Source organism: Salvia miltiorrhiza, chromosome 1, assembly GCF_028751815.1.
Source record: "Salvia miltiorrhiza cultivar Shanhuang (shh) chromosome 1, IMPLAD_Smil_shh, whole genome shotgun sequence".
NCBI classification, from domain to species: domain Eukaryota; kingdom Viridiplantae; phylum Streptophyta; class Magnoliopsida; order Lamiales; family Lamiaceae; genus Salvia; species Salvia miltiorrhiza.
This window is the reverse complement of record NC_080387.1, coordinates 8,024,919-8,097,007: the sequence shown is the minus strand read 5'-3', so window position 1 is coordinate 8,097,007 and position 72,089 is coordinate 8,024,919. Positions and strand designations below refer to the sequence as shown.

The window sequence follows — 72,089 nt, the reverse complement described above, 5'->3', positions numbered from 1 at the left end:
ATTATAAAATTTTCGCTCATTCTAGGATTCGAACCCTAGTAAAAAAAAATTCGTCCTCAAGGTAAATATCAGCAATAAGATACATAAAATCAACACTCACAAATCAATCTAAGATCTCACCACATATAGGGGATCTCATTGGAACGCTCTCATATATATATATATATATATATATATATATATATATATATATATATATATATGTGTGTGTGTGTGTGTGTGTGTATGTGTGTGTGTATGTATGAGTGTGTATGTATGTGTGTGCGTATGTGTGTTGGGAAATAAGAAGAAATATCCCACCCTTAGTTTTGATGATCTCAAAACCCTTAGATTTTAATTTTACTAGACTAGAATTCTTTTTGAACTCGACTAGTGGAGTTCATTTCTCTAGTATAGACCGAAGAGCCAAAAACTGAAGACTGAAGAATTGAAGAACTGAAGACCGAAGCACTGAAATCTTGAAGACTGAAGAATGAAGGACTGAAGCTACTTTGTACACCATACTGAAGACTGAAGACTGAAGTCGACCTGAATTAAATGTTGAACTTAATGAAGAATCTGCACTGAAGTATAAGTGTTAAGGAAACACTTAAGTACACCTGATCAGTCAAAGCATTCAATGCAACTGAAGTAATGCTGCGAATGGAAACCTCAGACTGATAGTGCAGACACGGACTGAAACCGGAGTAATGTATAACACACCCAGTGTTAACGAAGGACAAATTGAATACTTCCAGTACACGCCACATTTAATGCTAAGGACAATGAATTTAATGCAAGGATATGGTGAATCGTCGTTCACCCTGCAGAGTTTCCTTTACCATGTTACTTTATCTTTTCACACCATCTCCTCTTTCAGCGTAAAGGAGATAAGAGGACGAAGACCTGAGCCATATTTGAAATGACAAGTCAAACGGCAGATAGTGTTGAAGGACCATCTCCAACGTATTTATTCCTCCTCATCAGCTTATAAATAGAGCTCAAGGATCAACCTTCGACCTCACCGATTCAAGAACATGCACTGAAGCTCTGCCAAATTCAAGACTCAGCTTATAGTTAGCCAAAATACTTGAATCAAATAAGAGAATCCCCATGTTACAAATATCAGTCTATCTGATATACATACATTCTCTTAGAACCTCTAGGCACATATTCTTCATCTTTAGCCTAGATATCGATTACTTGAGAGCTTATTCTCAGTAATCTCAATTGGAGATTTGAACTCTTTTCTACAAGAGTGAGATAAGCGTTTGAGATAGAGAGAGTTCGAGACGGTTGTCTGAACTCAGAGATTCTTAGCCTCCGCAAGCTAGACGAGTGTTGTCTTAGCAACTACGAGTTAAGAAGGAGAAAGTCCAACTCAGTGTGTTGGCTCTAAAATGAGTGTTTCAGATTTAAGGTTTGCTGTGCACCTGCAAGCACAAGCCCAGTAATTTGTCAGTGTGATCGATTGACCGTAGACGTAGGAACTTGTTTTTCGAACTATGTAAAATTCTTTGTGTTGTTATTGCTTTCAGTATTTTTCTTTATCTATTTGTGCACAATTTCATAACAATACTGAAACTGATAAAGTGAAAAGAGAAACCTTAAGACTGACAAAGTGATTCACTAAAAAGGCTATTTCTTGAAAATCATTTCCGCTCCAAGTGTTATCAGTCTAACTGACAAATCTTCGGATAGTCAGTAAGATTTCTAACACTTCTCTGATTCTCAATTGAAAAGACTGAAACCCTAAGTGAACTATCAGTTTGTCGACGTGTTCTTCGTAATGAAGGTAAAATACTGAAACACTATTAGTATCAGTCTACGCCCTCACTTTTAACTGACCTTGTTTTACACTGATCATTGTAGTCTACACACTCCAGTATCAGTTCTGATACTAACTTCAGTTTTGAAAAAGAAGTTTTAAAAATAGCCTATTGGTGTATTCTCCCCCCCATACACCAGTTCAGTGACCCTCCAGGATCCAACAATATGTATGTGTGTATATAATTAAAAGACATAGATTAAGAATTTAGAAAAAGAAAAAGAAAAATAACGAATAAGTAATAAAAACACATTATTAATGTTTACATTGAAAATTAAATAGGTCTTTAATGTTCATAATTGAGGCAAATAATTTCTTAACATTCATAACAGCTAACAGAGAGACTTATTTATCCTAATTTGTGAATGTTAAGGATTTATTTATTATAATTTATAAATAGTAGGGACCTAATAGCATAAAACATAACGTTAAAAATTAGGGGTGGGAAAATAGGGGTCGGGTATCGGGTATACTCGAACCCGAAAAGGTATAGGGTACCCGATACTCGAAAAATTTAGGGTATCGGGTCGGTATCAGGTATTAGGGTATACAGAAAATCAGGTATCGGGTATACCCGAAATACCCGAATTTTTAATTAAAGGGTATATTTTAAATTTTTTAATTAAATTTAACTAAATTTTTTTTTGAAATTAAGTTTCAATTCAAGTTCAACCCTACTCATTCCCTTCGTGAGTCATTTCCCGCCCGCTATCCTACTCCCTGTTCCAGAATCCCTCCCGCCCGCCCAACGACCCAGCGGTGCCCCTCGCCCGTCCGCCGTCGCCATTTCCGCGACCCTCGTCAGTTGCCCCCAGACCCCATCGCGAGTTCGCGACCTTCGCCCAGTCGCCCCAAGTCAGAGAGCTTTTTTTCGTCCTCCCGTCGTTCCGCCGCATCTTAGCTTGTTGCCCCGCAGCAGCTGCGCCTCCTCCGAGCTCCGACGACATGTATGCTTTTTTTTTAACATCGATTCAATCAGTTCAAATAGATATGCTTTCTTTTAATCTTGGTTTGAGAATTGAGCAAAAAAAAATGAAATTTTATATAGATTTCCTATGGGCTATTCAATGTGGATTCAATTTCCTCCACCCATGCTTCCCTTTTTTCTATGTATAATGTATGTCACTATGTGTTTGTTCAAATAGAACAGTAACATGAGACTACCCATAGTCGTGACACTCATTCAACCCAACCTTATTCAACTTTTTAATAAAATATTCATTTCTCTCTCATCCACCTACACAACCCGCAACCTAATTGATGCAGCCCAAGGTTCGTCATTGAAGAAGCAGTAGTTGAAGAAGAAGTCATTTGAAGATGGTGGAGTTGGCGTGTTGATTTTTGTTTCATTTGCATTTGGGCCGAAGTTGGAAGACCTTGTTTATTTTATTTGCAGCCTTATTATTTTAGAGCCCAATAGTTTAGTTTTTTATGTTTTTCGAAATTAGGAATAATGGCCTTGTTTGGCTGTTTAGTAGTTTTTGAAATTAGGACTTTTTTGCTTGTTAGTCAAGTTGTTTCCTTATTATATTAGGTTTAGTCTTTGCCTATATATAGGTCTTCTCATGTTGGACGAAACGGAACCTATTATTTTATCAAAACTTTGAGTTTTATTCTCTCTTGAGAGCTTATCGAATTCTTCTTGAAATTCCAAGTCGAATTCATCTATCGGCGTAACGGCGAGTCAACCAACCCTCGTCGGGTGTCATTCATCGTCCCCGAGTTGCTGCGTCAATGTCACGTTGGGGTATAGGGATTCCATCGCCTATATCATTCCGTGGGTTAGATTCAGAGGTTTTAGGATCTTCCATTATCTATTGTTCGTTTCAAGTCTTCCGCTTGCGTGTTCGTTTGAACGGTCTAGCAAGGATTGTATCATTTGACACCAGAGTCGCATTTCGTATCCAGGTTTTATTTTTCTGTCTTCGTATCAAGGGTAGAAATTTTAGGGTTGCGTCTGTTCCGTGTCGTTTCTATTTTCGTGTTTTCTGTTTTTCATATTTCTGGGTTTTAGGATTAACAAATATTCTGCTATATCTCTGTTCGAATTCGTTTTAGGGCAGTCCATAGGGTTTCCGTGTTCTGTCATATATCATAATACTTATCTTACACGTACATACACATCCATACACATCTATACTTCATATTTTTCGTTTGGTTCTTGATATTTCCAGATTATACAGCCTGTGAGGGTTAGGAGAAAAAAAAGAGTAGAGAAATTTTTGAAAATCATCTTGTGCAATTTTTTGTTCCTTTGTTTCCTTGGGTCGTATAGAGTCTTTTGGGACATTTTCTGCGAATATTTTTTTCGAATTTTGATTAAATCTCGTAGCGTTTTCTGGGTTCCTTGAGTCATGTAGAGTCTGTTGGGGCAGTTTCTGCATACACTTTTTCTGTAACACTCCGTACTTTTCCTTATTAGTAATAGTGCCAAGACACTATTGAGAGTACTGAGATATTGAGATGTTAGATTTTTTATTATTTTAGATGAGACAGAGTTTCTTTATAGATAGAGATATGAGTTATTAGAACCAATGACGGAGTTAGAAAGTGAATAGCTTTGAGAAGACGAGTTGAGTTAGAGATGCTGATAGAAATTGAGAAGAGATTATATTTTATTTCCGATACCGGATATAGAACTATCGGTGAGACTGACTGTCCTATTATGTTAATAGAAACAACGAGCTAGAATTGGAGTTGAGGAAAAGAGTGAGAACCCCTATAGAGAAGAGTCATTTTGAGAGATGATTCGTTTGTCTGTGAATGTCGTTTGTTTTTTACATGACATTATCTGAGACTATTTGTTTGATTGATTATGTGACTTTTTGTTACGTGCGCAGTTATGATTGAGTGACTATAATTTTTCTTGAAAATGATAGCACGTGAGTTTTATTTTGAGTTTTCAAAACAAACGAGATTTATTTTCATTGAGAAATCGAAAAGTGCCGATTTATAAAGAAATTTTCTAACAATATGTTTCAAATATTTTTATTATTTATTATTTATTTTTCCAAGAGATGACGTAAAATTTATTGAGTGAGTGCACTAATGTTTAGTGCTATTATTTTTAATTATGGTCACATGTGTAATTATGCTATAGTATGTCTTTAATTAGTAGTAACATTTCATGATTTAAAGTTACTACACTATCACTCTCACATTAATATTTTATTTCCTTAAGACATGTGCTAATTGCCAAGTGGGCAAGTGGATTAGAGCGTAGAGATTTGGAGAGACAAAGCATTAATTGGAGATCAAAGTGTATCTTAGCAAATCAAAGAAAATCCTCTCACTTCTCCCTCACACCTCACTTTCGCCCCTCTCTCTCTCCCTCACCTTTCTCTTTCCTCCATTGATCACCATTGGAGAAACCTTCCAAGCTTTCCTAAAATCACATCTATGCAATAATCCTTCACTAAATCAAGCCCTAAACACTTTCTATACTTGATTCAAAGAGATTAGTAGAGTTTTGAGCTTGAAGTTTAGAGAGAAGAAATTCTACTTTTCTTAACAATTCTTGAGTAAGTGTTAAATATCTCTAGATCTAATCATATTTGAGTTAGATATGTGTGTATATGCATGATTGAAGCAAGAAAACACCCCCCACCCCTTTTGTGAGATTTTCGAAAATAGGGAGTTTTTCCCCTTCAAAAATCTTTCTTGCTCTTTCTTAAATTAGGATGAGAAATATGTTTAATGAGGTGTTTTGAGATGATTGATGTGTGTATTGCAAAGCTTGGTCTTGTGATGCAAATTTTTGCATAGTTTAATTTGACTAAAAATTGGGAGATCTTGAGTTTATGGTTTGAATAATAAATTGATGATGAGTATGAGCTTATGAGATTATTAACATGATAATTGATGGATTGGATTGATGATTGGAAGTGATGGATGGAATTTGGAATGAGTTAGTTTGATGAAAATTAGGTATATGTGTCTCTATGCTTTAAATGGTTAATTGATTATTTATGTATGTGATTAAGTGGCCTAAAATGATAGATCTAAGGTGAGATTAATGTTTCATTTGCATTTGTGAAGTTTCAAAAAGTCTAGTTTATCAAAAATCGGGACTTTTATGTCTTTTGTGCTTTGGTTTAAGAAAAATATTTTTGAGGCTGCTCTGGCCTCCGAGCTGACTGTTCTGCTCTGCTCTACTGAGCTATTCTGCTCTGCTCTGTCGAGCTATTCTGCTCTGCTCTGTCGAGCTATTCTGCTCTGCTCTGCTCTGCCGAGCTATTCTGATCTGCTCTGTCGAGTCATTTTGCTCTGCTCTGCCGAGCTATTGTTCTCTGCTCTGCCGAGCTATTCTACTCTGGCGTCCGAGCTGATTCTGCTCTGTCTGTTGAACTCACACTACTCTGGCTACCGAGTAATCTCTGCTCTAGCCACCGGGCTGAGTCTAACGAGTCAAATGTTTATGTATTGATGTTCTTGAGCATTATAAGAGTTTAATATGAGTTTTGAAGAGTTTTCATTAAAGAAGTATGGAGTTTGAGCATGTTTGCTTGTATGTGGAGTGTGGAGTCGTTTTGCAACTCTTTTGTACCTACTGTTTTATGAGGTTATTGTTACCCAAACATCATGAAAATTTTATGATAAGTATATATGAGAGTCTTGAGCGTACTGGTAAAATTTCAAGCCTTTTCGGCAACGTTTACTATTTTTTTTCAAAAATTGAATGTGAGATTGCTCAAAACTGCCGAATATGGTAGGCTGTAAGAGAACAGCCATATCTCTTAAACCACTTGGAGTTCTTCATCCTACTTTTTTTTTAAATGAAACTAGACTTGAAGAGATTTCCAATGATATCAGTTTCGACCCCAGTAGAGTTCTGGAATGAATCTGGTGAAGTCTTTAATTTGTGAAAATGCAGAATGATGTTTATTTGTGACATGTCTATGTGTGAACTTGTATGCTTATTGTGCTTATGCATGTCTATGTGCTTGATTGCTATTAGTCTAGTCCTTTTTGAATGTTAAGTCGAGAGTAGGATTTGTGATATAAGTATATACTTAGGAGATTAAGATGAGTGAAGTGTATATAGAAGATGAGTGACGGGATAACTTTGAGATAGGAGTGAAGTCTTTAGTAAGCGAGTTACTAACTGAGGGTTATTTTATCGCATGAACCTTCGATTCGGATGATGATATCTGAAGACAAGAGCAGAGGAAAGAAGTAAGTTGTCTCCATTCTATCAAGAGCTTAAGCTAAGTTTTCCAGGTGGGCATTATTTTGAGTATACGTATCGTACGAGCTTTCTAAACTGTTTTTATGATGATGCTATGAGTTTGATAAATGATTTGAGTTAAATGATGTTTTAAAACTGTTTGACTCGCCAAGTTTTACTGATAAGTTGTATGTTACCCTCTACTGTTGAGATGAGACGAATTCGGTCCTGCCACAAGCGGGATTTTGTGCACAGAGGTGACTGCGAGCCGTCTTCGGGTCGGCCGGTCACGGTACTTGAGAGGAAGGCCTACTTCTCAGTACCTTTAATGATGAGTTGTAGATGTGGTACATACTTGCTGAGTTTTTGACAGCTGTCGTTCTTGTCGTTTATTTATGATGTCATGATTCTTAACTGCTTACACAGGCTCTTTTACGCTAAATCCATGTGTGTTGCTGAGAAATGGGAAAGTTCAAATCTATAGCTCTAAGAGCAGCTTTTATTGTTTTTCGGCGTATGCCCGCTGAGTATTATGTACTCATGCCCTGCATGTATTTCTAAATGTGCAGGATAAGCAAGGAGCGAGAATGGTCTGGTGTTGGTGGGGGATTGTTTTGTTTGATGTATTTACTTTATCGCATTTCCTTTTTGCGATAAAGTCTTGATGTGGAGTTACTTTGTCTTTGAATCAAGCAATTTACTCTCGGTTATGTGTCTTCATACATATAATTGGTTCACCTTTGCTGCGATACTCTGAATAACATGTTTCCTTGTGAATATTTAGCTATACCCGCTTTGTATTTGTGACACCCAAATCCATTTTAAATTTAAATGAAAACGCACGCGGAAAAACTATGAATATAAATAGGTATTTAATGTGAAAATAAAGAAATAAATATCTTATTTTAAAATACTTTAATAAACATAACATCTTTAAGTATAGTTAAATTCAAAAGTTTTAATTCGCCATTCGACCTTCCACGCGCCTCCGGCCTTTAAAACCTGAAAATGTTAAATATGGGATGAGCATACAGGGTACACTCAGTGTGGGAAACATGCAATCATTGTCCACGTTAATAAAACTAGTGTGTAACCCGTCGAAATTCGACGGGAATCATTTGATGCTATAATTTATTGAAAGAAAAGCACAAAAATTATTAATACTATATTTATAAACTATAAAGATTTTTCACTAATTAATCATTCATTTTTTAAATTAATTGTATTTATATCAATTTAAAATAAAAGTTAGCAAATCTTATTGTAGCCAGCTAAAAAATAAAATAAATGTTCTATTATGTATTGTTCCACATTCATTTTTTGTTACATATATCGTGTTTATTTTTTTCTTTTTAATTTATGGGAGAAGTATGTCCCATAATATATTAGACACAAACATAGAGATCCAAGACATTATAAATTTAATAGTTAACGGTGGGGAAAGCGGCCGACGAAAAAAATCAATCTTAAAATCCTCAAATTACTCAACCACTCTCTTTGTACAAATCCAAGAAATACTTGCTATATACAATCAATAGTAAGCCATCGCAAAAGCATAGTACAAAGATAAATCATCTATAATACCTCGCCCCATTTATGGGCTTGAAGAAGAAGAAGCTTCTTGTCTTGTAAGTACCCAAGAAGCCTTTTAGCTTGAAAAGAAAAAAAAAATCAAAGTTAATAATTACATATTGCGAACTCCTTCCCTTTGTTGCTCTCATCCTCAATCGCCTTTACCAACGCCACGATCCCGCCTTCCTTAATGATCGCCTCTTGCCCTATCTCAATCGTTGCCAAGCTACTCAAAACAACCATCACCTTCTCCACCAACAAAGTCCACTGCTCAGCCACCAGCAGATATAGATAGCCAACAATGTCACATGAATATGTATTATCTTAGTATTCATTAGCACATATGTTTTCCACTTAAAATACAATAAATAAATAATGAAGAATAATACCTTGAAGAAGAGAAACATGAGCAGCAATGAAGTCGGCCGTAGAAACTAACTTGTGAGTGAGCTTAGGACAAATTTGTGAAGCATCCAAACGCACACTTATCTTACCCCAATTATCAGTGCCAGCACATATAGAGTAACATATTGTTGAATCACATAAGCTGATAAAGTTTCAATCATTAATCCTCTTTTGAATGTAAAAAAATTATCAAGATAAAAAAAAAAAAAAAAAGCTTCTCTTTTTCAAACCCATATTAACCAATCATAGCATAAAAGCTTCCGAAAGTACATAATTCAATAGTATAAGCATTGAAGTAATTGGAAACCCACATTAACCAATCAGAGCATGAAATCTTTAGAAAGTACATAATTCAACAGTATAAGCATTAAATAATTGGAACTGCTCAAAGATCTAGCTAAGTACCCTTTATAAAGTAAGGGCTTGAAAAATATAATGAAAAACTAAGAAGGTATTGAAATGAGGGAACATAATTAGATGTTAATGGAATCATGGTAATGATGGTCTGAATATATTTCCTTTGATTGGTATACCCATGGAATGAAGTATGGATTCAAATATGACCTCACATATCGTGTATAATATGTTATCTAGACATGCTTTAACAATTAGCACAAAAAGGACAACCATATAACCAAGATATCATACTCAGCTTGAGCATATTTCTCATTGAAGTGATTTATGAGAAATATACATATTTCTACTTATTTGATGACCATGATACACCTAGAATGATTCCATCCGCTCTCAACATTTCTAGCATAATGGACCGTGTGTTATTAGTCTTTGTAGAAGAAAACACCCCCCACTAACAACTTTTCAAAACACAAAGTTCCTCGACAGAGGACATGCTGAAATCATGGTGACATTCTCAGCATCTGAAAATGCAATCTGACTAACATGCTGATAAACAACACGGTGGATACCCTCATCGTGCATATAAACAATAAATGAATATCTCAATAATATTAGAAAAGAGACTGCAATAATCTTAATAATATCATAAATGGGGTTATAATCCTGACAGAGACTAAAATATTAAATCAGCAAGGACTATACTGATCCCACTGGATATGAGAATTGAACCCACAAAAACCAGACTAAAATTTGGATTTGTTTATCATCAACATATCATGCATCTTGAAACTGGTCATGACATGAGCTAATCATTAATTTTTTTTATGTACAAGATACCAAAGATAAATCAAACAATGTACAATCATAAAATATCTCCCACAATGCAGCTGAATACAAAACCATATATACACATATTCATTAAGTGGAATCAAGCATGAGAATAATATGCAGACCTGCCACACAGATTGATGAGACCTTGCATCTTCTCACCATCAATAGTCAGCACTCTATCTCGATACTAAGGAACAGAGGATCCAATCAATGCACGACAAAATGTTTTTGTAGTCTAATTGTTTACACGTCTCCCTCCCACTCTCTCAAAACAAATAAACCAGCATTGTTATATTCTATATTAGAATGTAAAACATGTAGAAATAAAGACTAAAGTCCGATTTTGAAATTATTACGTTTGAAGAAATAATCGCAATACTCAAAACGAACTTTCAAGAATAGGCCGCTTAAATAAAATACTACAAATTTTAAGAAATAATCACAGTACTTAAAACTAAATAAAATAACAAATTTGTCTTACTCGTCATAGACCTTCAAACTGCAAATAGAATTATTTACTTACCTTCAAACTGCAAATAGACCATTCTCACACATATATAATTATCAATTATTATCAAAAGATTATAACCCGACAACTAAAACAAAAATGAAAGAATATCAAATTCAAAAAATATATCTTGAAATCTTTTTCTGGGCAATTTTCGGGTGACATTGAAAGAAAGAGAATACCGAGTGGATGAAAAGGTGAACTAATGAATTTATAACTAAAAATCTAGGTTTTAAAATTTCCATTGTTAAACATTTACCTAAATGATTGTATATACTATAATCTTTCCAAAATTTGTTCTTTCTAAAGTAGAGCCACAATCATTCCATATTAACAATTGTACTTTCCTAATAGAATACTTACCATGGCAGAGGAGGTGGAAGCGGCGGTGATGGCGATTTCTACCAAGACGGCTGAGTAGCGGCCGACGAAGAGAAACAGACAGGGCGATTACAGCCTTCTTGTACGCGACGCTCATGGAGATATCTCACTCGTCGATATTCACACGAAGAACAGGCCATCGGCGACGGGGAGTGAATGGAATTGGGGACTAAATTGTGACTTGAGTAGTAGACCGCGGCGGTGGGAGAGGCAGATCGCAGCGGTGGGGAAATGGGGAAGGAGGGCCGGGTGGTCCGGCGAAGAAGATTGCGGTGGTGGGAGGGGCAGATCGGAGCGGTGGGGGAAGGGAGAGCCGGTGTGCACAAAAGACAGCAAAGGGGGAATTTCGTACGCGACGTGAGGGGCAGATCGCAGTGGTGGAGGGAAGAGGGAGGGAGAGCCGGGTGGTCCGGCGAAGCAGATCGCGGCGGTGGGAGGGGAGGGGCGCGGTGTGGCAGATTGCAGCGGCGGGGGAGGGGAGAACCGGATGTGAGAGATGGGAGAAAGGGAATTGGTTTTAGGTCGTGGGAAGTGGGGTAGAGAAATGTTAGATTTTGTGTTTTTTAAAATAAAATAAGTGATGTGGAATTATATTGTCACGTCAGCGATAGAGAATTGAGCTAGAAGCTCTAGAATTGCAGGGATTTTAAACCTTGAATTCTTAGACATGCCACGTAGGACCCCGGATTAAGGAGAGCGCAGGATTCCTTAATCGTATTATATATTGATGGAAACACATATGATCAAACATTCGTAACTGAAAGTCGCACTGTGGCATACCAAGGATCTTTACCATCCTGGACCAATTATGCTGGCCCATGGCGACTGTGATTGGAATCATAAATTTAACATGTATATCGCATGGTGGCATACCAAAGATCTTTACCATCCTGGACCAATTATGTTGGGCCTTAGCGATATTTAATGTAACTCACATATGGTAAACACGTAATATTAAAATGGACAATAATTAACCACAACATGCATTTAAATAAATCCCACACCTGTAACTTGAGCTTTGAAAATTAACTGCAAGAATTTAAAGTTCACGTCCTAGTCGTGCCGCACCTAGTCAGATAAATTCAAACAATAAACATAAGGGCCTAATTAAACTTTAGAAGATAATTTAGATTATAAGATTATATAAAAAAAATAATTGATATAATAGATTATAAAAGAGCTTTTCTTATAAAAAGATTTGGGCTCAATACTAGATTAAAACGTGAGGTCTAATCTACTAATTAAAAAGAGCCCAACCATTTAATAAAATTATGCCTCAATTTAAAGCCCATAAAAACCACCCAACTCAAGCCCAAACCCAAGCCCATTCTAACTCATCATATATGAGGCCCATGCCACATCTCCACCCTAATTTAAATCACACACACAACTCCACACTTCACAATAGGGCTGGTAAACCGATGCCGATTTTTCGGTTATAACCGTAACCGAACCGAAAAAATCGGTTATCGGTTAACCGAAAACCGGTTTTTCCCAGTTCGGTTCGGTTATCGGTTAGCACTCTCACAGTAAACCGGTTAATCGGTTTAACCGGTCGGTTACCGGTTAAACCGATTAATCGGTTTTTTAAATTAATTAATTTAACATTAGTCATTTTCATTTAGGGTTCCACTTCCATAATTCCATTCCAGTCGCTGCTCCATTCGGTCATTCCTTTCAGCCGCCTCCAGACTTCCATCTCTCCCATCCCCGCCTCCCACCGGCACCGGCGCCGGCGCCGCTGCCTCTCCCACCGGCGCCTCCCTCCCTTTCTCCAGACCGGCAGTCCCAGCAGGCAGCAGCAGCGGTACAGCTCGTCCGATCGTCCCAGCAGCAGCAGCGAGCACTCGTCCCTTGCACCGGCGCCGGTCGTCCCAGCAGCAGACACTTGCGAATCTCTCTCCACTTCTCTCTCAGCTGCCTGCGCTCAGTTTCAGTTCTGGCGTCTTGCCTCCAGATCAGTTCTGGCGTCTCGCCTCCGCCCCTCAGCTCTCACCCTCTCTCACACCAACAATGTTGAATAATGGCGATTCTCTATTTGGATTGATCCTGATATATTAATTATCTTCTCATAGCCTGCTCAACATCTCTATGAATCGTATGTTTGACTATGTTCTAACTTTTTATCTGCAAGTTATCTTTTATGGACTTTGTAATCTGTCTCAAGTATTTCGATTATTTCATTATCCAGAGTACACGGATGTTTATTTGAGGCTTGCTGCCATTGCAAAAGCTCGAAACAATGTTCAAGTCAGCCTTGAACTGGTTGTTATATTCTGGAAACCATTCTTTAGTATTCTTAAGTATGTGCTTGCATTATCTGCAATGTCTTTTTCCTTTATTAAATGAGGCTCTTTGTTCATAGATTGGTGGTGCGCTAAAGGTGGATGAGAAGTGCCCAGATGCTTTACTTATGCTTGGAGACTTGGAACTTAAGAATGATGACTGGGTCAAGGCAAAAGAAACATTCTCGACTGCGAAAGGACTCGACTGATGCAAAAGATTCTTATGCTGCACCTAATTTTCTCCTTCTTCTACCCTCGCTGTGAACAGCCACCGGCCCTTCTTCTCTCGGCGAACGGTGAGAATCGCCGGCGCCTTCTCCTATCCTCCCCATGGCCGTCGCCTTCTTCCCTCTTCTCTTTTTCCCCACCTGCCAACTCCCGCTCCCTTCCCCCAATTTCTTGGCAGATAACCCACAACAGCAGTCCATCAATTTATCCATGTAATTAACCGGTTAATTCGGTTAACCGATTAACCGGTCCGGTTAACCGGACCGGTTAATCGGTTAACCGAATCAAAAACCGGTTTGGTTTTCGGTTAGTATTTTTGATGTTAATCGGTTCCGGTTAACCGGTAAACCGGTTCGGTTAAAACCGAACCGACCGGTTTACCAGCCCTACTTCACAACCTCACGCATCCCTCATTTCCCCTTCTCTCTCTCTCCCTCGGTCTCCCCCTGCCGCCGCCACCGGACGACAGCCAGTCGCCGGAGGCCGGCGACTCTGGCCTCTTTTCTCTTCCCCCTTCTTCCTATCTCCCTCTCACCCCTCACTTCTCGCTCTCCTCCCTCATCTTTCTTCCTCCTCCCTTGCCACCCTTGCCACCGTCTTCGCCGCGCCAGCTGCGGCCGTTCCTTTCTCCGGCGGCGACCTTCGCCGCCTGCCAGCGTCACCACCCCGTCCATGCCTCCCACCTCTCATCTCCTTCTCGCCGACAACAGCCACGGCAATAGCAGCAGCTGATCAGCCCACCACCTCCCTTTCCAGATCCGGCGCCACCACTGCCCCTACCTCTCTCTCTCCGCCCTTGCCGCCCCTCGACAGACAGCAGCAGCCGGTCAGGCTGCCTCCCCCCTTTCACCTCTCCGGCAACAACAATCTTCACCAACAATTCTTCACTCCTTTCTTTTCTTTTCTTCTAATCCCTTACTATTATTCTTTTAATTCTTCCCTTTTCTTTTGTAAAAGCAGTGAATATGCATTCTAATAAATTTAATACTGTGTATGCATGTTTGAATTTTGAAAAAAATAAGAACTTTTGTGGGAGCTTGGTTTTGTGCAGAAATGAAAAACAGTAAATGAAATAACTTTGCAAAAGTTATTAAAATTACCAACTTGGATTCTGTAGTGAGAGATGGAAATGGATTATATGGTGTAAGAAAACAGATGAGGAAAAAGCGAATTGGGGATGATGAATTGGGGTTTAAATAGATTGAAATTCGTAGGGTGCAAGACTGAAATTGTGGTTAAGGGAGCTTTACTTTCTCCCCAAGAAATTCGAAATTGTGGCTGAGGAAGAAATCAAATTGTGGCTGAAGAGATAACACGTCTCAACATTATTTTTCTTTTAAATAAAGCTGTTAAAATTTCAAAACAGTAATGAGATATGGATCATGAATGCTCATAAGTTACTAAAAGGTGATGGGCTTGTATTGGGCTCTTTTAAACTCTAGCCCAATAAAAGCAAGTAAATTAATAGGAAAACATGCAGATATTTCACTCAGGCCCAATCTTTGAGCATATGAGTTTTTATTTTTAAAATTATAAATTGTAATTTAAATTTAACTAACTAGGGGCGCGACTATATATTGTAAGGTTTTTCATAACTTGAAAATCTAATATCTTTCAAATAAATATTGCAAAGGAAATAAACGGTTTTGGGCTGTGACAGTATTTGTCTTTGAGAATCTTGTTATTTTTGGAGTTATGATGATGATGATGATTGTACCTTGAGTTGATATTATGATGTTTTGCCTTAGCATATTTTCATGTGAGCTTCCGCTTGATGTTCGATCTATTCTTCTTGTCTTTACCCATTCTTTTATTTAGTCGTATCGATACTCGGTCTACGCTATCACTGGCGCTGGGACCGGGCTGCGACATTTTTCGACTTTTGTTTATGCCTCATAGTATTTTCCGGGTTCCTTGGGTAGTATAGATCGTGTTGAGATAGTTTTTGTGCGGCACGTTTTTGAGTTTTCAGTTTTTGTTTCTTCGTGTCTTTCGTCTTCGTTGGGTAGTATAGAGCCTTTAGTGTCAGTTTTGTTACAGTGGTGATCTTGTGGGATGTTACATTTGGTGGTTCGTTTGTTATTGTTGGTGTTGAGTTCAATTGGCAGTTTGAGAGAGTTCGTTTACTTGAGGGAGAAATTGAGTGGAAAAAGGCAAGAGTGGTGAGACTATTAGAGTGAAAAGAGCCATTGATTTGAGTGATACACGAGTGCTGAGTGAATCCATTATTGAGTGATATACACGAGTGCTTGTGAGGTGGTGAGGTCCTATTTTGTTTTTACTAACCTTTGTTTTTCTGTGTCAATATGGCAAAGACAGATTAACAGGTTTCAGGTACGGAGGATCATCCTGTTATTGATCCAAAGACGAAGTTCATAATGAAGGCACTTCGATCAGAATTGGGTAATATTTTGAGATCCGAGTTAGAAGGGGTGCATGAAAGGATCGAGCAGTCTCACTCCAAAGAGACCAGTTTCACTCGAGGATGAGGCCGAGGCGGCGGCGGACGAGGCCATAGTGGTGGAGGAGGTCGATTCCAATATCGTCAGTATGAGGAGCATGGAGATGATATAAATTTGGTGAGGAAGATGATTGGTAGAGAGATGGCGGTAGGACTTGGCAAGATAACAATCTGGGCAACATTAAGATGAACATTCTCTCTTTCCAAGAGAAAAATGATCTAGAATTGTATCTTGAATGGGAGAGAAAGGTGGAGCTTCTATTTGACTGCCACAACTATTCAGAGCTCAAGAAGGTGAAGCTGGCTGCAATAGAGTTCTCAAATTATGCACTTGTTTGGTGGGATCAGATGGTGACGAGTAGGAGAAGAAACGGTGAACCACCAATTCAGAATTGGCATGAGATGAAGACTGTGATGAGGAAGCGATTTGTGCCTAATCATTACTACCGAGAGCTTTTCAACAAGTTGCAGAATTTGAAGCAGGGCAGTAGGAACGTAGATGAGTACTACAAGGAGATGGAGGTTGCCATGATTCGAGCCAATGTTGTGGAGGAACGGAAGGCGACTATGGCGAGATTCCTAGCTGGTTTGCATTGGGATATTCGTGATAAGGTGAAGATGCAACACTATGTTGAGTTGGAGGATATGGTCCACATGGCCATCAAGATAGAGAATCAACTCAAGAGAAGGGGCAACAACAGCAGCAACCAGAGACAGAATCAGGGCAATTGGAGGCAATCCCAACCAATTTCTAGTGGTTCCTCGTCAAAAGGGAACTAATGGGAGAAGGAGACGCCGCTGAGAGATGAAAAGAAGCCGTTCTTTAGGTCCCGACCCGAGGGGTTTGAATTCAGCAAATTCGGCAGTTTCCGATGGTTGAAATCAAGATAAGAAGTGCTTCAAATGTCAAGGATTTGGGCATATTATGAGTGATTGTCCGAATATGAGACTTATGATCATGAGAGATGACGGCGAAGTTGTGACTGATGGTGAGGAGACCGATTCGGATATGCCAGTTTTGGAGAATGTCGACTATGAAGAGGAGATTGAGGAGATTTTTGCACCTGCTGGACAGCTGATGGTAGCTAGGAAAGCTTTGAGTGTTCAAACTCTATCCGATGAGAGCGACCAGCGGGAGAATCTCTTTCACACGAGATGTCTTATTCAAGACAAGGTGTGCAGCATGATTATTAATGAAGGGAGTTGCACGAATGTGGCTAGTAGAGCCATGGTTGAGAGATTGGAACTGACCGAGATGAAGCATCCCAAGCCGTACCGTTTGCAGTGGCTGAATGAGACCAGCGTCATCAAAGTTACGAGGCAAGTGAAGGTTCCTTTTAGCGTTAGAAAGTATGAGGATAAGGTGTTGTGTGATGTGATTCCCATGCAAGCGAACCATATCTTGTTGGGGTGACCGTGGTAGTTTGATCGACGCGTGACTTATGATGGCTTCACCAACAAATATTCCTTTGAATACAAGCAGAAGAAAGTGTCTCTTGTTCCTCTCACTCCTCAACAAGTATGAGGATCAAGTGCAGTTGCAAAATGCAGTGGAGAAGGTGAAGTCCAAGAAGGAACCCGTAGTTAGAAAGGAGAATGGATTGATGCATAAGTCTCTTCTTGCAAGGACTAGTGATTGGAAGTGGGCCATGAAGGAGGAAAGGCCTATCATTGAGTTGTTGGCCAAGGGGCACGTGAGAAAGAGTTTGAAGGTGTTTGGGAATGGTGGCATATGTGCAAGGACATGTTTCCTTTTGATGTAGGTGACGACTTGGATTTGAGGACAAATCCTCTTCAAGAGGAGGGGAATGATGCAGCCCAAGGTTCGTCATTGAAGAAACATGAGTTGAAGAAGAAGCCATTTGAAGATGGTGGAGTTGGCGCGTTGATTTTTGATTTATTTGCATTTGGGCCGAAGTTGGAAGACCTTGTTTATTTTATTTGCAGCCTTATTATTTTATAGCCCAATAGTTTAGTTTTTTATGTTTTTTGAAATTAGGAATAAAGGCCTTGTTTGGCTGTTTAGTATTTTTTTGAAATTAGGGCTTTTTTACTTGTTAGTGAAGTTGTTTCCTTATTAGATTAGGTTTAGTCTTTGCCTATATATAGGCCTTCTCATGTTGGACGAAATGAAACCTATTATTTTATCAAAAATGTGAGTTTTATTCTCTCTTGAGAGCTTATCGAATTCTTCTTGAAATTCCAAGTCGAATTCATCTATCGGTGTAACGGCGAGTCAACCAACCCTCGTCGGGTGTCATTCATCGTCCCCGAGTTGCTGCGTCAACGTCATGTTGGAGTATAAGGATTCCATCGCCTATATCATTCCGTGGGTTAGATTAAGAGGTTTTGGGATATTTTATTATCTATCGTTCGTTTCAAGTCTTCTGCTTGCGTGTTCGTTTGAACGGTCTGGCAAGGATCGTATCACTAATATAATTTTTACTCCTAATGGTGACACCAACCCAGCCTACATATTTTTTCTTTTCACTTTATTTTTAATTAACTCATATCAAAAATATAAATTAAATTAAACATTTATTTACTATATTTAAGAAAATAAAATAAATATTTATTTAATTTTAAAAAATTGAGAATTTGGTTGGGTTTCGAAATTTGGAAAAAAATAAGGAGTCGGATAAGATGTAAAATTTGCAGAATATTGAGGGTTAGGATAATCTTGGATATTTTGATGATTTTAAGTATTTGGATAAAAATAATTGGGATGATTTGGATCCATATGAAAATAAATTTGTGAAGAAAAAATTAATCGAAATCTTAAATTGGAAAGAAATAGAGAGATTTGGGTTGTGTGTCAAAATATAACAAAATTAGATTATTATTTATAAAGCTGAAAATAATAAAAATTTTAATATATTTTTTATAAAAAGAAATTATTAGTATTAAATTTCATTTATACAAAATCTAATACACTATTTAGAATTGGACACTTGGCAATTACAGAATAAAAATATGACTTAGTGGGTTGGTAGAGGTACCGTGTCACCTATTTTTGATGACTTTAGATTTAGTTTAATAAATATTCTCATTTTGTCATTTTTGGTGACCCTGCGTCGGGGTTACCGTTGTCGGCAGTCTGATGGAAGGAGTAGGACAACCCCCTGGTATTGGTTTGCATCTGTGAAATTTTGTACTGTTTAATGAAGCACAGTAGGACAGCCCCTTGGTATTGGTTTGCATCTGCGAAATTTTGTACTGTTTAATGAATTGCTTTATTTTGATGGAGTTATAATTCTTTTGGGATCACTAGTGGTGTCTATGACTGATTTCTAAAATGTTTGTCTAGAGTAGTCTATTAGATATTGATTCAACTGCAAATTCATGGCTTTGCTTTAAGGTTGGGAAATAATATGAGCTAATTGGTATTGCAAGTTTCAGTTTGAGCATTTAAATGATTAGATAGGAATCATATTTGAGGTTGTTGTTGACTTGTTGCATTGATGATTGATGTTTGGATTTTCACTTTATAAATTCAGTTTCTAAATTCAATTTGTTGTTTTGATGTGGTGGTCGACCAATATTCCACGCTATCCTGTACTTGTTGAGATGACTAGAGATATTTTAGTTGTCTCCATATCTAGTGTTGCTTCATAGTGTGCATTTAGTATGGGAGGACGTGTTCTATCACCGTATAGAAGCTCTTTGGCGGCGAAAATGGTTGAGGCCTTGATTTGTGCTGAGGATTGGTTAAGATGTATCGATTTTGATAAAAAAAAAAGATGAAGAAGGCGTTCCAGAAGAAGATCAACAGAAGGAGTTTGAAATGAGTTATTATATTTTATTCTAATTATTTGACATGTTATTACGTTACATTTTTTGAATTTTTTTTTTTTGGGTTAAGGTGCTCATAGGCCCCTCAAGTATAAGAGCATCCGCATTGGGGTTACATGATAGCCTACTTGATGAGGGGGGAGGGGGCACATGGTGTAAAGAGGCTGCATTGGTGTTACATGATAGCCTACATGATAGTTTTAGTTTTAATTTTTATGCTTTTCACTTAAATTTAATTGCTCAAATTTAAATAACACATTTTACTAATAATTAAAATTCCATTAAAATAAAAAACCTAAAAATTACATAAAAAAAATTAAAAACACAATTAAAATTACATAAATTAAAATCCTAGTCTAGATAAGTCCACGACGCTTGAGCATTTCTTGGACCATGTGCTCGTGGGCCATCCTTTGTGCATCGCTCATATGCGTCGTATCCAGACTGAGGAGTTGCATATCGAGCTCCCTCTCCTTGAGCTCGTCTTTTTGGCATACTTGGCGGTGATTTTTTTCAAGTTGTGGTCGGACCGCTCCAATGCCTCTTTGTACTCCGATGATTGCTCGAAGCTTGCCGCCTTCCCCTTCCCCTTCGCTTTCGCCACCCTCGCCGCCGCCTTCGCCGCGTTGTTCCCAATCGGCCGGGCAGACGAGATCTCCTCGCCCGACGCCGAGGTGGTGAAGGCGCCCTCCTCTGTAGTCTTTGTCCTCTTGGAGGAATGCACGTCTCCCTCGAGGTACATCGACTTGAACTTGTGATTGTGCCGGAGAATTTTCCACGCATTCCAGTAGTTGAAGGAGGTGTTAGTTGCGCTCCGACTTTTGAAGAGAATTTGGACCTTGTCCCGGAGCATATCGTCAGAATGGCCGGAAGGCCATTTGGTGCGCGTCTCCACCCAAATACTCCCCCAGAGCCGCACCTCTTGGGCCACTCGGGTCCAGTGCCCTTGAATCTGGCGGTGCTTGAGGTTGGTGCCGATGAGGGGATTGACACGAGCGACAATCCTCTTCCAGTAATCGTACCCCTTTTGATTTGTCCCACGGATGGCATCGTTTGTCTCCTCCATCCAAATTTGGACGATGATGTCCGTCTCCTCAAGGGTGTAGGTATGACGGACAGTCTTTCCTCCGTCATCCTCCGCCACCGGCGCCTGCCTGTCATGCCGAATCTTGTGGGCGACTTCTTTTCTCAGGCTGCCTTTCTTCGGTTTGGCGGCACTATGGGCTGCCGAAGGCATCTCCTCGCCGGATGGAGGAGCATCCCCCAAGTTACATCCCGACAAATCGGGATGATAGTCGTCGGATAGATCGGGGCACCAATTTAGGTCATAGTAATTTGGGTTGTGTGGATCCATGGAAGGTGTAGAGAGAGATGAAAGAAGAAGTGAGGAAGATGAAGAAGGTGAAGGAAGAAAGTGAGGAAGAAGAAGAAGAAAAAGAGAAGAAAAAGAAGAGAAAAAAAAATCGGTAAAAAAACACGAAAATCGAGGCAGTCAAATTTCGAATTTACTATTTTTTTTAAATGGCGCGTGTAAAACACGCGCCTAATATCAACGGTCGAAAGGGCTACACGATAGAACGTGTAGCCCTCGTGTAAGTGTGGGCTGCATCGGCTTACACGATAGCAGCCTTACACGAGTAGGCTGCTATCGTGTAACCGATGCAGATGCTCTAAGCCCCTATAACGTATTACTCCTCTTACTCAATGTGTGTGCAAATTAGCCCCTAAAGTTCAAAAAATAGTCTGACCAAACGCCGTCAATCAACTGTTAGTAATTTTTTAAAAAAATAATTGAATTGGGGCCCACCTGCAACTTCTCCTCATCCTTTGCACCCACTTCTCCCCAGCTCCAGCCGCTCCACCCTCTGCGGCCCCTCATGCGCTATCACATTCTCGATCTTCCATCACATGTAGTTCGCGTCGCCGAAGCTGCTGAGCGTCACCATTTTCACGAGGGGAATGCCGGTCCACATGGATAAGACTTCCTCTATCTCCGATGGCGTCAACATTTATTTGCCAAGGATATGCTGAGGAAGATGACTGCTAAGGAAGAAGAAGAAAAGAAGGAATATGCATAAAAAGTTGCAAGTGGGCCCTAGTTTTGAATTAAAATAAAAATAAAAATTTACTAATGTTGATTGACGGCGTTAAGTCAGAGGGGCTTAAGTGTGCGATTTTTTGAAGTTTGGGGGCTAATTTGCACACACAGTGAGTAAGAGGAGCAATACGCTATAGGGGTTCATACTTAAAGGGCCTATCTGCACCTTAACCCTTTTTTTTTTACCTCATTTTCAATTTCTTACAGTGCTCCATAGCTATACGCATGGTGATTCGAGGACGACACAGAGTCAGACGGATCAAAGTGGAACTCGTGCAACGGAGTAGCCATGGACATCATTTTATTAAACTTTGTGATTTATTTGAGTATTTGACATTTGTTTGTGTAACAACTTACTTGGTTATTTAAGATGTTTGTTCAATTTAAAATTTTAGACTTGCGAGTTGAGATTTGTGCTTGGTGATTTTTGATTTGATGTCATATATTACTTGTTAATACATGGAATTGAAAACGTACACAAGACAAGAGCTGAAAATAGGGGCTATATTTTCAATTTCTTTTAGAAAATCGGTTATTAGGGTACCTGAATACCCTATTAAGCTAAATCAGGTAATACCCGATTTACCCGAATTCACAGTTTGACTTTTGAAACTTGCCATTTTGACTGGGTAATTTAGGGTACTCTAATACGCGACTCGGGTACTCGTTTAAGAATCGGGTTCGGGATCCGTACAAGGTGTTTCGCCTTATTTGGGATCGAGTATCCAATTTTTTCGGATAGGGTACCCGATTTCCACCCGTAGCCCAACTCAATAATGTAATAAAAAATTTATTTGTTTTTTTGCTATAAACGTGAGGAGGTGTTTCCGCTTAAAACGTTTTGTCCTCCGGTTTCATTTCGCAGCGCTCCTTAACCGGTTCTGAACACAGAAACCCATTTAGATTCGAGATTCGAGCGACCATTCATAGCGGTGGCCGGACAATAGATTGAATTGCTCGGATTTTTCTTTCGCGGAAGTTTAATACACAAATCGCTTTAAATATTTTTTAAATCGTGGAGGGAGAGAGTGCAGACGATTGTGGTCTTTCGCATTCCTAATTCTCCACCCTAAATTTGTGCGAAATTCTTCAGCTAGGGGTTTGAGATTTCAGGTTTGTGTTGTGATTATTGTTCATTTCCCTTTTTCTTTTGCCTGCAATATCTATTTTGAATTGCGTGCGAGTTTGTTCTTCGAATTTGGTGTATATGTTCATTAGGATACAAGGACCGTGGTTATCGACTCATTTATAATGAAAATCTTGGCTCCCAGTATTGGGGATTGAGTTTGAAGGGTTCTGAACGAGTTGGTTTTTGTGATCTTTCCCCCCTTGAAGTAAGAGATGTTTATTAGGACTGTTATGCTTCTTTGCTGCTCAGGAAGTTAATTAGTTGTATCCATGAGAGTTGCTGTTTCTGTTAGTGAGTTGATTTTTGAAGGGTTAAGTATCAAATAAGCCCCTAGCATAGAGGCCCTTATCACGTTTAGATCCCCATAATCGAAGTTGGTCCAACTAAACCCCCGAAGTTCTTAATTTCGTGCAATTAGCCCCTCTGCCCTAATTGCCGTTTAACAACGTTAACTATTTAATTTTTTTTTTAGTTTCGCTAAGGTCGCCGGAAACAAAAAAACCTCTTTTGGTACTTTTGTCATACAGTTGATGGACGCTATTGTTGTGAAAATTTTAACACGCATGAGGTATTCCATTCCAACAACCACTACAACGATATCTCACATCACAAAATAGATGGCATCACTTGCAAGATTCAAACAAAAACGTTGTTCGTAAATCGAGTGTAAGCAAATGTATTGCAGTCAATATGAACACGAAAACCCAAAAAATCCTTGTAGTTTGTAGTTTATTTCTACCAATTAATTGAATGACGGCCCTACAATGTTGCCAGAAACTCGCCAGAATTCAAGGGGAAGGGCAAGCCGCCGGTGTCGCCGCCTACGCCAGGGAAGCCACCAGTAGCGCCACCGGGAATCGAAGGAAGGGGGCTTTTGAATCTACAAGATTTTGGTTGTTGAGGTGTGGTTGGATATGATGTTGGTGCAGTGAGATTTGGTTATCGATGTCGAAAACGACGACCAAGAAGAGCAGCTGTTCAAGGGGGAGCTCAGTGAGGTTGAGATCTGGCGCTTGTGTACTAATTCAGACCCCAATCGCCGCGAGGCTCCATGTGGATTACGAGCAATCGGAGCAGCAGTTCGATTACTCGACTTCCGTTAACGCGTCTAGCGATGTTCCGTCTTCGACGGTGTCGGCTTATCTCCAGAAGATGCAGAGGAGAAGCCTAATTCAGCCTTTTGGTTGCTTGATTGTTGTTGATGAAGAGAGCTTCAGCGTGTTGGCATACAGCGAGAACGCCTCGGAGATGCTGGATTTGGCTCCTCACACGGTTCCGAACATGGAGCAGCAAGAGGAGTTCAGTTCCGGCAAGTTTCCGGCGACCTTCGCGAAAAAAAAGAAAAAAAAATTGAAAACAAACGGCGTCAACTCACCGTTAGGGCAGATGGCCCGATTATTCAAAATTAAGGACTTCGGGGGTTTAGTTGGACCAACTTCGACTATGGGGATCTAAACATGATAAGGGCCTCCTAGGCTTATTTGATTCTGAACATTGACGCAACCATTCGGCATCATAGTTTTTTGACATAACTTGTTGTTGGATGGAATTGTGTCCCACTATGGTTGTGCCCGAAAATTGAGCAGTGCTTATTAAATGTCTTGCTTCAGTTTGCTGGATTAGTATTTAGTAAGGGCATATTTTAATTTGTATAATTTGTTGTACTGCAGAAATGCTTCAGCTGTTCCTGCGCGAGCCTGCCTGGGATGATGATGCTAGGAATGATGAATATATTAAGCAGAGAATATCTCTTCTTGATGAATTGGAACGATTAATCTGGTCGTTCATTTCATCAGGAAGCAGATCAGAAGCTCGGCTGTGGCTTTGTAACACAATATCAAGCATAAACTCCATTCGCCCCCGCTACCAACGGGACTTATTTCTGAGCCTATTGAGATCCAAGCCAATCAAGTGGCACTTAGCATCGCAACTTCTGCAATTGATCTTTGAGAAGCAACCACAAAAGATGGGGCCTATAATAGCAAGGAAGAGCTGCAAGCTGGAGAAATTTTTTAAAGGCAAGTGCTGATTTTTACTGGAAGTTTCTTGTGACATTGGAGTTGATATAAATTTCTAATAGAGCTTCCATAGATTATTTACTGAGCCCATCCTTAATCTAATATCAGCAGGTGCATTGAATCTCAGGAAGGCCAACTAGAATTTCAGTTGGCATGCATAGCATTATAGATATAGATCAATAAGTATTTTAGTTGTTGCTTCTTATCGTCCTTGAATTTTATGATTCATAAATAATTATAATTTATGTAGAACTGAGAATTGTTTTACTCACTGGTATTATACTCAGCTTTCCCATGTTGACTATCATAATCTTACTGACAACCAACACTAGTACAACTAGATTCTATTAAGGGTTCCTATTGTGGAAGCTTAAGGGAGTGTTTGGCTAAGCTTATTTTAAAGAGCTTATAAGATGTAATTAACAAGAGCTTATAAGTTGTCAAAGTGTTTGGATAATTGAGCTTTTAAGCTGTTTAAGAGCTTCTAAGCTCCTAAACAGCTGTTTTAAAGAGCTTATAAACTCAGCCAAACACCTTCTACATTGTTTGGATCACATTGACCAGCTTTGTGGTTGACTTCCCCATTGATTGTCTGAATTCAGACATTGTGTTGTATTTTTTCCCCCGAACTATAAAGAAACAATTCGATGTTTATCATCTCATCCATATCTGAGATGCCAACAATTAAAAAATTTCTACAATCTTCAATTTTCAGTCCTTCAGTGCAAATGTGCAGTATGTTTGCTTGAGTAGATCAAAACGGCATTTTGTCAGAATCCTTAGATATTCATAGCAATTGTACATGTCATGCCGTGTTGCATTGAAGTTAGATATTTTTGTCAATTAATTTATTTGCGCTAGTACTCCTATACAAATTTTCTAATGGCTGGCACTCTGTTAAGAATCTTAATCCATTTATGTCTCCAGGAAATCCTAGGCGTATCTTACAGTGGTTCTCTAATTTTGCTGGTACTGGTGGCACAGATCATGGAAAGGGTGCTAAAGCATTGTCCCAGTTTGCTTTTGTAAACCGAGATATTTGTTGGGAGGAGCTTGAGTGGAAAGGTAAACATGGGCAATCTCCTGCCATGGTTGCAACGAAGCCCCATTATTTCCTTGATTTAGATGTTCTGCAAACTGTTGATAATTTTCTTGAGTATGTACCTGAATTTTGGTCATCCCATGAGTTCTCCGAGTCGTTAAAGGATGGTAGTATTTTGCTGATTGATACGCAATATTTTGTTGACTTGTTTACTAACCTGATGTATGAGGAGGAAGTAGAAGAAGTATGGGAAGTTATTGATGAGTTCCTCATGGAGCAATCTTTCTCATTCTTATGCCATCACCTTCTGATTGTTCTCGAAGAGCAAGATTTGTGTCTTTTCCTAGATTTGCTACCGAAATATCTTAGACAAAAATCAGAAACACTTGGTCTTGGCAGTGCGTCTGAATGGTTTGAAGTGATACTTTCAAAATACAGTGCTTCTATTACCATAGATCAGCTACTTCTGCTGACTGCTGTGACTAGTCAAGGTCGCCATCTCCTGCGGCTTGTACAGGAAGAAGGTAGCGGGGAACAAAAACAAAAGATAAAGGATTTGGTTTCTCAACTTTGTGAACTGTCAAATCAGGCCAATGATTTGGCAACAATATTGAAAAAAGGCCTAAATAGCAAACAATTAGTAGTCATAAAAAGGTTGGGTGTGCAGTCCTGGGCGATATATTATAGGCTATCACAGGAATTTCACACTACTGAATCCTGGGAGTCTTTGTTTATCAGCAATGGAATAAAATTTCGCAAGTCTGACAAGTATGCTATGCTACATGATGATGAACTTTTGGAAGATAGTGGATCAGATTATGATAGAAGATCTTCAGTAAGCCTCAAGCGCAAGAAGCATAGAAAACACAAAAAGAAAAGACAGCTAAATTTCAATCCTACTGAAGATTATGAAGATGAGTTGGTTGGATATAATTTGTTGAGTAACAGGCTAGATGTGGAATCCAAGGTGGGTGATTGGTTGCTCTCAACTGATGGTTATTCTTCTATATGGAGCAGTGTAAGTCCAAAACCTCTCCTTCTGTTGTTGCTGCAATCCTCATCCAGTCTTCAAGTTGTTTAATTCTTCATCTATAATTTCTAGATGCTCAAGTACTGAGTAGTTGCCAAATTCTTTAGCATGGGGTTATTTGATGTGTATATAAAGATTTACACACTACTTTTATGAATTCATAGCATTTTGGAGGATGTGAGTGGGGAAAGCATGAAGTTTCTGAAACCATAAAATCACATCTGAGATGAGAATTCTGTTTTCTAATGACATCAGATCACTCTGTTTTAGAATGGTGAAATGTGTTAGCTAATAAATTTGGTCCCAGACTTTCTTCTACTCTTAGATTTCATGTTTAGTATGTGATTTTGTTCTTTTGCGCTTCATGTGTTATACACACAAAACATACGACTGTATCCTTAGAGAGAATGTTTGAATTCAAAATGATTTTCTATATTTCTCACAATCGTGCTGTTTTGTAGGTGGATCTGCCAGAACACCTTTCAAGGCATTGCTTTATTGTGTGGCTGAAGTGGATGTTCGCCAAGAGTGAGACAGTGCCTTAATTTTTGTCTCTAGGACTGTTCGCCAAATTTCTAATGGGACATGCCATTACATTTCCCTTGTTACAGCAGAGCTCTTAATTAAAAGTTTCAAGGTTTGTATGAAAACTCGATTCTTGATATTTAATACTCTTCCAGCATCTTTTTGGAAATTCTCGGAAAAGTTCATGAATTGCTAAAATGAAAGATTATTTTCTAGGGCCACCTATGGTTATAGCATTGAATTTGAACCACCGCAAGAAACAGGAAAACGGTTAAAATCTATTTGTCTGATCTGATGTATTGAAAGTCAAAGGTGGAGTTGCATTGTTCCGCAGAATCGTCCAGGTTCTGTCTTGTTGAGTTACTACTTTCCTGAATTTATGTATTATAAACTAAGACAGAAATACTGATAAAATGTTGGATACTTATGCCTTTAACCATCAGAACTTAAAGAACAAGCCCCATTGAGCTCGTGCGGCCGATCAATGACTTGCCAGTAGCTGTATCTTGAAACTACAAGGTGAATTTCACATGCTTTCCAGGATAAGCCACTCTTGAGTTTGTTATGTTAAACCATATATATGTATGCTCGTTTTCTCTATCCGATATTGGTCTTTGTTAGTGGTGGTACCATTGCTGTCTCTCTTTGGGAAGTGGGAAGCTTATGATCGCGTCGCGTGCTTGCTTGAAAAAAGTGAATGTAGCCATTTAACGTTGTCTGTATAGTAAAGTTCATTTCATTGGGCCCACGTACGTTTGAAGTTGTCTTAGTCATACTGTTAACTGTCGACTACAGAGAGCACAGCACCTGAAAGCTTCCTTATAATTGGTTGCTAGTATATCATTTTTCTTCAAGAAACCTCAGGTGAATCGACGAATAATGAATACATTCACCGGAGCAACTAGCTCGTTTCATATATCCAAGCTCATATGAAGTGAGACATTTTTCTATCTTGTGTCAATAGCAGTATTTCTCCATTGATTAACTTAGATGATTTCCACCTGTTCTTCATAGATCGAATATTTCTAAATGATTTTTTTTTTTGAGAGGCTAAATGAACTTATCTTTGGAAATATTCCATGTCTTCACACTCCTAAGTAGCCTTTTCCCACTAGATTCTGTCTTATGTCATGGGCCTTAGACCTTATGCATTAATCACCTGTTGCTAGACCAATACACACACACATCAATGAGAAATCATTTAATTATAAAGAAAATGCATTAAATATTTTGATATGTATTCAGAATATTAGCATTGTATATGTTCTATGTTGTAATTGTGTTGTTTACGAGTGTTTTGATTAATATGATGTATCATTTGTATTTGATGTTTCAAATAAACACAATATTGGATAATGATTAATATCCTATAATTCTGTCGATTTATTCAGTATACAAAAAGTTTAATTAATTGATTATAAGCTTAATTGTTTAGTATTATTTATCGCATTTTTTTTTATTTAACTTGGAGGAAGTTACCGGTGGAGTTTGCACCCTTGACTTTGCTATTTACTAATTCACATATATGAGTTCACTCCCCTTGAGGACTTTATTTCTCACATGTTCAGCATTCGAAATGAATTAAAAGATATAGTAAGATGTATAGAGCATATGTAAATAGATAATTCGATCACATTGTTGGTTCTCTCTCTCGACAAAGATTTTTGACGGTGCCTCCGTTGCACATTGCAGTAATGTGAGCTACTATTATTTAACATATACTCGCATGTGCAGTTCAAGAAGTTTAAGTTACAGATAAAACATCACAAACACGAACGTGTGTGTATGTATGTATGTATGTTTCAAAATATAGTACACAACATTTTTTTAGAAAAGAAAAAGTATATATATCATTACAATATGTTTGGTGATTCAAATTCCCAATCCATTAATTGGAGGCCATAACATCTTACCAAGTGATGTGCATTTTGCCATCAATACTAAGCATCATCACATCTTTGGTTTTTTCGAAGATATGACTCGTTCATGTTTCCAATTTTAAAGCTTCAGCTTCTTTGTTTTCAAGACCTGTAATAAATTAGAGGAACACGAATTTGGTTATGTGATCGTGTTAAAGTAAATAAAGTTAAACTCACCCGACGAGATAAATTCCGGTAAGCTGACGTATTTGGGGCAAGAAGTTTCAACGGCACAATCCCGAAACTGTGTAAAGAGAAGAAACAAGCAAAAAACGGCTGTATCACATTGTATCTCCAATAAAGAAAAAATCAGAAAAGGAAATGCTGATTATCTGACCTTGAAGTCCTTACAGAAGCAGAGTCGGAGTTCCTCTACAGCATCACCCGAGCATACAAGTGCTGGAGTTGCATGGAAAGCATTTTCAATGGCTGAAACCATGCCTCCAAGAGGATACTTTTCAGAGTTTGATGCTACATAGCCTGCTTCTCCTAAAATTTCCTGCTCACTTTCTCAATTCAATCATCCATAAACCACTTCAATTCATATCAATTAATGATCAACCAGCAAGCAATTACCCAAGTACATATGCACGCACACAAGCATTGTATTTCAATATGACAAGATACAAATACAAAGAGAGGAAAGAGATGTGCTACTTGGGCTGCATGTTCCTCCCATCTGAGACATTCTCCTTATCAGTTTTTTCTATTAGACTTTGGACGATAAAGCTCCATCACTTGTTGGAAACAATGTGAAGGTAGAATTAGAATCTTTGGGATCCATGGAGTCGATATGTTCAACAATAGTCTAGGCTATTTAGTGACTTCCAAAATGAGCGATTGTCATTTTAATCTCACTTTTACATATCACACACATCCTTCTAATCAGATGAAAACACTCTTAACAGTTTAGATATCAAAATACTACATAATTTTTCACTTGCTTCTGCAGTCTTATTATGGCTTGATCATTAATAATGATAATGCCATTATAAGACTACACAAGCAACAGAGCAAGTCAAAATATAATATATGCACAAAATGGAAAAGTTCAATGGAAAGCATTATCTTACCGTGACATTGTATTTAAAGTAGAGATTAAGAACTGTCATGAAGTAATCATATTCGTCTCGTATGATCGGAAATGAACAAGGTCCATGTTTTTCTGGAAAAAAAAGAATGAAGATAAGAAGTAAGGTTCCTGTCCAGTTGAAGTATTCTCCAAGTTTATCTATAAATGACGTCTATAGAATTACATTATGTCAATTTGAAACACTCATCTTTAGTTCACTCATTAGCAATTAAATCACCTGATACCATTAGGTCCATTGACAAATTAAGTATAGTGATAATCAAATACTTCCAAATATCGTTGCATTTGATATTTCTATATATATGAACAAAGATCAAGACTGCATTGGGCATAATATACTGCTTTAGATGTACTCTACGTCCTGGCCAAAGAAAAAGACACACCATCACAATTTGGCATCTCTTTCTTATTTCATTTACTTGAAAGATGGATAGGGAGAAGATAGTCAGATTCTGGAGAAGTTCATATTTGTAGAAAGTTGCCAGGAGCTTTAAAAAACCATTATAGTAACACAATATGAATCATTCATTGAAATAAAAACAATACATACAGCCTGCATAGCTTTGACAAAGAATGAGATACCAAATTACCAATATGACAAGCTTCCTTGTCAGACACAAAGGAAAGTTATTGAGCCAAGCAGAACCAAATTTCTCAAGATACTTACCCCACTGTCTCCAGATTTGTTCCAATCCAAATATTCCAAACAGGACAGAAACAAAGGAAGTACCGTTAGTTTCTTGTCTTGGCAATTTGACCAGCTATAAAGAAATGTGCATCAACAAACCTCATGTTCCCAGAACAACCCCGTTCCACCATGGCAATTTGACGAAGATTCACAGCTGTAAGATGGCCAGTACTTATTCATGGTGCTTAGTAATGTTGAAATCTGAAACAACAAAAATCAATTAACTGGACAAAGCATAGAAACTTTCTAGGAGAAATGCCTTTATGCTTGAGATTTGAGAAAAGTATTTCTTCTAAAATCTAAAGCATCAAAGCAAACGAGTATAAACAGAAACTTACAGCTGTGTAATAGTACCTTTTTAATATCAAATCTTTTACCGGGGCAGCATGCTGGCCAAGTCCCATCATTATAATCAGGCCAAAGTCCATCTGCATGGAAAGCAGAACCACATGGACATGCATATCTTAGATTCTTAAATATCAAATTATCGATAACTCATACCACTGCATGGTTTTGTTCAAGAATGCGATAGCTTCACTTACGAATAGTAAATTCTGTCAAGGCACTCGAACTGGAGCAAATTAAACAGAAACGCTAGTAAGTCTCCTTAGCATATATTGGAAAATGCTCAAGCAGCACGCAGCAATAACACAACAGGTTTTCATCAGCAAATATGGAAGAGGATAAGGTTTTTTTATTTTTTATTCTTAAACAGTTAATGTCACTGCCTGCTCAAAACCTCTTGACATGTAAAATACATTTATCAAGAAAGCTAAATAACCGCAACAAGAATGCCAAGATTGACAATTAGACGGAAACTAGAAAAGCTCTAGCGTGTAGTTGTCATAAATCTAAATTCAGCTACTTGCAGAGTTGCAGGAATTTATTTTTAAAAAATAATGTGTCTGTGACAACCAAATGTATAGATGCAATAACAGCAGTGGTAACACGATCTTTGAATGTTGAGAATCTTGAACATTTCAACAAAGAACCACATGTTGAAGTGATTACATACCATCTGACCTAAGAAAAATAAAACAAAATTCTATTGCAGATCATCACGAAACTCTACATTTTGAAATATTAAAAATGAATAGTCCTTTACTAACTATTGCAGATTATCATCTCAACTCAAGGTGTACACATCCTGACCATAAACTCCATTTGTTGCTTTATTTATCTGTTTGTTTTTGCAACTTTGGTTTTTTATTTTATTTTCCTTTCTTTTGTTGTTTTTGTGGGCGGTCAGGCTGTCTGTCACCTTCAACTGCCAATCTTTTCTAGTTTATTGATAATGTATAACGATCAAAACAGCCAACTCCACTGACGTAAGAATTTCAACCAACGCTGCTAAGTTATTGAAATGAAGCATTTTATAGTAAAAAAAGTAGTAGAAGCACCTCAACATAAATTAGATTGAATTTAGTAAAAATAAATATAAATGATTTAGCCTCCAGGTTTTTCCATGCAAAAAATAGTGGGAACAAAGTGCTGACTGGATCTTGCCATATTCAAACAGTTGTCATGGTGCAAACATGAAGAGACAATGATTTTTATTAGATACATAATTATATGTCACTAGAACTATTAGATCACTAATAAGTATTCTGTCTCCCCTTCCAAAATTAGGCTTTACAGCCTGATCATATTTTGGCAATTGTTTTCTAATTCTTTAATGCTTGTAACAAGTTGCTGCAGGAATAACTGAAACAATTCCAATCAGATCTACCTAGCATAATAATCTTCTTTCTTTACCTGAAAGAGCATTATATACAAAGACTCTGTCCGTTCAGTTCAGTTCAGTTCCTATTGTCTAGAGCTTCTTCTTCTTCTTCTTTAGAGAGAGACAGCTATTTGTTTAATAGTTACCCAGAGCAAGCTAAATAATATGCGTTGCATAAAAAAGCATCGATAACGTAATTACATTTTCAGAAGAGAGAGCGAAAAATGAATATACCGGCGACAGCAGGCATTGGAGTGGCAGCATTCACCACCAGACGAGAGGCAGGCTGTTCCCGGCCATAGAAAAGACAGCATGAAGTAATCAAATTCTCTCTGTTGATTGCCTGATCTCACCGACAACTCCCCCAAATCCGAACTAGCGCTCATCTCCGCCGCACAGGATGATCCGATCCAAAAAATTGCGAAGATAATGCATTGGATTTTCTGTAAATCAATCCGGCGGGCGAGGAGAGAAACCATCGGGGCGGAGTAGAAAACGCGCGATGCGATCTTGGAAAGCGGATCAATCGCAGAGAATATTGAAGATAAACCTTTTCTTACATTTTTGGGGTAATATCCGTTTAATCACAACTGTTTGATCATTTTTGAATTTATTATATTTTGGAGCGGGAATATTAAAGATTAAGGCGCCCATACAAATTGAAGATTAGTATGATAATTTAATTTTTAATCTTCATTTTGAAATTTTGAGATATCGTTTTGGATAACTAGAAAATAGTCGCCCATTATTGCAGAAGTGAATTACGATAATGTAAATATTTTAGTAACACAATATCGAAATTTGAGACTTGTATTTTGTTACTTGCAGACACAATTTTGATTAAGAAATTAAGGAATAGTAAAATCTAGAAAATGGTTTTGATTCAGAAAATGTTAGTAATATTACAATTTGAAAAATATGCAAAAGCCAATCAATTTATCATTTGGGACCAGAAACGTAAAGAAATTAAAATAAATATAGGTTAGATACAAAAAGGTTCAAATTACTTTTCCCCCAAATATATACTGCAAATAAATGTAACAACTATTTCGATTAGACAAATTACTGATTTTAGGGAAGAAACTTGATGATGAAGGGAAGTACATAGAAGGATGTTTTTAATGGAGAGTATAAAAATTGGGAGAAAATGTGAGTGTTCCATTTATATATCTATACACAAATGAAAACAAAAGGATCAAAACTAGTGTTTATTGCTTAACTTTAAATTAAGATTAATCATATACTATAAATTATTGAACTTTTATTTTGTAAATAAAATTTAAAATCTTTAATAAAATTACCCAACTACTAAGTTTTCTCATTCTGTATACTCGTTCATTTTTCGATCAAACTTTGAACCTAAAACGATGTCGTTTCCATCCAATTATATAATACGACATCAGTTTTGTTTTTTTACATTGTTGTATTTATGTTACGCTGTCACACCCCAATTCTTGAATGAATAAATATAATCGAGGTGTGAATAATTCATAGAAATAAACAAGGAAAATACCTTGTTAAAACCCGAAATAGGATAGAAAGTCGGGCTATGCCCCTTTGGATCACAAGTTTTGTTTCATGCTTCTGACAACCGACATTCATTGGCATAAATTTAGTAGTGAAAAGTCTAAGCTCGGTCAGGTATATCATTTGAAATTTAACATGAAGATCTTAAGTTGGAAAAACAAAAGACTGATATGAGTAATTGCTACAGCGGAAGTCTAACATAGGAATTTATCGCTAGCCTCAGCTCCGTCCCGTCAGCACCGGCCAGCCAACCTGAAAACATTTGAAAGTATTTTTGGGCTAAGTACTAATGTACTTAGTGGGCATGCATTTTCTGAAACATCTCATATTTTAATAAAGACAGTTTATCCAATCATACTTGACATGACTTAGAAGGTTTTAAATTGAAATAACTTCTAAGCATGTTAAAACATTTCTTTCATTTGTGCGCACATGTCACACCCCCTTTCTGTTACTCGCTGTGATCCTGGACCTTTTAGCCACCGACGGATCTCTGTCTCCCGCTTACTTGAACTGAGGGCGTAACCCAGACAAGTTTACTTTGACCTCGGGACGCTACCCAGGCAGGCCTGATATTTCTCATGCTCCGGAACACATCCAGCCGAGCACCCTTATAACGCCTCTGGTTAGAGCCCGATGGAGATCAACCCACCGAGTCAACTAACAAGTGTACACAATTCTCAAACAACGTATTAGGTCATAAGAGAACCTCAATTGATTAACTGCGCGAGCCTTAAACAGAGCAGAGTGCACATAAACATTTTATTGGATAAACAATTTGCATTATATTAAATAAACAATTTGCATTTCATTGAAACATTTAGAGCTTAATAACTCAATCATACTTTATACATTTGGAAAGTAAGCCCACCTGTATAGGCAAAGCCTGTCGTTTAACCTTATCTCTGAATCGGAATAGCAGTGCTAATCCTTCTGATGCTCAAAGCCTACAAGAAATCTATTCTCAATAGGTCTCCTTGAATCTAATCTTAAGTCATGGTGTAGTGCTTAACATTCTATGATTCACTTAGCCGGGTTTTCAAAATTTAGTAAATAATTGAAAACATTTCTCTTGAGTTAAGAACACCAACAATATTCTTACTCGTCTTTCTTTAATAATTGGAATTATAAATAAAACCAATTAAATCATAAATACTCTTATTGCAAAATAAATGCAATGTCATGTCATGCTTGGCATATAATAAGAAATTACTTAAAATATGCACATAATAATAATTTAATATTATTATGAAAACTAGTCTTTGAAAATAATTAATCAAACTAATTAATAGTTCAATTGATTAAAATAGGGCAGCCCAATTAATTAAATTAATCAAGGCAGCCCAAAGTTTAAAAAAAATAATAACTGACCCAATTGATATTTAAATAAGGGCCCAACTGCAATTAAACAAATCAGCCCAACTGAAAAAGAATTAAACTGAACTCGGCCCAACACTCAAGCCCACACCCAAACCCTTCTTTTCTTCTCCCCCCTTCTCTTTCATCAGTCACGCCTCACGCACATCAGTCTTTCTCTCTCTCGACTGATCCTCTCGCCTCTCTCCCTCTCGACTGCTCGAACTCACCCCCTTCTCCCTCATCCTCACTCAGCCAATTCCCGCCGCCGCAGCTCCCTCCGCGAGGCAGCCGTCGACCGGCCTCCTTCCTTGGCAACGACGATAGGTACCGCCGCCGCCTCCCTCCGTCTCTCTCTCGGCCTTCCGGCAACAGCAGCCAAGCCACCGTCGCCGACAGCACCCAGCCCAGACCAGACCCTCTCTCTCTCTCCAGCCGTGGCCGGGCAGCAGCGGCACCGCCACCGTGCCCTGCCTCCCTCCGCTGAACCCCATCGAAGCAGCCGCCTCTCTCTCTCCACCCTCTGCTCACAGATCCGGCAGCCTCGGTCAGTGGCTCCGCGCCACCACCGTCAGCACACCACTCCCTCTCTGAATCCTTCGGCGACAAGCAGCAGCAGGAGCCGCCCGCCGAAGCCCTAGGCTCGGCCTCCCCTGTCTGACTCTCTTCTCAAAACCTCGCCGGAGCAACGGCGATGAGCTGCCTCACAGCCCCCGACTCTCTATCTTTTCCAGCCAGACCGACAGTGGCGCCGAGCCACCGCCGTCGACCTTCAGCCCAGACTCGACGGACATAAACAAGCTCAAGACTTTTTTTTTCTTTCTTCTTTTCAACAAGTATTCTTCATAAATGTAAATGTCATTTTGTTTCAAAAACTTGATACACGAAACTGAATGCTATATGGGAAATCAGTTGCTGGAAAATGCGCAGCGTGTGATTCAATTTGTTGGCTGGAAATCTTTACATGATATCAATTTGGGTTGCCCAATTGAAATGTAAAATAAAGCAACAAGGGAGTTAAAGTTTGAACCTTTAGAAGTTCACTTCAAAAACTGAAATGGTTGGCTGCTGAGTTTGCTTGACTGTTCTGCTCTTGAACTTTGTTTGGGGTGATGGAACGAGGGGAGTGAGTAAAGTGAGAGAAAGGAACTTGGTTGTTGTATAATTGAATTGGCAGACGAGTAGGAGTTGATTGCTCCTGCATAGTGTGTAGGGTGGTTGATGGGATGCATGCTTTTAGCTCACTTTTGGGGCTGATTGGACAATTAAAATCCCTCAGGATAAAATTATCGAAACTGTAGAAATTCTTCAAGGTTAGCTAACTAATAACTCGTGAAAAATGCTTGAATGCTAAATTAAATAAATATGCAATGCATAAAAATTTAATAACTAAATTTACAAATGCTTTTGTAAATCATTTTTGTTGGAATTAAAATAAATTCTTTTCTTTTTCCGGCGTGAATCATCTTAAATCTAAGTTCGAAATTATTCTAAACTTAGCTCGAGGAAACGGGGTATTACATACGCGAACATTATTTATATCATGTCATCACTATGAAAAATAACCGAATATGTAAAATGAAAAAAAATAATAATAATAGTTGAGTAATTCTAACAAAGATTTTAAAGTTAGTGTGTAAATGACAATTTATTGAAAAATCAATAATTCATAAAGTGAATTTTGAAAATGGTCACTTTGGAATAGTAAAAATAAAATTATCCACTAAAATAAAAAAAAAACTTAAAAATTGGTCACATTTACCATTTTAACATTCACATAAAAAATTTAAAAATTATCCACCGAACTCGAATTCACAACCAATACTATTTTTAGTTGTAAATTCTAGCTTTAAAACTCGAATTCACAACTTGCTCTAATTTTAGTTGTGAATTCAAGTATTAAAACTCGAATTTATAACTGAATAATTAGTGTTAGTTGTGAATTCGAGTTTTAAATCTATAATTCACAACTAGAAATATTGTTGGTTGTGAATTTGAATTTTAAAGCTCGAAGTCACTACTAGCACTATTCTCCCACTTATACTTAAAGTGTCCTAAGTGGGCGGCATCAATCGCATTCCCATCTTTCAATGACCATTTGCGATAAGCATTTTGTGAAAGGATTAGTGAGTTTCTCCAATATGTGTTTAGGGCTGGTAAACCGGTGCCGATTTTTCGGTTAAACTCGTAACCGAACCAGAAAAACCGGTTATCGGTTAACCGAAAATCGGTTTTTCCCGGTTTGGTTCGGTTATCGGTTAGCACTCTCACAGTAAACCAGTTAATCGGTTTAACCGGTCGGTTAACCGGTTAAACCGATTAATCGATTTTTTAAATTAATTAATTTATTAATTTAACATTAGTTAGTCATTTTCATTTAGGGTTCCACTTCGGCACTTCCATTCCAGCCGCTGTTTAGCCCTATTTTGTGATGAATCTCTGGGTGTTTACGTGTTATATTGACTTTTATTTTGGTCTCTTTCACTTAAGAGTTGAATGATTTGAGCTTTTGTGCTAATTTTGTTGTCTCAGGATTTTGTGCTCACATTGATTGATATGTGAACAAAAGTAAAGTCAGAATTTAGTTGATTGGTCTGAAGAAGAATCGAAGTTCGTCTCGATACGAGTTCGTAGGCGAAAACGGATCTAAAATCCGACTTGAAACGAGGGAGAATGGACCAAAACAAAAACGTTGCGCATTGCAGTCTGCGAAGGGCATACACGGCGCCGCCGTGGGACGGCGGCCGCCGTCCCTGGGCGCGTTTTTTCCGTTTAAAAGACGAATTTTAGGGTTTTCACCCCACTCTCGATCCCAGCAGCCTCTAGGGCGATTTCCACTATTTTCCTTTGGTTTTTAGAGATTCAAAACATCAACATTCGCTCTCGGATTCATTGGATTACTGTTGATTTCACTTTTCATTCCGTTGGATTAGTTTACTTGGATCACTACGTTTTGTAAGAACTCATTTGTTTCTCTTAGTTAATTTGAATCCTTTGATTTATTTGAATCCTTTGGTTTATGCTTTCGATGAATGTGATGATTTGAAGTTACTTTCGTTGAATCTTGATAATTTACGTGATTCGTTAGTTCGTCATTGTTTGCCTACGTATTTCTCTTGTTTGAGTATGCTTTGGAATCTCTCCCTTATGGTGATTTAAGCTTTCTTGAAAACTGAATTTGATGCTTGATTTAGTTTCTTGCCTAGGTAGTAATTAATCGTTGATGTTCATGAGTTTATGATCGTTTGGTTTAGAGTACTAGATTAAAACTCTAGTTGATAGTCTTAATGTTCAATCTCTATGTTCTTAGTTATTACATGTCTACTGCTTTAGTTAATGTTTATTGCTTCCTTCCGTTTAAGTTTTGGTGATTAGAGTGCGAGATAGTGTCAGACCCAAACTTCTGATTAGAGTGTTTAGTTTTTTTTCCTGTTTTCTGTGCGTAGCATGATCAGAGCCCTGCTTAGCCTTCCTTGAGAGACGACTTGGGTTAGCTTATTACACTAGGACGACCTCGTACGATTGCGAGTCAATCCCTTAGGTGTTTTGGGTTGAGTCAAATTTTGGCGCCGTTGCCGGGGAATGCTTTAGGCGTTTGGTTGTGCTACTTTGTTTTCCGTGTTTATTTTATTTTTATTTTTGCTCGGTTATTTTTTTTCTCCCACCGGTGCGTTTGATCTGTTTTGTTGAGTGTTGTGTTGCTAGGGAGTTAAAGTCTTAACTGGAATTTGGCATTCTACTTGACAACACTCACCGTGCACGCGAGGTGCTTGAAGCCGAGGAGAGGGTACCGAGTCTCTTTTGTCTAGCGTTAGAGTTGAGAAGATGGCAGGAAGAAATTTGCAGTACATGGGGGATTTTACCCGGCCTGTCATAGAGGCCACGAACTCAGCTATTGTGCTCCCCACTGTAGTCAGGAATTACAACCTGAAGCCCAATGATTCAAGTTTGCTCCCCCTCTTCTATGGGCTGCCGAATGAAGATGCCCTGCAGTTTATCCGGGACTTCTGCACCCAAGTGCAAACTTTTCCACTGTTGGAGATCACAGATGATCAGCTGAAGCTTAAATGTTTCCAGTATGCACTTAAGGATCGGGCAAGGACTTGGCTTCTCTCCTTACCGCCTAGTTCTATCACTACTTGGGGAGAGGCCTGTGAGAAGTTTATGTTGAAGTTCTACCCAAATCACAAGACACGAGAGATTAGAACTCAAATCATGAACTTTGTTCAAGGAGTCGACGAGCCACTTCATGAGGCTTGGGAGAGATTCCAGGAGCTCCTCCGCCAGTGCCCGCAGCATCAGTTAACCCCAGTGATGTTGATGCAACTCTTTTATGACGGGTTGCTGCAGACTTCTCAATTTATGGTGGATAGCACGGCAGGAGGTAACATTGCGAGGAAGACTCCCGATGAGCTAAGGGAGATTTTCAAGACCCTAGCCGAGAGCTCGCAACAGAAGCCGATCCGAGACACGAGAGATCCGAGGAAGGAAAATTGAAGCTAGTGCAGTGGCACCTAACTATGAGTTGCAGAAGCAGGTTGCTGAGATCATGAGGGAGATGCAGCAGCTGAAACTGAGTAAGGTGGAACCACCTCCAGCCCGTGAGCCCATTGTTGAGAGTTGTGGCATTTGTGGTGATTATGGCCATGGAGCCAATGAGTGCCATAGGATGGGCGAGCGTACTTATGAAAGAGGAGTAGAAGTCTTTGCTGCACAAGGGTATTCGAGTAGGCAACTCCAGGGTCACATGCAAGGACACGGGCAGAGTTCTCAATACTGTCAATTCCAACAGCCTATGGGTTATCAGAACCAGCAGTAGTTCTACCCACCTCAGCAGCACCCACCTCCAGGCCCCTTATTTGAGGATCAGATGCAAGCTTTCATGCAAGCTAGCAAACAGGCGATGGAGGCTCAGAATACTACCATCAAGCGCCTCGAGACTACAGTTGAGCAACTAACGGGGGCCTTGAATCAATTGCAGCAACAACAACAACCTGGGAAGTTTCCAAATCAAGATGAACATCCGCATCAAGCTCATGCTGTGGCGGTAGTCAAGGAAAATTCCCCAATAACCATGGGGAAATGGAGAAGCAAAACCGTGGAAGCAATCAAGGCTATCCAATGCCCTAGTGAGCCACTGCCACCTATTACTGTTGCACCAGACCAACAACCACCCAAGCAAGGAGATCCAGGTAGCTTTATTTTTGATATTAGCTTAGGTGTGGTTGAAAAGGTTTTGGGAATGCTTGATTTGGGCGCGGCAGTCAATTTGATGCCCCTTGATATTTTTGAGAAATTGGGTAATAAAGAGCTTAAATGCACGAATATGAAGATAGAGCTAGCTGACGGCTCTATTAGTAGCCCACGGGGCCTTGTTGAGGATGTTGAGGTTGTTGTGAGGGGGATTAGTGTTTTAGCCGATTTTGTTGTCCTTGATGTGGGAAAAGGGATTAGAGGCGAGAATGGGCATCTTGTTTTGCTTGGCCGACCTTTTATGGCCACCACCCATACTCGCATCGATGTGAGTACGGGAACTGTGAGTATGGCAGGGGCAGGTAGAGCTGTAACATTCTCAATTTTTGATAAAAAACCTACTACTCCAACTTCCTTAATTCAAAACTGCTCTTATGTTGAAACATTTGATGCTTTGGATGAGGATTGTATTGTGCAGGAATTCCTTAATAAGCTACAGGATGAGGACGAGATCGTGGAAGAATTTCTTGCTAACTTGCAAGATGAAAGTGAGATTGAGCAAGAATTCCTGGATAAGCTGCAAGAGGAAGATGATAAAGAGCAAGGCTTTCTAGGTGCCTTGCTACTGGAAGAAAAGCTTGATGAGGTTGTGTCACTCGATCCCCTTGGATGTGTGGATAGAAGACCATCTCATGATTTGAACATGGAGCGCTCATTTGGAGGACCCGCAACTGCAATTCAAGAAGATGTGTTTACAAGGGCGTTAAGGCAGCTAGAGCTTCAATCGGATTTTGGTTAAGGGGTTCTCTTAGTCGGGCTGACGACTTAAAAACTAGCGCTGCATGGGAGGCAACCCATGCTTTCTTGTTTTTTCTTGTTTTCATTTTTCTTTCGTTTTGTTTGTGTTTGTGTTTTGTTGCTTCTGTTGTTTGGTGCAGGTTGATGCGTTGGAGATTGTTTGTTCTATGGATGAGAGATAGGCAGACATCGTGGGAAACTACGGACTCGCACTTGGATCGATATTCAGGGAAGTTTTTTTCTTTCACCCCTCTTTTTGCGAGCACTGAGGACAATGCTAGATTTTAAGTGTGGGGGGGGGGTGTTTGTTGATCCTATGGGTGCCTTTTTGTTGTGTTTTTGGGCTTTCTTGTGTGGGGCAAATGGTCTCCTTTATCTTGATTGTTGCTTGGCTTCAAGTAATAATGCACACTTTGATGATTTGTTCACAAGTAAATTTCATGAATTGTGTTGGCTTGGTTGCTATCTTTGTCTCTCAGGCTATGCATGTTCCTCACTTGATGTAAGTTGTTTAATGTTTTGGATGCAACACCCTTATGAGCTATTCTTGACGTGATTTGTCCGGTAGATGCTAGAGGGAGTGTTTTCATTGTGATAGCCTACGATCTTATCCCTTGAGTTTGAATGTTGGTTTGTTGTTAAGTTTTCTATAGCTCTGGGTCTCTGCTCCTCTGACGGTAGTGTTATGAGCATGGGAAGCCACGTGAGAACATTTTGGATTACCTCCAAAAGTGTTGATCTCACGAAAGTTGGCCTATCTATTGAGAATAAAATAACATCACCTTGAAAAGAAAGATGTATAAAATTGAGTTTTGGTTTGATTGTTTATCATCTTCAAGGGAAATGGGATTTGATTATAAAGGCAATCACATTAGGAAACTCACTTCTAGCGGAGAATCGGGTTTGATCGGATTGAATTGTATCACGTGGTTGTTGTTTCTTAAAATCTTAACAATGAACATCTTGTGAGGAATGTAATGGCTAAGAGACTTAGATTGGTTGGAGATGTGAATGGTGAGGAAGTTTTCTTGTGAACTATCATTTGGTGTCGTGACTTTGCTTGAGGACAAGCAAATGATCAAGTGTGGGGGGGTTGTTTAGCCCTATTTTGTGATGAATCTCTGGGTGTTTACGTGTTATATTGACTTTTATTTTGGTCTCTTTCACTTAAGAGTTGAATGATTTGAGCTTTTGTGCTAATTTTGTTGTCTCAGGATTTTGTGCTCACATTGATTGATATGTGAACAAAAGTAAAGTCAGAATTTAGTTGATTGGTCTGAAGAAGAATCGAAGTTCGTCTCGATATGAGTTCGTAGGCGAAAACGGATCTAAAATCCGACTTGAAACGAGGGAGAACGGACCAAAACAAAAACGTTGCGCATTGCAGTCTGCGAAGGGCATACACGGCGCCGCCGTGGGACGGCGGCCGCCGTCCCTGGGCGCGTTTTTTCCGTTTAAAAGACGAATTTTAGGGTTTTTCACCCCACTCTCGATCCCAGCAGCCTCTAGGGCGATTTCCACTATTTTCCTTTGGTTTTTAGAGATTCAAAACATCAACATTCGCTCTCGGATTCATTGGATTACTGTTGATTTCACTTTTCATTCCGTTGGATTAGTTTACTTGGATCACTACGTTTTGTAAGAACTCATTTGTTTCTCTTAGTTAATTTGAATCCTTTGATTTATTTGAATCCTTTGGTTTATGCTTTCGATGAATGTGATGATTTGAAGTTACTTTCGTTGAATCTTGATAATTTACGTGATTCGTTAGTTCGTCATTGTTTGCCTACGTATTTCTCTTGTTTGAGTATGCTTTGGAATCTCTCCCTTATGGTGATTTAAGCTTTCTTGAAAACTGAATTTGATGCTTAATTTAGTTTCTTGCCTAGGTAGTAATTAATCGTTGATGTTCATGAGTTTATGATCGTTTGGTTTAGAGTACTAGATTAAAACTCTAGTTGATAGTCTTAATGTTCAATCTCTATGTTCTTAGTTATTACATGTCTACTGCTTTAGTTAATGTTTATTGCTTCCTTCCGTTTAAGTTTTGGTGATTAGAGTGCGAGATAGTGTCAGACCCAAACTTCTGATTAGAGTGTTTAGTTTTTTTTCCTGTTTTCTGTGCGTAGCATGATCAGAGCCCTGCTTAGCCTTCCTTGAGAGACGACTTGGGTTAGCTTATTACACTAGGACGACCTCGTACGATTGCGAGTCAATCCCTTAGGTGTTTTGGGTTGAGTCAGCCGCCTCCACTGACTTCCATCCCTCCCATCCCCGCCTCCCACCCGGCGCCGCTGCCTCTCCCACCGGTGCCTCCCTCCCTTTCTCCAGTCCGGCAGTCCCAGCAGGCAACAGCAGAGGGTACAGCTCGTCTGGTCGTCCCAGCAGCAGCAGCGAGCACTCGTCCCTTGCATCGGCGCCTCTTCCGCCGGTTTTTCCCTTCGGCAGCAGCGGCGCTCATCCCTTGCACCGGCGCCTTCTCCGCCGATTTTTTCCTCCGGCAGCAGCAGCAACTCGTCACTTTGTCGGCGTCGCTCACTCCGCCAGGCTCGCCTCCTCCGCCGGTTTTTCCCTCCGGCAATAGCAGCAGACAGCAGCAGCAACTCGTCACTTTGCTCCTGAGAATCAAGAAGAGATAGTCTCTGATGTAAGTATGTGTATTCATTCTATTCATTGCACCCGATGGATTCATCATTTGTAGAATTTAGGTGTTAATGGGTGGTATATGATTATGATATACTGGACTGCACTGTGCTCGGCTGCTCGCTGCTGGAATTGGAAATTTGGTGTTCGGTGAAATAAATTGAATGATTAATGATGGTATTTATAATATGAATTTGTTGGTTAAAATTCAAAAGGAAGGTGACGTGAGGGTCAGAGCTTAAAAAATGCTGCTGCAAATTGTAGTATTTGATTGAATTTTGGGTGTGAAGCTAAATAGTTAAATCATATATTGATATGTGTGTAGAAAGATATGTGTATATGATATGTGTTCATTTGTTGAGGTTTTAGATTGAGCTGTAATGATGTGATTGATAAAGTATTGTCAAAATTTGGTGTAATGACGAAGATAGCCAAAATTTGTAGTATTTTCTTTTTATTGTTTAGACAAGTATTGTCAATTTAATAACTTATGTATTATATCAAAATTTGATAAAGTATTGTCAAAATTTGATGAAAAGAATGAATACACTTTTTTAGTATGTTGTCTTGATTATGTGTAAATTAAGTCTTTTATATGAAGTTTAAAGAGAAAGTAGTAAATGATTTATAAATTGATGACTAACTTGTTTGTTTACTAATAACTAATAAGTTGACGAACCTCTTGATTAGATGGAGAGAATTGAAGATGGATCGCAATCTATCACACAACAAGCTAACAATAGGCTTGGAATTGAAGACGATGATATGTTTGAAGAGGTTGAAATACGTGAACTAGAGGGTGATGATGATGAACCAAAGGCAAAAAAAAGTAGGAAATCTTTTGGGACAAGGTCCAATGTTTGGGTTGATTATATTCAGCTTATGGACGGAGAAGGGGATGAAAAGATTAAGAAAGGGCAATGCAAGCGTTGTGGCAGACTAATAAGGGCTGATCCGAATAGAAACGGCACCACTGCTTTGAAGAATCATACTACTTCGTGCTTGAAGAAGCATCAAGCAACAGCTAGTCAATCGGTTCTCGACTTACAACCGACTACTGATGGAACAGGATCGTTGACAAGTTGGAAATTCGATCAAAATGTCGTTAGAATGGCATTGTGTCAGATGATCATCATGGATGAACTTCCATTTAGATTTGTCGAGCGTGAGGAGTTCAAGATGTTTATAGAGGCTGCATGTCCTATGTTCAAGATCCCGGGCAGACAAACAGTAAGAGCTGATTGTATGAGATTGTTTTTGGAGCGGAAGGCTATTTTGAAAACTTTTTTTCAAGCTAAAGGCATGGGACGAGTGTCGATCACTACTGATTGTTGGACAGGGATCAACAACACAAATTTTATTTGTGTCACAGCACATTGCATCGACAAAGACTGGAAATTGCATAAAAAGATAATCAGTTTTCACAAGTGCAATAGTCACACAGGCGATGATCTTGCTACTGTAATCATATCATCCGTGGAGGAGTGGGGCTTGCATAAGGTACTCTGTTGCACGATGGACAATGCAACGGCAAATGATGCTGCAATTAGGTACATGAAACCAGACTTTGAGAGGTGGGGGACAAGTGTTGTTAGTGGCAAGTATTTGCACATGCGTTGTGTTGCTCACATCCTAAACTTAATTGTGAAGGAGGGATTGGATGAGATTGGCATGTCCATGAGACGAGTAAGAGAAGCCGTTAAATGGATAAAGGCATCACCATCTAGAGCGGATAAGTTTAGAGGTTATGTGGAGGCCTTGAAGATTGCTTGTAGTAAGTCTTTGACTTTGGATGTGCCGACGAGATGGAATTCTACATATTTGATGCTCGAGTCTGCTGTGCCATATGTTGAGGTCTTCAATCTACATGTGAATGTAGTTAAGGAATTTGTACATGATTTGAATCAAAAGAAGTACAAAGACATGACAATTGGAGTTCCTGACAGCAATGATTGGGCTAAAGTGAGGATGATTTGTGATTATTTAGGCAGATTTTATGATTTGACACTTCTCGTCTCAGGTACCACTGACAAACATGGTTTTCGTACCTCAATTCCACATGATTTGTTGTCATTTTCCTTCATGTTTTGTTTGCCAATGCGTGTTTGTACCATAATGTTGAGTTTTATGAAGATTTGATGTCTTGGTGTAGTTTTGGAGTAATTTCAGGAAACATCAAGGATTAATTGGAGGATTTTGAAGATATGAGATTGAAGTACGTCTCGAGAGGAATCCGTGAGCGCAAACGGCGATCAAATCCGAGTCCGGACGAGGGAGAACGGAGCAAAACGAGCGGACTGTGCAAAACGCCCAGTACCCCGCGGTCACCACCCGCGGCCGCGGGGTGGGACCGCGGGTCAGCTGTTCCCGACTCCAGGAGTCACCCGCGGTCACCACCCGCGGCCGCGGGGCGGGACCGCGGGTCCCCTGACTCTCCCCCACGTTTGCCGGCCGCGGGCGCGGGCCAGGACCGCGGGAAAAGGGTGGAGCCTCCCCAAGTGGGCCCCAGTCGCGATTTTAGCCCCAAAACTCCATTTTTCCCTTCTTTTCTAACATCATTCACCACACACACCCAATTCATCATCCCCAACATTCCTACCTCCATATCCAAGCCCTAATCCCCAACATTCATACTCATTCCTACCCATTTGAAGAAGGCATTGAAGAGGAGAGAGGATTGAAGCAAGCTTCTCAATAGGATTTGTTCATTCTTTCTCTCTCTTTCATTTATGTTTCTCTTTTCATTGGGTATGTTATTGTTGAACATGATAGGCTAAATTTCTCTTTGATTTGGGGATTAGGCTAGATGATTATTGTAATGGATTGATTATTTATGCTCAATATAAATCTTGTTTGTTCATTTGCACATTATCTTTTCAAACCCTTGATTTATTTCTTGTATGGATTGTTGGCCACATTCTATGCATTTCTAATTTGCACTTTGAATCGGGAGAGGATAATTGCAATAGATAAGGTGTTTGAAACATATCAATTCGATAACCGGGAGGTTGAGAGTTGGGTGAGAGTATGTCGATCTTTGTGTGCTTTTGGGAGTTATAGGTTAGAAGTTGACCGGGGACGACAACTATGACCCGTAATCTACCGTTTTAGTCGTCCGGGAGGGGGCTAGAACTAGTTGGGAGATCACTCTAGATAATTAGGTTCGTCAAGATTAGTATTGAGTTATAATTGAAGTCATTTGCTTAATCATCGATGCCTAGTCCCTAAATCGCCTTAATCACTTGTTAATCCACTTTGCTTATTTGATTTTATTTGTCTTTGCACTTGTTGAGTATTTAGTTGATAATTAAACCACTCACCTCCTTGTTTAGTCTAAATAGCTCTGGCATAATGACTTAAGGTAATCACTAGAATTTGACTACTAATCCTTGTGGAATACGACCTTGCTTCCCTATATTGCAACTACACCGTATACTTGCGGCGTGGTAAAAATAATAGCGAACAAGTTTTTGGCGCCGTTGCCGGGGATTGGTTAAGTTTTTACTTTTGATATTGTGAAAAGTTGTTTTTATCTAATTTAGATATTGTTTTTATGTTTGTTTATTTATATGTTTATTTATTTTTATTAGAGAAAATTGCTCCACAACCGTAAAAGCGGCACCAAAAATGGATGATGGAAGGAATGAGTTGGTTGAGCAACTCCAACTACAATTGGCGTTGATGCAACTTAAGTTGCGTGTTTTGGAAGCCAAAAGAAATTGTAGGCAACCAATGATCCAAAAAGCCTTCCAACCAACACCTTCCTATGGTGAGTATTATGACATGGGGTGCAATGCCATGGAGTGGCAATCACCATTGGAGTATGAGGACCATTTCAATAGTTGGAATTATGAAAATTCTTATTCCACTCAAGAAGGCTTCCAAGGGGGAAATCGATACTATCAAGTGGAGAAATCGAATTCGAAAGACGATCTCCTACAATGCTTCTTAACTACACAAGCTTGGATAGAAAAAAGTCTAGCAAAATCGGAGGTTATGCTAGATGAGCAAAGGAGGTCTTTGGCTACCACTATGGAAAATCAAAAGCGAATTGATGATTTGTGCGTGGCCATTAGCCTACGGAATGGAACCTTGTATGAGGAACCAATGCCGATGCTAAGTGAAGAGCCTCAAGAAGTTGAAGAAGAGTATAAAGAAGATGAGGATCAATTCTCCAAACCCCTTGAAGTTGAGAGCCCAACTTTTCCAACGCAACCTCTACAATTCCAAAAGGATGAAGATTTCACAAGCTTTAAAGAATGCAAAGTCAAAAATTTTGTCGATCCTTACCTCGACATGGGCGATTCTATGAATGCTTGCTTCTTTCACTTTTATTTATCTTCATCTTTTGATTTTCACTTTGATTTGTCTAATAAGGAATTGTTTGAGTGTGGTGGTACTCTAGATGGTGAACGAGATTACCATGACGCCCAAGATGTCTCAAGAATTGCAAAGCCACCATATTTTTGGGTGGCAACAGATGGAGCATTCAAATTTGATGAGAAGTGGCCACCGCCTAAGCCTCCACCTCGCTTGTGAGTACGAGACAAGTAACCATTTTATCCTTCATCCAAACTTATTTCTCCTTTGTGTGAAATAAGTTTGGGGGGAGGGTGAAGATGGGTTACTTATCTCGTTTATCCGTTGTTTATTTATTTAGTTAGTTTAGTTTTCGAATAATGAGATTTTGTCTCTTTTCTTGAGCTTTTCCATGTCTCTTGAGTTTGAGCTTGATTGTTGAAAAACATGAGTTGGATGAAATGTGTGTTGGGCTTATGATATGAATGTTGTTTTTGAAAAGAATTTGTTGTGTTTCACTTGTTGATTTTGCATGTAGAGTTTGAACTTGTGACAAATGAGCTAAATGTTGTACCTCCAAGAACTTGAAAACGAAAATGAGCTTGTGAGAATTGAGCCTTTGATTGTCATACATTTACAATCTCATTTTGTTCTTGAGTGTAAATCATTTGAGCATGTGTGTTGATCTCTAGAACTTGCCATGAGTCCTCTCTTGAAAATAAAAGTAGATGTGTTGTTAATATTGAAGTGATTTAAGGCCATCCTTGTTAGCCACTTGACTTAAATTGTGTCCAAATTCTCATATGATCCTAGTTTACCCTCTTTGTGCCTTGTAGCATTTCTTTGAATTAACCAATGATGGGTAGAACTTAGATTGTTAGTGGTTACTTTGATGAAAATGTTTGGGAAATGATTGAAATTGCTTATCAAGCTTTGATTGAGTGAAAATCACTAGTCCCCTATGAGTTTAAAAAGAAAAAGAAAAAAAAAAGAAAAAAAAATGAAAATGAATGTGAATAAAAGAGCATAAAGGGGAGTGATTTGCCTTTTGAATCATATCATGATAAGTATCACTAAGGGTGAAAAGAAGAAATGTGGGGATATTGGTTTTTGATTGATTAAAAAAGAGAAATGGTGAATTTGACTTGTTCATTGTGATTGTTAGATTGTGGAATATGAGTCATTTGCCTAAAAACACCTCACCTCACCAAAGAGCCCTCATTACAACCTTAAGAAAAGCCCTTGTTGATCATTATTTATAACACATTGAAGTATAGAGAGTTAGGATAAATGGCAAGCTTATGGTAGATTGCATACATTGTTTCAATTTGAGTGCAAACACGCCCAATCTAAACACTTGAGAGTTGAGTGCATCATTGAAACATCCACATTTGTGAGGATTCAAGCTTGGAGGCCATAATATTGAACTCTTCATCACTTGTGATTTCTTGGAATGCATTTCTACTTGTGATACACTTTTGAAAGATTTTTGAAATTGTTGAAGCCCTTGAAATGACACCAATTCATTCTCACATGTTTGTTATCTTTTATTTCTCTTCTCTTTGTTGTTTGGGGACAAACAACGCTTTAAGTTTGGGGGCTTGACAAACATGGTTTTCGTACCTCAATTCCACATGATTTGTTGTCATTTTCCTTCATGTTTTGTTTGCCAATGCGTGTTTGTACCATAATGTTGAGTTTTATGAAGATTTGATGTCTTGGTGTAGTTTTGGAGTAATTTCAGGAAAAATCAAGGATTAATTGGAGGATTTTGAAGATATGAGATTGAAGTACGTCTCGAGAGGAATCCGTGAGCGCAAACGGCGACCAAATCCGAGTCCGAACGAGGGAGAACGGAGCAAAACGAGCGGACTGTGCAAAACGCCCAGTACCCCGCGGTCACCACCCGCGGCCGCGGGGTGGGACCGCGGGTCAGCTGTTCCCGACTCCAGGAGTCACCCGCGGTCACCACCCGCGGCCGCGGGGCGGGACCGCGGGTCCCCTGACTCTCCCCCACGTTTGCCGGCCGCGGGCGCGGGCCAGGACCGCGGGAAAAGGGTGGAGCCTCCCCAAGTGGGCCCCAGTCGCGATTTTAGCCCCAAAACTCCATTTTTCCCTTCTTTTCTAACATCATTCACCACACACACCCAATTCATCATCCCCAACATTCCTACCTCCATATCCAAGCCCTAATCCCCAACATTCATACTCATTCCTACCTATTTGAAGAAGGCATTGAAGAGGAGAGAGGATTGAAGCAAGCTTCTCAATAGGATTTGTTCATTCTTTCTCTCTCTTTCATTTATGTTTCTCTTTTCATTGGGTATGTTATTGTTGAACATGATAGGCTAAATTTCTCTTTGATTTGGGGATTAGGCTAGATGATTATTGTAATGGATTGATTATTTATGCTCAATATAAATCTTGTTTGTTCATTTGCACATTATCTTTTCAAACCCTTGATTTATTTCTTGTATGGATTGTTGGCCACATTCTATGCATTTCTAATTTGCACTTTGAATCGGGAGAGGATAATTGCAATAGATAAGGTGTTTGAAACATATCAATTCGATAACCGGGAGGTTGAGAGTTGGGTGAGAGTATGTCGATCTTTGTGTGCTTTTGGGAGTTATAGGTTAGAAGTTGACCGGGGACGACAACTATGACCCGTAATCTACCGTTTTAGTCGTCCGGGAGGGGGCTAGAACTAGTTGGGAGATCACTCTAGATAATTAGGTTCGTCAAGATTAGTATTGAGTTATAATTGAAGTCCTTTGCTTAATCATCGATGCCTAGTCCCTAAATCGCCTTAATCACTTGTTAATCCACTTTGCTTATTTGATTTTATTTGTCTTTGCACTTGTTGAGTATTTAGTTGATAATTAAACCACTCACCTCCTTGTTTAGTCTAAATAGCTCTGGCATAATGACTTAAGGTAATCACTAGAATTTGACTACTAATCCTTGTGGAATACGACCTTGCTTCCCTATATTGCAACTACACCGTATACTTGCGGCGTGGTAAAAATAATAGCGAACAACCACTTATATCTTAGTCAATTTATTTTTCAAGGAAATAAGAAAGTCTTTTATTTCATGATTTGACACTTCTCTTTTCAGGTACCACATATGTCTCTGCCCATTTATTTTTCAAGGAAATGTGCTCTATCTTTGAGTTCATTACTCAGTTACAAAGGGACACCGATACTGAGATTAGGGCCATGGCCAATGAGATGAAGGACAAGCTTGGAAAGTATTGGTTGGAAACTGATGAGATAAACCCAAGAATGAACAAGTTGTTCGACATTGCTGCATTGTTGGATCCGAGACAGAAGATAACACATGTGGAAAAGTGCTTGAAGAAAGTTTATGCTCTGCAACGAGAAATTGAATTGTTGGGGGAGGTGCGCAACTCATTGAATGAGTTGTTTGAGTATTACAAGAAACAACTTGTTTCAACTGATGAAGCACTTGCGAATGCACCTACTTCGGTTCTAATTGAACCTCGAGTTAGTGGTGCTCGAAGTCATGTTGATGTTATTTCTGATGATAGTGAAGATGAAGATTTAGGCGATATGTCAGATATTACTGTTGGGAACCCCATGGAATATTGTGTCTTGTTTTGATGATACCAAAATCCTTAGGTTTAATATGTAATAGACTAGAACAGTTTTGAACTTAAGTGTTAGAGTTCGTTTCTAGTTTAGTTTGCGGTTCTGAAGACTGAAGACTGAAGAACGGAGGACTGAAGACTGAAGTTACCAACTGAAGTATCAGTTGAAGAATCAGTTCGGAACTGATTACTTAATGCGTGCCCCGTGGACTCAGCGGACTGATACTAAAGTCAAGTATCAGTTTAACATTCTTCCTCGGACTGAACTTCCAACGTTCAAAGAAAGTCACGTGCTCACATAGTACAGCCGCATTAAATGCAGAGATCTCAGGATCATCCCTCTCTGCAGAGGTCATTCCTATTTGGTGGCTACTTTATCAGAGACGTCGCATCTCCTGCTCATCAACATAGCTGTTCCCACCAAACAAGGAACCTCGAAGATTGAAGCCTCAGCCCAAATTCAAAAAGCTCTCCAACGGAAGAAATCTTGAAGACGTTCTCCGCCAATGGATCTATTCAAGATCTCTCCTATAAGTAGTGCTCGACGATCACTTCAATCTTCACCGATTCAACGATATAAGCTGAAGCTCTGCCAAAATTGCTACTCAGAACAAAGCTTAACCTCCCCAAAGCTTGAATCGAAGAAGAGAATTCCAAAGCCAAAATCAGTTACTGCTGATTACACACATTCTCTTAGACCTTAGGCAAATATTTGTTTACCCAGAAGCCTAGGTCAAACTTGCTCCAAAGAACTTGTTCTTTGAAGTTTAGTTGGCAAGTTTTCAAACCTCCTTTCGAGAGATAGAATCGAGTGTTTGAGTGGTAAAGGAGTTCAGGAAGGTACTCTGACTCCGTGAGATCCTAGTGCAAGGTCGTGCTAGGAGTGAGAAATCCAACGCGAGTGAAGTGTTGGTACTGAAGAGTGGAATCTTCAGTGGAACGGTTGTGTGCACCCGGCAAGCACACCAGTTAAGCACTTGCGGAGTGGATTGTTGGTCTGATCAACCGACCATGGATGTAGGAAAGTGTTTTCCGAACCACGTAAAAGTCTCTGTGTTATTTACAGCTTTCAGTTTTACATTCTTACTTGTGCTCTTACTTTTGATAAACTGAATTCTGATTAACTGCAAAGAGAAACCTAAGACTAACAACGTGCTCAACCGAGGCTATTACGAAACAAAGTTATTTCCGTTGCGTATGATATCAGTCTGACTGATCTATCCTCTGATAGTCAGGAAGATTTATATCATCTCTATTTTAGCAAACTCGACTGAAGCCTTTACGTGCATCAGTTAAGTTCCAGTAACTTAACTGATAACTCTTTACTGGAGAGTCTTTCAGTATCAGTCGTCAACCCTGTTGGTCAAAACTCTTCTCTGTTAACAGGTGTCTTAGTTTGCTTGTAAAGTTTCATTTTGATCTCTATCTTGAGATCCCTCTGTTTTTAGAGGAAAGAAAAATAGCTCATAGGTGTATTCCTCCCCCCTCCCCATACACCTATTCGAGACCCTCCGGACCTAACAATTACTGTGTACTTTGCTGAAAAGAAATACAAGCACAAAGCTATTGAGGGGGATCAGTTTGATATCCTACAGTGGTGGTCCAAAAATAGCCCGCACTTCCCTATTCTATCCGAGATGGTGAGGGACATCATGGCTATCCCTATATCGAGTGTTGCTTCTGAGTCTACATTTAGCACGAGTAGTCGTGTTTTATCTAAATTTAGAAGCTCCTTGATTGTTAATATGGTGGAGGCTTTGATATGCGCTGAGGATTGGCTCAAATCTAGTTCGTCGGATAAATTTCTCCAATATGAAGAAGATGTGTCTGAGACTGAGTTAGAGAAGGACTTTGAATCGGGTGAGTATAGGGCTGTAAATGAATAGAGCTACTCGCAAGCTATTCGAGATTCGGCTCGAAAAAAGCTCGTTCGGAGCTCGATTCGATAGTAAACGAGCCGAGCTTAAGCCTGATTTCGAGCTCAAAATTTTTATCGAGCCGAGCTCGAGCTTGATAGTACTTGGCTCGTTGAGCTCGCGAACATGTTCGGACTCGATTGTTTGCGAACATGTTTGCGAGCCTGTTCACGAACCTTCAGTCGAGCCTTCAATCGAGCTATTGTACGAGCCTTAAACGAATCGAACTCGAGCTCGAGTAACATTAATTAAGAAGCTTTTCCCAAATTTATAAGGAATTCGAGCTCGAATATCACATATACAAACATCTAAGAAGCCGAGCTCGAATTCGACATTATCGAGCATCATCCGAGCCGAGTTTGAACTAAGCTCGAGCTTGGTAAGTGGATTATTAGCCAAGCTCGATCAACAAGATAAAAGCTCAAACACCCGAATATTTAAACGAGCCGAGCTCGAGCTTGCTTGTATTCGGCTCGGCTTGGCTCTTTTACAGCCCTAGGTGAGTACTTTAATGTCTTATAAACTATAAAATTCAAATCATTAAAATTTACAAATATGCTAATTATTCTTTTTGTTTAATTTTAAAAAATTAACAGTTTTGACTAGGGGTGGCACGGTACGGTATACCTTATTAAATCGACCATACCTTATACCTTATCTTTACCTCCGGTATGGAGAAAATTCATACCTTTACCTTACCTTTACCTACGGTATACCTTAATTCGGTATACCTTAAGTACGGTATGGAGAATATACAAAACCTTTACCGTACCTTTATTTGGTATACCTTACCGAATTTCGGCATACCGTACTTTCATGGTATACCGCACTTTAACGGTATACCAAAATAATCGGTATTATCAAAATTGAAAAAATTCAATTGGTATACCGTACTTTATGTTCGCATACTTGTATGCATTCATGTAATATATAGTAAATTATATAAATGTTATAAGTTACATATAATTTATATGTTAGAAGTAATATTATTTATAATATAATACTAATATTATAACTATGCTATTATATATGTAACTATTATAAGTTAGATGTATAATTTATTGTAAAACAATAATTTTAGTTGTATATTATAACTATACTATAATATCAAAATAAATAATTTTATTTTATTGTATAACTTATACTATATACTATATTTTATTTGTTTTTGTATCATTTGATGATATTTATAAATTTATAAGTTATATAGTATATACTATATACTATATAGATGTCATAAGTTATATGAGATTTATAAGTTAGATGTAATCTAAGTTATAATATAATATCAATATTAATTATAGCTATGCTATTATATACATAGATGTTACATGTCAGATGTATAATTTATTGTAGAACAATAATCTTAGTTATATAATATAGAATATTATATTATAATTGTGTTATGATATCAATATAAATAATTCAGTTATATTAAATTATATAACTTACATACTATATTAAATTTTATTCACTTTTATATCATTTGATGATATTTATATTCGCATACTTGTATGCATTCATGTAATATATAGTAAATTATATAGATGTTATAAGTTACTTATAATTTATATGTTAGACGTAATATTATTTATAATATAATACTAATATTATAACTATGCTATTATATATGTAACTATTATAAGTTAGATGTATAATCTATTGCAAAACAATAATTTTAGATATATATTATAACTATACTATAATATCAAATTAAACAATTTTATTTTATTGTATGACTTATACTATATACTATATTTTATTTATTTTTGTATCATTTGATGATATTTATAAATTCATGTACAATTGTATATATTCACATAATATAGATTATATACATCATTTTATAAAATTTATAAATATTTTTAAAAATATAAACATAAAAATAAATATTATATATTTTAAAACTATAGATTTTGATACGATATATACCGCGATTTTCGGTATACCAATATATACGGACAACTGCGGTATATCAGAATAAGGTATTGTACCTTATTACCGGTATATACCGAATATTAAGGTATACCAGAATAAGGTATGATACTGCATCACCGTTATATGCAGTAATATTCGGTATACCAGTAATACGGTATCATACCGTATTCCGGTATATACCTTTAATACGATATTTATTGATTTTTTCGGTATATACCGCGGTATCGGTATACACCGGTATACCCCGGTATTTGAAAAATCCATACCTTTACCTTACCGTAAATATTCGGTACGGTATCATACCTTACCAAAAAAACCGGTATACCTTAAATTCGGTATTTTGCGGTATTTTACGGTACGGTTTGGCCGGTATACCGAGTTTTCGGTATATTTTTCCAGCCCTAGTTTTGACACAACTTGGGATGAGTGGAGGACATGGAGTTCGTGGAGAAAGTAGTGGAGATGTTCCTAGTCAGACAAGCCGAAGTGTCTTACCGTGAATCCATTTCTTTGTTGTTTGTGATGACTGTTGAACTTTAGACTTGTGTTACTTTATACTCCCTCCGTCCCGCCCAAGATGCTACATATTCCTTTTTGAACCGTCCCAATGAAGATGCTACATTTCTATATTTGGCAAAAATAAGGAATTTTAAACACTTAATTAACACTAATTAAGTATTTCTTTATTACCTTCTCTCTCCTACTTTATCACTTTATTACCTTCTCTCTCCTACTTTATCACTTTATTACTTTCTCTCTCTCCTACTTTATCACTTTATTATTACACACCTAAAACATTAATCTACAACTCCTTAAATCCCGTGCCAAAAAACAAATGTAGCGTCTTGGCCGGGACGGAGGGAGTATTATGTTATGTTTGTTGCCTTGTTGGTGGAGTTTAGATTAATTTTATTAGACTTTTTTATGGATTGAAAGTAATTGACTTATTATTGTTGTTTTTGGGTTTTGGCTATAATGTGTAACACCCCGTTTCCTCGTAGCTATATTTAGAGTATTTTTTAACTTAGATTTAAGAAGATTCACGCCGGATTGAGAAAAAGAATTTATTTTAATTCCAACGAAAATGATTTACAAAAGCATTTGTAAATTTAGTTATTAAATTTATATGCATTGCATATTTATTTAATTTAACATTCAAGCATTTTCACGAGCTTTTAATTAGCAAACCCTGAAGTAGTATTACAGTTACGACAATTTTATCCTGAGGAATTTAAATTGTCCAATCATAGCCGCCCACCCTATGCCTCATAGCCGCCCACTCTACAGCCCAATTCCAGCCCCAAAAGTCAGGCTGTGTAGATCCCAACTTTTCTACCAAATCAAATGCAGATCCCAACTTTTCTACCAAATCAAATGCGCCATATTAGTTTGACATTTCCCACACCCACCTACTCCCTCATTTTTGCAAACTTAATATAGCTGGGTTGATCCGAGCTTCCATCTTCCATCCTACACAATCATCCAACATATTGCATCTCTCTCACAAGAAAATCCGAAGCTCAAGAATTTCAGCAACTAAGCATATACAGAAACTGATCCAGCAGAATCCTTATAAAGGTTTCACTTCCAAATTCTACTCTATAAATTGTAATGTTTCCTTTCGTTCATTCACAGAGAAACACATATGCATACATTCATTTATATATATATATATATATATATATATATATATATACATACTCATATATGTGTTTAAGCAAACATATCAAATGTTTTACAATGATGAAAATCGAAAATGAATAAAAAGAAGAAGAAAAATAGTCTTGAAGCTTTGTCTTGCTTTGATTTCGAACCTTGATGTGGTTGTTGGCTGTATGAGTCGAGATGAGGGATGCGGCGGTCCTCGCTGCTGTCGGCCGGAGGGAGCAGAGGGTAGGGTGCTGAGACGGCAATGGCAGCTTGCTTCATCTGCTGCTGTCGGCCGGAGATCTGAGGGAGAGGCGGCGAGGCAAGGGCTTTGTCGCCGCTCTGAGCCGGGTTTGGGTAGAAATGAAGGCGGCGTCCTTCATCGACTAGAGGCGGTCGGCGATGGCTGGTTGCTGTCGTCCGTCCGACACAGAGTGAGAGGAAGAGAGGCAGGGGCAGGTCACGGCGGCGGTGCCGCTGCTGCCCGGCCACGGCTGGAGAGAGAGAGGTGGTCTGGGCTGGGTATTGCTGAGGGTGTCGGCGACGGTGGCTCGGCTGCTGTTGCCGGAAGGCCGAGAGAGAGATCGCGAGGGAGGTCAGCGGCGGCAGTCCACTTCTTCGGCTGTCGTCGGGCGATCTGTGAACGGACGGAGAGAGAGAAGAAGGTGACGGTGAGGGTGACCGGAGACGGCGCTCTTCGCCGGAGATGGGCCTCGGCGGCCGTGAGTTCGGGAGAAAGAGAGAGATGGTGATGGCATGTTTCAGTGTGTGTGTGCTGTCGTGAGAGAGAGAGAGAGAGACAAGGGGGGGGTTTAAGGATCGAGCGGCCGGCGGCCGGCGACTCTACTGCCGCCGGAGAAGGAAGAAGGGGGGAGGGGGAAAGGCTGCTGCTGCGCCGCTGAGGTGTGTGTGTTTGCGTGTGTTTGTGTGTGTGGGTGTGTTGAAGAAGGGATTTAGGGAAGTTTGGGCCTTAGAGAGCTGGGCCGAATTTTGTAAAGGAGTTGGGCTGAGATTATTTTTGATTGGGCCCGACTTAATTATTAATAGCATGGGCTGTCCCTTATACAATCAAGTGGGCCGATTTCTTTTAATAGTTTGGGCCTTTATTTTAATTGCTTGGGCTGCGAAATTTTAAAAACTAGCCCTACATTTAGTTATTTTGGGTAGTCCATAATTTAATTAATTTGACTATAATTAGTTTGATTAATTATTTTAAAGATGATTTGCATAATAATATTATATTATTATTATGTGCATATTTTAAGTGATTACTTATTATATGCTAAGCATGACATGTATTTGCATATGCATTTTTGCAAATAAAAGTACTCATGATTTAAATTGGTTTTCATTAAATCAAATTTTCAAAAGAAAGTCGAGTAAGAATATTGTTGGTGTTCTTAACTCAAGAATTTAGTTTTCAAATATTTATTAAATTTTGAAAACCCGGCTAAGTGAATCATAGGATGATAAGCACTTCACCATGACTTAAGATTAGATTGAGAAAACCTATTAAGAATAGAATTTCTTGTAGGCTTTATGAACCAAGGGGATTAGCGCTGCTTTCCCAAGACGAGTTTATGTGATTATGATCTTCAGGTTTTGCCTATCCAGGTGGGCTTACTTTCCAAATGTACAAAGTATGATTGAGTTATTAAGCTCTAAATGTTTTCAATGAAATGCAAATTGTTTATTTAATGTAATGAAAACTGTTTATCCAATAAAATATTTTGTGCACTCTGCTCTGTTTAAGGCTCGCATAAGTTAATCGATCGAGGTTCTCTCTTGACCTAACACGTTATTTGAGAATTGTGTACACCTATTAGCTGACTCGGTGGGTTGATCTCCATTCGGGCACTAATCATGTATGAGGCGTTATAAGGGTGCTCGACGGGATGTGTTCCGGAGCATTGGGTCCCAAATGGGAACTTGGCTGGGTTACGCCCTCAGTCCAAGTAAAGCAGGAGTAATGGATCCGTCGGTGGCTAAAAGGTCCGGGATCACAGCGAGTAACGGAAAGGGAGTGTGACATGTGCGCACAAATGAAAGAAATTATTTTAACATGCTTAGAAGTTCTTTCAATTTAAAACCTTCTAAGTCATGTCAAGTATGATTGGATAAACTGTCTTTATTAAAATATGAGATGTTTCAGAAAATGCATGCCCACTAAGTACATTAGTACTTAGCCCAAAAATACTTTCAAATGTTTTCAGGTTGGCTAGCCGGTGCTGACGGGACGGAGCTGAGGCTAGCGATAAATTCCTATGTTAGACTTCCGTTGTAGCAATTACTCATATCAGTCTTTTGTTTTCCCAACTTAAGATCTTCATGTTAAATTTCAAATGATATACCTGACCGAGCTTAGACTCTTCACTACTAAATATATGTCAATGAATGTCGGTTGTCAGAAGCATGAAACAAAACTTGTGATCCAAAGGGGCATAGCCCGACTTTCTATCCTATTTCGGGTTTTTACAAGGTATTTCCCTTGTTTATTTCTATGAATTATTCACACCTCGATTATATTTATTCCTTCAAGAATTGGGGTGTGACATAATGTGAGTTAATATTGTTGTCTAGGTTGGGAATTAATTTATTATCATTGTTTTTTTAAAAAAATATAAATTACATGTGTCTATAAATTTTTTTTTTGTTATAAATTATCACAAGTTATGAATTGGTGCAGTGGATAAGATTTTATTCTTTCTTTCAAAGGTCATGAGTTCAAATCCTATTGCACACATTTCATAAATTTGAATTTAAAAAAAAAACCAAATTAACCGGTTAATTCTGTCAAATTGAGAAACAGTGTATTAATCGGTTTTGACCGATTAACCGGTAACCGGTCAAAAAACCGATTCGGTTATCGGTTAGAGAAATTCCTCTTAACCGGTTCTGGTTAACCGGTAAACCGGTTCGGTTAAAACCGAACCGACCGGTTTACCAGCGCTATATGTGTTAATTCATTCTATGAGCACATAACCTCGATTTACGAATAATTGTGTAACTTGGTACTTACTCTCCATGTGTTTGACCCCCCAAGGAAAACACATAAGCTTGAGGTAATTTTTCTTTGTTCCGGTCATCTTGGAAATCCGACTCTGTATAATCCAAAAGGAACTAAACTGTCTAACTGGTAAACTATCATTATTCTCTAGTCAGGGACTTGAGATTTTATAATTTACCACAAGTTATTATCTTAATTTTTCTGTGAAATTAAAGTCATCTAGTTTTCTAGTTTTCGTTAAAGGAGCCCAAGCCTACTAAAGTCATTTGTGGTTCTTAAAGTTCAACTGATCAGTCTAAATTATTTTGTAATCTATCATATCTGAAGTTGTGTGTCGGAGAGGTGGCTACCTCTCACGGACACTTGACCGGCCAACCCGCTCGATGACTCAACGGTCACTGGTGTACATTAGTCCTGGAAGGATAACTATCAACTGCTCAGGACTCGAATTCGATTATAAATGCAAATAGATATCATACTAAAATTGAAACATTTATGGCAAGACAATAGTTGAAGAAATTTTCAGTTCAAAGATTTTGTAACGAAATAACTTGTTCAAATGTAACATTTAAATAATTTGATATATATATATATATATATATATATATATATATATATGAAAGTAAACCCACATGTCTTCGGGGTCGGTGAAGTAGAGCTCGGCGTCGTTCTAACTTCGGTTGTCACTCGTACCTTTTGTGGTTGGCGTCGTTGAGGTTGTCATGTGACAAAATGAACTCTAGTTAGAAATCAATCCAACTCAATCTCAACACTATATTCTTATCACAAACCTCAACCTCATCTTATAACTCTTTTACTATTTGCCCAAGTGAACCTCTTAAGTAGGGGACATCTTACCCAACTATAAGACTCTCATTCCTATAGGTAAATAGCACTCAAATAGTCCACATAAGTCATTCACACATTAATAAAACTCATATGAATGCATAAGTACAAAATCTGGAACAACTGCACACATTGCCTCTGCACTGACTCATCTTAGGAAAATAAACTGTTTTCACTCAGAACTCTTATGGGTTCGAAATTTATATCACTGAAAAGCTCTCTGAGTCTAGTTTCATTTAAAAAAAAGTAGGCTGAAAAATCCCAAGTGGTTCAAAAATATGGCCATTTTCCCACTGTCTACCAGATTCGGCAGATTCGGGCAGTTGGACGTTTTGATTTTTGAAAAATAGTAAATATTTCCTAAATAGCCTTTCGAAAAATATGTATATTCCCAGAATAAAAATTTGAGAGTGGCAGAAAGGTACAGAAAAATATGACTCAAGGGTCTGCCTTTCAAAAGTTTCGGAAGAAACTGGCAGTAGGAGTTTTGTATTTTAAAAAGGTAGTAATGAGCTCCAAATGACTTGAAATTTTGCAAGCATGTTCCTGGCACTCATATCTTCATACCACAAAACTTTCAAGATTTTTGGTTGACAATCACCTTGTCGAAATCAGGGCAGAAGTTTGTTTAAAAACTTTCTCACTAGTTTGAAAACTGAAACTTGCACAATCAAGGTCTATTCCACATATATCATCATAGATCTATCATTTCACTCCAAACCACACACTTCCTTATACTAAAATTTTATCATGCATTACATATCATAACATGTAGCCAACATATAGGTGTTCAAGAGCTCATATTCAACTTATATGCATCTAATCATATAGAGATATAAAACTCATGGGTTGAAAAATAACTTGAAAATTTTCTTGTCCCCTCAAGGACCACATTTTTGAAAATTCCATGAAAATGAGGGGAATAATTTTTCATGCTTCAAAACACACATGCATAACTCATATCATGCTTATATACACACAAAGTGGTGAGGAGGAGAGAGAGAAAATTTATCTTATTCTCCAAGATGAAAGGATTTAATCACATGCTATTTCCTTTAAATAAACCTATGATTATACTATATAAATGCATCTCATGAAAATTATATAAGACTATGAGGAAGTGAATGTAGGAAAATATATCTCGCTTATGATAATAATAATAATAATATCACAGTAATAATGCGTCAAGAATCATGCGTGGATATTCTACTAAGTAAAATAATCACATAGACATTAAAAAAAATGAGAAGTTGGGTTTCTAAAGATTAGGGTTTCTAAGGTCCGAGAAAATAAAATCGCTACTAAATAAACTCTTATTAGATCTTATCCCATCATATGCCCGGATGCATAAATACTCTACTAGTAAGAATAAACCCTTAATAAGAACGAATTAGGGCTACTAAGCTCAAGAAAATACGGGGTGTTACACACCGCGATAAAAAAATGGGTAAATATGCAAAATGAGAAGTAATAGTTGAGTAATTTTAATAAAGATTTTAAAGTTCATGTGCGGAATGAGAATTTGTTAAAAGTTCAGTAATTTATATGCAATTAACCCTTTCTTTAATTAGGTTTTGTGATAAGTGTTAGCGAAATCCAATTATTGCCTATCAATATTAGAATCGTTTCTATACTCAAGATCAACCGGAAGTTCCATTTTGGGACTATTAATTAAATTTGTACCAGATTGAACATATGTTAATTATGTAACATGCAAAAGTGCTCGCCGTCTGCAGTGGGGGAGCCAGGAATTTAGTTTGGGGGATTGAACTTGTACGAATTTTTTTTTGGCATTTTGTACATTTAAGGCATTTTTTACTAAGAGACAAGAATAAGAGTAATAACAAAGAACAATATTTTCATAAATTATACTCCCTCCGTCTCACAAAAATATGAACGTTTTTCCATTTTGGGGTGTCTCACAAAAACATGAACCTTTCCATTTTAGTACATCATGGCCCACCACTACTTTTCCTTAATTAATTCATTACTCTCACAACACCTTTTAAAGTGGGACCCATTTTCCACTAACTTTAACTCTCAACTAACATTTCTTAAAACCCGTGCATTTCTCTTTGTTCATGTTTTTGTGAGACGGATGGAGTATAATTTTAATATGCATTACAATTTTTTTGGGGGGCATTCCGTACATTTTAGGCATTTTTTTATTAAAAGACAAGCATAATAGTAATAATAACGAACAACATTTTCATGGATTATATAATTTCAATACATTACAAACTAGTTTCAATGTGTTACAATTTGTTTTTAGGGTATTCCGTACATTCTAGGTATTTTTTATTAAAAGACAAGCATAATAGTAATAATAAAGAACAACATTTTCATAGATTCTATAATTTCAATATATCAGAAAACTACTTTCAATACATTACAATTCTTTGAGGGGCAATCCGTACATTTTAGACATTTTTTATTAAAAGAAAAGCACAATAGTAATAATAACGAATAATATTTTCATAGATTATATAATTTTAAATTACACAATCAACTTTAAATTAAATACTCTCTCTGTCCCACTAAAATTGACACTTTTGAGTTGGGCACAAAAATTAAGAAAGTGGTGTTTAGGGAGTAAAGTGAGTAGGGACCATGTTATTAAGCAAACCACTAATCATTCTCTCTCTCCACTTAACAATTCAATTTTTATTCCTTTATTTCGTCCAATTAAAATTATTGCTTTTAAATTCCACTTTATTACAAATAAATTGAGTCATCGAATTTTCCAATATTTTTTTATTTCTAAATCCAACTCTATCTTGCACAATTTCGAAAATTGTGCCTAATTCACACCTTTCAAAAACAAATGCACACTCCAATTAAAAAATGCATCAATTGAAGCAAAATCAAATCTACCAAATTTTTTCACTTAAATTTCAATTCAGAATCTGTCAAAATCAAAGTGGCGCAATTTCAGAATTTGACAAAATTTTGGCTTACATTTAAATTTCCCTCTAAAACTTTAATTCAAAGGCAAACAATTGCCTATAAATACATCTAAAGAGGCGATGCAGTTTCATCAAAACCTCACAGCCAAGAATACATTAAAAAAAACAAACAACAACCATGGGGCGTAAAGATCTAACTACTCAAGAAAGGCAAATGATGGTCTAGTTCTTGCTTGAGAGCCACCGCAATGGACAGTTGCAAAACGACAAAATCAACGAAGCTATGGAGAAGTTCAAGTGCTCGAGGAGAACGGTTAGTCGTCTTTGGGTTGAAACCAAAAAACAGCAAGGCAGTGGGACAACAATACATTTACAAAATCGAAAGGTAAACACATCTAAACCATGGAAAAGAGTACAAGTTGATTTCGCCTTAATTTCAAGTCTAGAATTGCAAAAAAGATCAACCATCAGGAGCTTAGCACATGGAATTAGCTGTTCAAAAACCACTGTGTGGAAATGGATTCAACAAGGGCTGATCAGAGCCCATACTTCAGCTATACGGCCTGATTTAACGGCTCCAAACAAGCTACTGAGATTGAGGTTCTCATTACAAGCACTTGAAGTCGATAGCATCTTAAGAAATATGAGGTTTAGGAGCATGCACAATACAGTGCACATCGACGAGAAGTGGTTTTACATGACTAGGGGGACGCACATGTTCTATCTTACACAAGGGGAAACAGAGCCATTGCAAGAGCAAGAAATTCATAACAAAAGTTATGTTTGTGTGTGCTGTGTGCAGACCCTTATTTGGGCCTGATGGTGAGGTAATATTGATGAAAAAATTGGGATATTCCCATTTACTCAAAAAGTGCCAGCACAGAGAGCTAGCAAAAACAGACCAGCAGGGACCATGGTAACCAAGTCAATAGAGTCAATCACTGAAGATGTGTATGTGGAATGCTTGATTCAAAAGGTATGGAATGCAGATGATGAGTGTATCAAATGTAATCTAGAATGGTAGGAGTTCAATTGTTGAATGTGCTTGAATAAATAATTTCATTTTTTTTTAATGTTGTATTTCAGATTCTACCAGTCATTATGGAAAAATGGCCAACTGGAGCAAGCAAAGTTATCTATATTCAGCAGGACAATGCAAAGCCACATATCACAAATGACGATCAATTTAGAGACAGCATGCCTGTTGGGAACTTAATGAAATATCCTAATCCTAGTTTTGATGATACCAAAATTAATAGGTTTCACTTGTAATAGACTAGAACTGTTCGAACTCAAGTGTTAGAGTTCTTTTTTTAGTTTAGTTGTTGTTCTGAAGACTGAAGCCGAATGACTGAAGACTGAAAATGCCGACTGATGTGACGATTAAGGCAAAGTCAAATACTGATATTTGACTAACCAATCCAAGAATTAGTTACGACTGATTATTTAATGCGAGCCACATGGATTCAGCAAACTGATACTAAAGTCAAGTATCAGTTAAACATTCTTCCTCGAACTGAACCTCTAAAGTTTAAAGGAAGCCACGCACTCCAGAAGTACAATAGCATTAAATGCAAAGATCTCAGGATCGTTCTTTCTCTGCAGAGGCCATTCCTTTTGGTGATTACCTTTCAGAGATGTCCTATCTCCTGCTCCTCAAAGTAGTCGTTCTCACCAAACAAAGGAACCTCGAAGGTTGAAGCCTCAGCCCAAGTTCAAATTACTCTCTAACGGAAGAATTCTTGAAGACCATTTCAGCCAACGGATCTATTCAAAACGTCTCTTATAAATAGAGCTCGATGATCACTTCAATCTTCACCGATTCAACTACATAAGCTGAAACGCTGCCGAATTCGTTACTCAGCATTCAAAGCCCTTTCAAAGTTTGAATCGAAGAAGAGAATCGCAAAGCCAAAAATCAGTCACTGCTGATTACATATATTCTCTTAGAACTTAGGCAAATATTGTATATCCAAAGCCTAGGTATAACTGATTATAGAGAACTTGTTCTTTGTAATCTAGTTGGCAAGTTTTCGAACCTCTTTTCAATCGATCGAATCGAGAGTTTGAGTTGTTAGGAGTTCAGACCAGTGCTCTGTCTCCGAAGAGATCTTAGTGCCTAATGTGCGCTAAGAGTGAGAAATCCAACCGGGTGTGTTGGTACTGAAGATAGGATCTTCAGTTGTCCAGGTTTGCTGTGCACCCGTAAGCACACGCCCAAGTTTGTTGTGCACCCGTAAGCACATGCCCAGTGAAGTTGTCGGTCTGATCAACTGACCGTGGATGTAGGAAGTGTTTTCCGAACCACGTAAAATTCTCTGTGTTATTTACAGCTTTCAGTATTTATCTTTTTACTTGTGTTCATACTTTCTTAAACTGAAAATTGATTAACTGCAAAGAGAAACTTAACTACTGACAACGTGATTAATCTCACAGGTTATTTCGAAACAAAAGTTTTCCGCTGCGTGTGTTATTAGTCTAACTGATCTATCTTGAGATAGACAGTAAGATTCATAACATCTCTCTGTTTAACAAATTCGACTGAAGCTTTACGTGTATCAGTTAAAGTCTTTGACTTAACTGATAACTTTTTACTGAAGAGTATTCAGTATCAGTCGTCAACCTTATTTTGATAAAACTCTTTTAACTAAAAAGGTTGAGTCCGTTTGTGTTTCAAGTTTCATTTTCAAAAATAGCCTATAGGTGTATTCCCTCCTCCCCTTCATACACCTATTCGAGACCCTCTGGACCTAGCAGTTTTTAATACTTTGTAATCAGTTTTTAGTTTCTCTCGTTGTTATTTTCTAATTCTTCTATTTTCTTAGTACAGTTTGTACTTTGAATTTCTTTTCTGTTGTAAAAGTTCTCTCGTTCGTGTACCCGATGATAACATTTATAAATATGATATTGAGTTGATATCAATTTTATATAAATTTAAAAATATAAAAATATTTCTCGTGTATTACACAGGGTGTAAATGCTAGTCTTATTAAAAAGACAGAGGGAGTATGCAAAGAGGGAGTATGCAATCGTTATGTTTTGCTGTTATTTATTGATTTATTATTCCACGTACTTATTTTTACAAACATTAAATTAAATTATTTCAATAAAAAAATATTTTAATGCATTTCAAATAAAAAAAATAAACTAAATTTTGGAACAATTCTATGGGGATGTTTACTTTGGTGGATAAGCCTTGATTGATAAAAATAGTAAGACTAATCCCTTGTTTATTTTGATGGATTGGAACTTTGGAATATCCTAAGATCCTTGATTATTTTTATCCTTCAAGCTAATTTTGCTTAATTCTTATCTCATTAAAAGGATGAGATTAGAGTAACCCTATTCTTGAAAATAAAAATACTTAATCACCTATTTTATCAATCATGCAAAATAAAGGGCGTTATAGGACTAATTTCGTAAAATAAAGGTAGCATATATATCAATAATAAGTGACATTGTATTGGTGCAATTTTATTTCTTCTTTGCAAGATTTGGCTTGACTCCTTGGAAATGTAATTGTCGTTCCAGTTACAAAGTCACAAATAGTTAGTGCATTCGTCACCACCATCTTCGTTTGGTTGTTTTTTGGGCAATTTGGCGACGGCGTCTCACCGGCCTTTTGCCCCGGTTTGGTTTGTTGCTTTTCTTTTTGTGGGAAGAGAACCGGGTTGGTTTGGGGACGATGGTTAGGCCGGAGTTCCGGAAACTTACCCTGCCGCTCTCTTTCCCTCGTTGCTGGTCGTTAGACGGGTACTCTTTTTCCTTTTACGGTTTTTCCCTTGTGGTTTTCCGTAAAAAGGTTTTAACGAGGCTCAGCCCTTAGTCTGCGTTCTTGTGCTTTCAGGGGTTTCTTAGGTTTTTTCTTTTCCTTTATATAATATCGCATTTTATTAAAAAAAAGCCTAGTAGTCAATTCCTTTTGGATTCCACATGTTTCCACTTAATTTCGAAATTAAATAGTAAAAAGACCAATCAATTTGTATCTATTATAACAAATCATTAATTGCATGTGCGTCCAAATCAAATACTCAGCAGAATTGTATTCCAGTCAATTGCTGCATCCTATTACAACCCCACATCAATAATGGATAATAAAAATATATTACTACGTTTTTCTCCGGTGGAATTTAAGAGAGAGAAATAAAATTTATTCATTTCTTTTATTTTCTTTTTTTTTTTGGGTGAGGGGAGAAATAAAAATTAGACCCTTAATTGAAATAAATGAATTTGTTGTATGTCCAAATAAATGGAGTAGCTTATTTAAGCATGGAATGGAAGGAACAAGTTGGTGCAACATTTCCTAAATTAAAAAAGTCGGTGTAACATAAACTAACATAAATGATGTCTGCCTACATTTAGAAGCCTTTTAAAATAAGTATTTAATTGATGTGATTGTGAACTTTTATAAAAAACGTTTTAAAGCAGTAGGTAGGATTTTTCAACAAAGAAAATCACGAACACTGAATTACGAGACGTTACATTCTCATTAACTGTCTTTACAAAGGCACTAACAATAGTGAGATTCCAATATAGTTTTTCGTTCTAATGAATTATCTTTAATTTAAATATTTAATTCAAGAATAATAAACTTATATTATTCTTCATTTACTTATTGATTTTCTAAAAAAAAAAAGAAAAACAAATACGTATATTTTTTGTTCAAGCTGTAATACAAGACTGTTATAATATTGCTCTATATTTAATCAACTATGTTTTAACACAAATTTGTTGATTCCGTCAGCTATAACAACTGAAATTGTTGAATAGAATTATACATTACTAGTGTATTACCCGTCGAAATTCGACGGGTACATATTTTCTTGTAATTTATATATTTTATGTTATTCTTATGATAATTATATAAAATAATTTTTTATGTAAATTATTTATATAATTAATTAAATTAAATTAAATTAGTAATTCATTTTAAATTATATTAATCTCAACAACTTTTAGTAATTAAATTATTAGTTTTGTTGAGATCATAAAAATACCCATGCATTAGTTTTCATATGAAATTTTATAAAAATTTGACGCGTATGAAAAAAAAAGAGTAGAAATACATATAAATTTGACATAGGTATGATGGAGGATTGATTTGTTGCATTTGTTGTTACAAGATTTATTAATTTTGTTCAATTTTTTTTTTTTTTTTGCCTTTTGACCATAATTTTATATGGAGTTTGAAAAATCATATATAATTGAATTGTGAGAATCATATAATTCTGAACTTCTAAAAGCATAACTAATTATGAAAATAATCTCGCTTGATATTTGAAATACCATAACTGATTTATCGAACATCGTATCATTTGGAGTTTTAAGACCAACTAAGTTGTGGGCATCATCTCGTCGCAGATTTGACAGATCACCTCTAACTTCTGAGCATCATCTTGTCTTAAACTTGAAAGAGAATCATCTCGTCTAAAACTTGAAAGAGCATCATCTCGTCTGGAGTATTGAGCATCATCTCATCTAGATTTTGAGAGAGCATCATCAAATATGAAATTATATTCAACCATGACTCCAATTGTCAACTATCTAACAAACATAACTCTAACAATTTAGATATTTTATTTATGTATGTAATTTTATTAGTTCAAACTTTATAGATAAATGAAAGAGAAGAGTTCTTAAAGCAGTGAAAGAGAGAGTGTGTGCTTTATTTCATCATCGTAGGTATTTATAGGCATTACAGTCGGGGTAAAGTAGTAAATTCGTTTGGTCATCTCGCCATTTAACTAATTAAGGCTATTATTAGATTATAACTTGTCAGGTCGTTGTCCTCTAATTACAGAGCTGGATTCTGTCCTCATCATCCCGTTCTGTCCAGTAGCTCTGTATTTCCTTCCTTGGGGCAGACTTCTACTCTTTGGCTCCGCTCTACTAAGTAGCTCCGCCTTTTGGCGAATTATCTCTAGCGTGTGGCTCTACGCTCTGGCTCCAATAGCTTAGCTCTGACTCTGGATCTGGCAATTTGACTCTGGCTCTGACTCTAACGACTCAGCTCTGACTCTGGATCTGGCGACTTGGCTCTGGCTCTGACTTTAATGACTTAGCTCTGGCAGCTCTGCTCTGGCAACTTGGCTCTGGCCCTCTGCTCTGGAAGCTCTGCTCTGGTTATGTAACACCCCGTGTTTTGAGAAGCTATTTGTGCCCTAGCTCGAATTTAAATTGAGTTTTAAATAGTAGCTAGAGGAATTATGCACGTGGGCGAATAAATGAGATAAGAAATTTTTAGAGTTTAATAGGAGGCGATATTATTTTCTCGAGTCTTATAAATTCTCTTATTGAGAAACCTATCTTCGCCCTATATTTTTATTAAAATGTCTATGTGATATAAATATTTTACTTGGTAGAATATTCACATATGATTTATTGATGCATTGTTATTATGATATTAGATATATCATAATAGAGATAATTTTTCCTCACATGAATAAATATATTTTCATGAGATATATTTTTCCCACATACTAAATAAGAGTTATAATTATTCAAGTATATATATATATATATATATATATATAGATATATATATATATATACACACCTATCTCTCTTTCTCTCTCACTCTCTCTATCTCTCTCAATCTCTCTCACTCTTTCTCTCTCACTCTCTCACCCTTACGCAGCACTAGCTCCCTCCCCACTCTCCCACATTATTCTTCTCTTTCCCATCAATGGAAATCACATGCACCATTAAAGAGCCCCTAAAAGGCTAATCTAACTAGCCAACTCATTCCTCCACACTTTAATGTCACGACCGTACTTGCTAAGGATAGCAAATTCGGGGAAACCGCGACTAAGGGAGGGAATTTAGGAGCGGGAGTAAGAAAGGGGCATATTCGGTTTCTTGATGACTCGACTTGTATAAGGAAAATAATTGAAATTAACTAGAATTTCAACGAAGGCCACAAGGGGACCGTACATAATATTATTCAAAGGGGTACTCAACGAGTTTGAGTACATTATTAAATAGTACATATTGTTTTGACAGATAACATAATGTCTAAGTAAAATCAGTGTTTGCAGCGGAATAATAATTTGAATATATGTATGAAGACATATACTCTACTCTGAGGTACTCATCCTAGATTGACAGAAGCTCCGCTTGCACACTACATCCTCGATCACCGCTCAACCTGCACATTTAAAAATACATGCAGGGCTAAGTACAAAAGTACTTAGTGGACACTTGCCGAAATTTACATACATGCATAATATTTTATTGTCAAGCCTTTCAACAGTAGTAAGATACGAGGGTTTTCCTTAAAAGACTCGTATTTACCAAACATAATATCATTTCTTTCATCAATAACCCGCGCAGGTATTTTAT

At 37.9% G+C, this 72,089-nt stretch overlaps 2 protein-coding genes and 2 long non-coding RNA genes across 7 annotated transcripts; 2 read left to right on the top strand and 2 right to left on the bottom strand.

Annotated features, from left to right (window-relative positions):
• Nucleotides 1–22,726: 22,726 nt before the first annotated feature.
• On the top strand, nucleotides 22,727–28,711 carry LOC131006482 (uncharacterized). 4 transcript variants are annotated; one of them, XM_057933640.1, is made up of 8 exons: nucleotides 22,727–23,005; nucleotides 23,549–23,687; nucleotides 23,796–24,330; nucleotides 24,692–25,039; nucleotides 25,967–27,099; nucleotides 27,573–27,748; nucleotides 27,853–27,980; nucleotides 28,080–28,711. In XM_057933640.1, the coding sequence occupies exons 3-6, from the start codon at nucleotides 23,967–23,969 to the stop codon at nucleotides 27,654–27,656; spliced, it is 1,929 nt and encodes a 642-aa protein (XP_057789623.1). In that variant the 5' UTR covers nucleotides 22,727–23,005; nucleotides 23,549–23,687; nucleotides 23,796–23,966; the 3' UTR covers nucleotides 27,657–27,748; nucleotides 27,853–27,980; nucleotides 28,080–28,711. The 4 variants fall into 4 exon arrangements, with proteins under 4 accessions (XP_057789623.1, XP_057789622.1, XP_057789621.1 ...); XM_057933639.1 differs by having other exon boundaries at nucleotides 23,494–23,687; XM_057933638.1 differs by lacking the exon at nucleotides 23,549–23,687.
• Nucleotides 28,712–29,424: 713 nt separating this feature from the next.
• LOC131006481 (ribonuclease 2-like) lies at nucleotides 29,425–33,642 on the bottom strand. The gene is made up of 9 exons (XM_057933637.1): nucleotides 33,294–33,642; nucleotides 31,879–31,907; nucleotides 31,691–31,764; nucleotides 31,436–31,537; nucleotides 31,316–31,319; nucleotides 30,629–30,720; nucleotides 29,893–30,054; nucleotides 29,733–29,799; nucleotides 29,425–29,664 (listed from the first exon to the last, which is right to left on the bottom strand). Exons 1-9 carry the CDS (start codon nucleotides 33,536–33,538, stop codon nucleotides 29,621–29,623), a joined length of 819 nt encoding a protein of 272 aa, XP_057789620.1. The 5' UTR covers nucleotides 33,539–33,642; the 3' UTR covers nucleotides 29,425–29,620.
• Nucleotides 33,643–34,694: 1,052 nt separating this feature from the next.
• Nucleotides 34,695–35,736, bottom strand: LOC131006480 (uncharacterized). Its single transcript, XR_009095541.1, has 2 exons — nucleotides 35,458–35,736; nucleotides 34,695–34,838 (listed from the first exon to the last, which is right to left on the bottom strand). It is a non-coding gene; the product is annotated as an uncharacterized LOC131006480 (long non-coding RNA).
• A 21,590-nt stretch (nucleotides 35,737–57,326) lies between these two features.
• LOC131006479 (uncharacterized) lies at nucleotides 57,327–59,726 on the top strand. Its single transcript, XR_009095540.1, has 2 exons — nucleotides 57,327–57,920; nucleotides 59,524–59,726. It is a non-coding gene; the product is annotated as an uncharacterized LOC131006479 (long non-coding RNA).
• The last annotated feature ends 12,363 nt before the right edge of the window (nucleotides 59,727–72,089 follow it).

Bases quoted from the DNA above. Each gene is read 5' to 3' on its own strand.
- LOC131006481 (XM_057933637.1), bottom strand. From the start codon at position 33,538: ATGGTTTCTCTCCTCGCCCGCCGGATTGATTTACAGAAAATCCAATGC. The intron at 31,908-33,293 runs GTATATTCATTT...AATTTGCTCCAG, and splicing joins TCCAATGCCTGCTGTCGCCG to TTCGAGTGCCTTGACAGAAT. The intron at 31,765-31,878 runs GTAAGTGAAGCT...CTTTCCATGCAG, and splicing joins CTTGACAGAATTTACTATTC to ATGGACTTTGGCCTGATTAT.
- LOC131006482 (XM_057933638.1), top strand. From the start codon at position 23,967: ATGTCGAAAACGACGACCAAGAAGAGCAGCTGTTCAAGGGGGAGCTCA. The intron at 24,331-24,691 runs GCAAGTTTCCGG...GTTGTACTGCAG, and splicing joins GCAAGAGGAGTTCAGTTCCG to AAATGCTTCAGCTGTTCCTG. The intron at 27,100-27,572 runs GTAAGTCCAAAA...GCTGTTTTGTAG, and splicing joins ATTCTTCTATATGGAGCAGT to GTGGATCTGCCAGAACACCT.